Genomic DNA, 72,089 nt, shown 5'->3' with positions numbered 1-72,089 from the left:
TCACATCCTTAATTCAATGAACCCAGCAAATGTCACATCATCAAGGCACCACATGTCTTTTTGTTCGGCGGGTTTCTTGTGACAGGTCATATGTTGTTGGCCTATCTAGACCGGATTGGGCATCAGCCCTACCAGTACTGGCAAGATAACGACGGTCCTGGGCCATCGTGATGTATGTATTTTATCGTCTCCTCCATCCACTTATAAACAAATCATTTTAAGGCGTAATCTAAAAAAGGAAATGTGTTGAAGGCTCAAGTGGACTACACCACAGGAACCGGTAAGGATTGAAAGCCTACGGTTGACGTTTCATGCAGGTCTATGTGACCTTATGAACAGGTTGGATGGCCAGAGTCTTCCAATACGGCTCATGTACAGAGTACAAAGGTGTTGCAACATCGTCGATGGTTTATGACTTTGTTGATTCTTAGTGGCATCTATCCATGTATAATGATCTTGCTGACCACATCGTCCCATTCATCCAGTTTGGAGCATTCATTTATGAGTTGGCCCAAGAACGAGGCAGATTACTAAACTCAGGTGGACCACAACTGTGGAAAAAGTGGTGAATGAATGTTGGCCTTTAAAAACGTTCTCAGGGACCACTGTAATGTTTTCATGCCATACAACCATTTGATTGAGTTGCAAATTCCTGGAAGAAAGGAAGAAAGAAATATAAGGTTAATCCAGAGCTTTTGTGGACATAAATTATTATTTTTTTTGTGTTGATCGTTCAATCAACACTGTTTTCTATGGTGTGGTCCACATGAGATTTTGATCTGTCTCATTATTGGGCCCATGCCCAAGAATAATGTGGCAAAATGAATGGATGGAATAGATAACACGGACTCATAGTGGGGCCACGACATACCTTCAAGCAGGGAGTTGCTACAGGCAGTGTGAGAGGGGCCCTGCGTCCATGTGATGGAGTTGGACGGCGGAGCACCCGAGAAACATAAATTTTGTTAAACACGAGGACGTGTCACGTCAAAGAGATGTCGGGGAAATATGCATATGGAGCCAAAGACCTTCACGATATGGTCAACTTAATGATCATTGACAAGACGCGTTAACTTCACTGTTACTTGCAAAACAAACGGGGCCTCAACATATTTCACTCGTTTCGTAACGAGATTCAACCTATTTCAAGACATGTTTAAAACTCAAAAACTCAATTTTAGACGAGTTGAGTGGATAGGCAACTCAGGTGCGTTAAATTGTGAGTCTGTACCAAAACTTTATATATATATATAAAATGCGAGTGACTGGATGGAGATTCACAGGAGTTTCAACAAGGGGTCATAGGTTGGAGTACTTATTGTGTGGTGAAAGCCCACTATGTATAAGTATGTCAATGTATCAGCCCTAGAACTATGCACAAGTTGAATCGAATTGAGCTTGGCACAACTCCTCTCGGCTTGGCCAGCAACTAACTCCAGCTCGAACTCGACTTAGCTCGGTCTTTGAGTTTGACTGGCCAGTTCGGCTCAGTTCGGTCAACAACCCGAGTCAGTTCAAGCCTATGAGACATTTTATCAAACACATAGAATGTATCTTCAGTCTCTCATAAAATGTAAAATAATAACAACACCACACGGGTATTTCATCAAACACTTAACAAGCAGCACCAAAAATAATATGTGATGGCAATTCTATATTATAAAGTTTTTTTTTTAATGATTTATTTCACATCCATTCCTTCCTCTTCATCAGCCAATTCTGCAGAGGATGTACGCATTCAAAACAACACTTCGTTGAGTCATTTCATTAAACACTGGACGAGCAACATCAAGATAAATATAACTGAGTCACCGAGCTGATCCGATCCGAGTTTATTCAGGTTGAGGTTCGAGCCAATTCAATCCAAGTTAATTCGAGTTGAGGTTCAAGGTGAGTTGAGTCGAGCTCGGGCAAGCTCGAACTCAGCTCAAAATTTTTTTGAGCTCCAAAAACCAGCTTGACTCAGTTTGAATACAACTTCGAGCCGAGGTGAGTCGAGCGAGGTGACCGAGCTAACTTGACTTACTTACAGCTCTAGTTAGGCCCAATTTGTGGTCCATTTGAGCATTGGAATTGCCTCATTTTTGGCATGTACCCTGAAAGGGCTTGTATGTTTCTACCCAAGGATGGGAGGGGTTGGTACTAAATGTAATGCATTTGAAATCCAAATGTTCTGTTTAGATGAGAGTAAATGGGAGGAATTTGAATGTATTTGATTTCTTCAATATATTCACAAGAATATATGTGATATTTCAAATCAGCTTTAATATCCCAATTTACTATACATATAAGATATTTACTAGAATTATTATAATGAGTCCATTAAAATATAGTTTCAACACTAAGGTCATGGGTTCGAGTTTCCATTGTTTGTGTGTGTGTGTGTGTGTGGGGGGGGGGGGGGCGGGAATGAGAAAATTTTGAAACTCGGGTAAGCCACAAACGTAAGGATCACAAACAAGCAACTTATCGGCGTTTTTTAACCATCCATTTAGATTACCATCCTTAATTTGGATAGTTCGGATCATTCTTTTGGTGTGATTTTACTGATGTTGCCTATAATTACATCGTTTCAAAGTATTATTAGTGTGACACGTGTATGTGTAGACACCCCACCCAAGCTAACAACTTAATGAAGCACAAATGGTCCCTAAGAACCATTACTTTTACCCTAGATGTACATTAACCATTCTCAAACCTCAACCAAAGACTTAGCCATCTCCAAGCCTTAGTCATTCCCAAGTCAAAGCCACACCACAAACCATTCTCAAGCCATAACTTAAGCCTTAAAACCACTTCCTAGAGCCAAACAAGCCATCTAACAAATTTTCATAATAAAGTAAAAGGTGATGGTAGTTTAACTACTGCCAGCGGTAATCAAATTACCGTTCCCTCTCAACAAATGTCCTCCAAGCTACAATTGTTGCTCTCTTAGAGAGACAACTATGTTGGGACACATCTTACCTATAACTCCTACTATTTACCCTTTTACCAACCTTATCCACCAATGAGAGGGCGTGTCATATAGCACATTCTTCCCATCCATCAATCCTAGGCTACTACATCTTTTTACCCTCAATGATCCCTAAAATTATCAAAGAACCATCCAAGGGGGCTATAAATACCTCCCACCATCTTTATTCCAAACCAACACTCACCAAGAGAAGGGGGGGGGTAAGCTCCTACCTTTTTCAGTCTCCTCCGGCCATCTGCTAGCCTCCTAGTCCCACTTAGATCAACTATTTCAAACCATGGTGCACCCAAACCTCTAAATCATTTTAAGTGCAAGCTAAAGATCATGCCATCATTACTAGCATTCATACTTTATTAATCGCATCATCATCTCCTTTCTCTACCCCACTGCTTCTCTATATTTCCATTGAATGTATACTCTATGACTTGTCAGAACTTCGGATCACGTCGTATCAGAAACTCATAGTAGTCTAGTCCTCTTACATCTCACTCTAGCATCATCGCATCTTCTTTTCTGGACATTCTCTGAGCGTATGCTTTGTGGCTTGCCAAAATTTTGAACCTTACTACATCAAAAATCTGAATTTGTCTAGTTCTATTTTAACACTCTACATCTCATCATCTTATACCCTAAAATCAGCTTACCACATGAAATAGAGATCATACATTTGTACAGGTAAAAAAGGTATCTAAAACCTTTCATCTCTTTAACTAAGGTCTTTTACTCCAGTTTTCAGATTCTCTAATTTTTACAGATTTTGCAGGTTCTAGCTGAATGTGGGATTTTAAGCTAATTGGATAGTAATGACTCAAAGCCTATTATATTATCAATTTAAATCAATCCACGCACCTCAAAGACAAAGATAAAAGCACAAACAATGATTTCTAACATTTATAGTATAATGGGTACGTGTGTAGTGGCACATTTGCTTATACGAGCGACTCTCCAAGGGAGCTCAAAAAGGCATGTCATCGCATTTACTTTCAAATCCTCTCTTGTAGAGAGGATTTCATTTACACACACATTTATTCCCATTTCATTTCATTTACTTCCATCCAAACAAACCTCAAGTGTCATTTACCTCCATGCCCAAGATAAATCTTTTCCTCTCCAAAGTCAATGGTGTGTTACCCCATTTCTCTTTAGAGAAGTGGATTGTGTCCTACCCCACCTAGGGGATAATCCATCCAAACAGGGCTTTGTGGGGCCTAAAGTAATATATGAATTTTACCCATATCGTTCATCCATTTTTCCCGATCATTTTAGGGTATAAGCCAAACAATAAGGCAAATCTAAAGTTTAAATGGACCACACTTCTTAGGAGATGTAAAGGTTTTGGATCAAACGGATATTTTTGTTTTCCTTCCATCTAGGTTTATATGACCTTATGAACATGTTAGATGAGAAATAAACATCATTGCCTCTAGAAAGATTTGAACAGTAAGTGTCATTATCATCGTTGTTCCTATGGTGTGCTCTACTTAAACTATAAATGTGACTTATTTTCAGGGTGGATAAAACCCATGTATTAGAGCGTCCAAGATTTGGAGAGCATAGGCCAGCCATCTCTGACTTTGCCGCAATGGATTCATTGAATTCTTTTCTTTTGTGTTTTTCTTGGAAATCTCTCCACCCACGCAAACTAATCTCCCACTCAGACAATCCAATCTTCATCAGATACGACCAGGAATCTAGCCAATCCTCCCGAATCGGATGGGCGATTTTTTGAACAGTATTTTCAGCGCAGTTGTTATTGCAAAATATTAGATTTTAAATTTCAGTATTTGTAATTAGCAAATAATACGTACACCTAATTTTAAGCTAGGAATCTTCTAATTTTAGAGGGAAAAAAAAATTATTTCGGTGAAAAACAGTGAGTAATTTTTCCCTTAACAAAAACAAACAACTGAAATATATTTCTCTCCACTGAAACTTATGTGAGCTGTATCTTGACTCGTGTAGCCTTTGTCTCCAGACATGGAAAGACAGGAAGATGGACGGACTACAATCACTTGAGAAATGCTAAAGCCATTGGCGCTAGCTGAGATTCAATTGGTGAATTGCCGCACGGTTGCCATCGTGCCAAAAGTGTGCGGGATCCTGACCACATATCTGCCGGATCTCAACTCCCGCATGACCTATAAAAAAGCAGAGAGTGGCCCACTTCATATGCTTAAATACGCATAGCGGTTTCATTACAAGAGTTTCCACCAATATGTGCTTTTGAGTGGATTGTCCTGATTTATGGGTCAGAGAATTTTCACCATCTTCCTCATATAATTAATGGCACAGATCTTACACGCGTGTTTTTGTTGGCACGTGTACCGCGATTCACCCTACAATATCTCGTCGCGCCAGTAGCAGGAGTGTTCGTCAGCGATCTTTCACGCGCTTTCCGTGCAAAGACTAGCCATCGTGAGTCCGCATTCGCGTCGGCATTACCCGCCAAACTTCATTTAAAAAAATAAACGAGACTAACATGATACTTGGGTAGGTAGCGAATGACCCTTGATATACAGGCACTTAAAATTTGTGCACGTGGCATATATTTACTCAAATCAAACCGACCAAACTTTGGAGCCTTCTATTTCCAGGTCAAGAAGATAAAATCAAATTGATTGAACAATCGTAGCCTATGATTTGTGGACACTTGTTTGTTGCAATATGACCATTGGATACTTTTCAATTTAGAATGTAGACTAATCCGATAGTCAGATAATCAAATAACTCAATTTTTATTTACTTGGGCATCTAAAGACGGAACCTTAATTTCAAAGGTTTATTTTACTTCCTTGTATGCCACATACGCCATCTTGAGCAATTTCTTATTGCATATGTAACGTACATGTATCAAAGTCTATCTCAAAGATAAAATTCAGAAGAGATTTTTTTTCCTTTTAGGATATTTACGGTAAAATTACGGGGTATCTGATTTTTCATATTTTTGGTAAATACTCGTAGATAAATGATTGCTGCTTCTTACGTATGTTTTGGAGGGAGAGGGAGTTCTTACTTCTTTAAAGTATGCAGGACTGACTTAAAATAGTGGCCTCACCATAATGTCCATGGCTTATCCATGCCATCCATCTATTTTACAATAAAATTTTAGTGCTTGACGCAAAACTTGAAGCAAATCCAAAGCCCAAGTGACCACACCACTGCAAACATTGTCCCTGTAACTTTGGCCATTGAAAGATTATTCATTCCTTGAACTCACATTTACCCATTCATAAGGTCACTTAAACATAGATAAAGGGAAAATATGAATATCAGCTTGATCCAAAACTTTTAATGACCCGTGAAGTTTTCAACTGTAGACATTCAATTCCCACAAATTCCTATAGTATAATCCACCTGAGCCTTAATTTGTCCAACTCATGCCCTAAAAGGAGTGAACAGTATTGATAAGTAGATCTGGGCATTTCTGACCTGATCTGGTAGATCCGACCCGATCCGAACATAACCAAAGGCTTAGATCGGTGCGGTTCGAGTAGGATCAGGCAGATCCGACCGTTTATCGAATCGAGTTCGGATCAATGTCAATCCGGACCAATCCGATCCGAAATCCGATCTGATCCGATCCGGATATGTTATTAAGTATATATATTTTTTATTTTTTACTTTTTTTACCTGTTTTTATTTTATCTCTTTTACTTTTTATTTTTTACCCCGCACCCGAATGGCCGGTCATAATCTGTCAATTTTGTGCATAAGAAAAAGCTCTTGAAAAACGATGTATCACCCTCCATAGTCCATACCCATCCACGTGTACTTTCTGGGCTAAAATATCATTCATGCAATTTATCCACTCCGTCCATCTCTTTTAACAGGTAATTTTAGGGCTTTATCCCAAAAATGGAGTTTATCCAATCCTCAAGTGGAGCACACCACCGGAAACAATGTGAATTAAACATCTACCGTTGAAAATTTATTGGGGGCGAAAGAAGTTTTAGATCAACCTAATATTTGTTTTTTCCCTTAATCCATGTCTTTCTGATCTTTTAAACAGGTTGGATGACAAATAAACATCATTGGGCCTTACAAAGTTTTCAACGGTGGAAATCAATACATCTACTTTTTCTTGTGGTATGGTCCACTTGAGCTTTGGATATGCATCAATTTTGGGTTCAACCCCTAAAATGATCTGGAAAAACGAATGGACGGCGTGGATAAACTACATGCATTCACGGTGGGCCCAACCGAGTTTACTCAGTACGATAAGAGCGTACTGAGTAACATACTGTAACAATCCAATTTCTTGTGAGACACGCCAGCTATACAACTGGTGAAGATACGTGTTGTGCAAAGATGAGCCCCGACGTGACTCGAGCTCCGAGTTGTACAAACGGCTCAAATGAGATCAAAGTTATAGGGGCCCCACCATAACATTTATTTTCCATCTAACTATTAATAAGGCTAAAAATACATTGGTGAATAGGAAAAACAAATTTCATATTGTTCCAAAACTTCTCTGATCTCCAAAAAGGTTTTAATGGTAAACGTTCAATCCCCAACTGTTTTTTGCAGTGTGGTCCAACTGATCTTTAGATTTGTCTTATTTTCAGCTCAAGCCTTGAGACAAGCTCTCCAAGTGGATGGACGGATTGGATATAACACATATCTCATAATTTGACCCACAGACCCAACCTGATCTGACTTGGTTTCCCTGACCAAGTCGGACTTGGTTCGGGTCAAGACAATCGTGCATTGGATCGGTTCGAGTCAGATGTCCCGGACTCGGTTCCGGATCGGATTGAGTTCGGGTTAGCCCATGTAGATTTCGGACCGAATCGAGTTGGACTCAATCCGATCCGACTCGGTCCGATGCCCAGCTCTATTGATAAGTCACATACATCACAGTGAGCCCGCATTCCTCTATATTTTATAAATAACTATTAGAAATTACATGAATGAGCCTTCTTAAACGATGAAATTACAAAATTAACCTTTAAAAAGAATAATAGAAGTCCAAACTAGTGGGGAAGTCCGGACTTGTGGGGCCATGTGGCATATGTTATTATATAGAGTTAAACATGAGTTAAGTTCGAATCGAGCTAGGCTAACCTTGGCTAAGTTTGACCTCACCGTGACCCAAACTCGAGCTCAACTTAACTCGGTCTTTAAGCTCACCCTCTAGCTTGCCTCGACTCGTTGGTTCGATTCAAGTAGAGTTGGGATTGAGTCGTGTCGAGCGAATTGTTTGAGTTGAGTCGAGTCAAGTTATATGATTTTTTTTTTTAATTTTAAAAATCATACTAAAATAACTAAAATGATAAAATCAAAATTATTATAATAGAGGTAAGTGAAGTGGCAATGCATAACAAGTTATTACAAGTAAATAAGTAACAAATAAGAATGTTTATTACTATAAAGCCTTAAATCCACCCAACATTTATCAACAACTTGTTAACATGGTCCATATGAGGAGCGTCGTCCCCGCCAGAAGATAAGAGAGTTATCACCTTCATATGAATTGGATTAAGTAGCATCACTTTCATTGTCTCATCTACTTGATGCATTTTTAGTTTCATCGCCGACAGGAGATATGTTTGCAGATTTAGATGTGCTATCTTCTCTTAGATAATTGTTTACTTCTTCTAAATTAGAAGGTAGTTAAACTTTACCATAATGTTTTTGTATAAATTCAACTAGTTTTTTTAACCTGATTTATAAGTCGATATATAAGGAGTTCCCAACATCTTATAGAATGATGCAAGCCTTGAGAAAAAACTTTGATGTTTTATGGCTCTTTTTGCTTCCCGTGCTTATGCTTAGTCCTGCCTCGGTGTTATGTTGTCTTGGAGAACATCGATATATAGATGTTCTTGTCTCTTGCCTGCTTATCTTCAAGATAAGTTTCAATTGTTCTTCTTTTAAAACTTTTAATATGGTATTCTCCTATTCTTTATCCTTACTAATTTGTTGCTCTCTCTATTTCTTAATATTTGTCTATTATAATAGATTTATTATTATATTTTTGTGATTAGTTGAATTTCGCGTGAAGGAAGTAAACTTTTTCTTGTTTGAGTTCAAGAGAGCCTGGGATAAAATTCATGCTTCCTACAAGTCGTTGGGACATAGTTTTGCATCTCATCTCTGACTATATGAGTGTATTCTAAGTCAGTTTGTTTTGTTCGTAAATTTTTCTTATCATGAATGACATTTAATCTTCATTCTTTCATATGTTAGAGAGTAGAATTGAGTACTGCAATCCCATATGTCGGCGTATGAGTTATCATATAACATTTTTGCAAAAGGTCTTTTATAAATAGATAATTACTTTTTTAGACGAATTCACGAAGCAAACATAATTTACAATGAATATATTATAATACGTTTAAAATTCAAATGTCAGTGTTAAGTTTGACCCAACCCAATCCTGACCCATCATACAAAACTAAGCAACCCCCTGACCATCCCCGCCCAACCTTGACCTAACTCGACGCAACCCAACCCTATGCAACCTAATGGATATGTTGAGGTGTGGAGCCTCATCTGGACCATGCTACTCGACTGGTCGGGTGGCCCACTCGACCGGTCAAGGGTTCACTCGACTCAAAGTCCAACGTATGATGTTTTTCTTGGTCCGTGGTGCTCGACCAGTCGAGACCCATGCTCGACCAGTTGAGGCCCTTGCTCGACTAGTCGAGGTTACGCAAATCCTAATCCGAATTTGGTGCGGACTGCATAAACTTGAAGCGGTTTTGCAAGAGTGCGGAAGGGAAGTTGCTTAAACTATAAATAGGGGTTCCTAGGGCTATTTTAGGGTATTCTAAGGTGTATGCAAATGTTTTTTTCTATACATCGAAGGGTAAAAAGTTAGCATATTGCTTGTAATCTCGTTTTCTTCATAGTGAAAGTTTGCACCTGTGGTTTTTTACCCTTGTTGGGGTTTTTCCATGTATATTCTGTCTTGTGGTTTATTAGTATGCTTTGATTCTACTTTTACATTATATTTCTTCTTGTTTATCGTTTGTGGGTGAGACCGGAGATTGGATCTCGGTTCACTTGCGCGTTGGCGTGTTGCGCAACAGGATAGACATACCAATAAATTCAAACATACATCTTTGATTATTTAAGAGAACGACTTAATGAGAAAAAAAATTAGAGAGAGAGAGAGAGAGAGGTGGGGTTGACGTCGCTCGCCAAGTGATGGGGTCGTTGCCAGCCTACCGCTCCGCTCAAGTAGGGTGAAAGGAAATTTTATTTATTTTTTTGAGGGTGTAAGGTACATTTATGGGAGGTAGGGTAAATTTAGATTTTAACTTTTACTTTTTAATATATAATATATAATTGAAGTAAGTCAAGTTCAAGCTTAGTTTCAAGTTGATTTGAGCTTTGACCCAACTCAAACTCGACTCAATTTTTTTCAAGTTACAAGTTTAGGGGCTCGAATTGACCCGAACCATTCCGCGAGTCGAGTCAGATCAAGCTCAACTGAGTCGGTTCGAGTGAGTTTTTCGAGCTAACTCGACTCGTGTTCAGCTCTATGTATGTATAACATCCAACTCATCCAATATATGCACTTCACCATGGTAATAATACAAACAAAACATCATGTGATATCTTCTGATGGGCTACACTTGAATTAGGATATTTTGGATAGTGCACGTAATTCTTTATGAATCGGCCCATTTCATTGTTGGATCCATCATATTTTAGATTTGTTTAATAAAAATGTTGGTGTGCATTTGTTGGATAGGATAGATGTGAGATAAGTGACAGGTGGGTTTCATAATTCTCAGTTCTCCACCTTATTGTAAAGAAAAATAAAAATAAAAGGGCACTATTGTAATTTTCTCTATTAAAAAACAATGGCCGGCAGTATCGGCTCATCTAGGCACTTTTTATCCTTGTTCCCATCTTACCCTTGTCAAAATGATATTATTTTCTATCAGCGTGTCGTTGAAACCGGAATAAGAAGTGACCGTTGGCGTAAGCGTACAAGTTGATCACAAAACAAAGAATCCTAACCGTGGATTGATGGTAGAAAGTTGCAGGAGCATATAAATGGACGGTCCTCCTGATTGCACCGGATATAAGACAGCCCCATCTACACGCCCCCAACGTGTTCCGACATGGCCAATGGGTGCAAAATAAAAAGCCATATCCATCCGGTGGGCCCCACCTATTAGGTCCCTTAACCTGAAAATTAGACTGGCATATTCGTCATGTTGTCCACAATGGTAGAAACAAATGGCTAGGATATCTAGCCAAGTTAATTCCGGCCATCCTTTCGTTTCACAAGATGTTCTCTACCTGATCAGAAGACCGGTGTGATTTTTAGGAAATTTAATCAAGGAGGTGGTTCCCACTCGATGGACATCTTGGATCTCTTCCGCAGTTGCCACGTTGCCAAATGTTGTGATTTGTAGATGGGGTGTTTAATGCGCGCGCGTGGGTTCAGCGAATCTGTATCATTGGAATATTAAAATATGTAATACTCGCACGAGCTACTGGTGTTCTAGTTAGCGTCAGAATTCTGTAAACGTGGAGCCACCTCGCAGTGATCCAAACCATCATCTGGTGCGCCCCACCGTGGATGGGTGACATTAATGAAAAATCTGGTTCTGATAATCCTAGCCATGTAAACTTTGGGTTTGGAATGGATGGTTAAAAATGAAGCGTCATTTGTCCATATGCCATGGGAAACGTCTACAAGAGAGTGACTGGACTAAAAAAATGAGGTCCACCGCCCACTCATGGTGGGACCAACGGATGAATGATCTGGATGGACCACTGAAAGGTTAACCAATCACTGTGTATGAGTACCGTAGATTTTTAGGAACCCGTGGGCACCTTTGGAAGGGGATGTCTGTGGCTTGCAAAGAGCTGACGCGGATTTCCTGCGAAAGCCTTTCGCAGGAAGTTCCTGCACTGGGAACGCACGTGGCGCCCACTGGGATGTTTGTGAGAAATCCTCACCGTCCATCCGTTTTGTGAGTTCATTTTACGACATAAGGTCAAAGATGAATCGTATCCAATACTAAAGTGCTCCGAAACGGTGATAATTAAACATCCGTGGTTGAAATATTCGTGGGGCCACTGAAGTTTTGAATCATGATAATATTTCTGTTTTCAGTTCATCCCAGTAGGAATGACGTTATTAACGGTGTGGATTGCATGTAAACATCACTGTCAAACCCAAAGAGGTTTCAACGGTAAGAATTTCCCTAAATACCTTTTCTTTTAATACGGCCCACTTGAGTTTGGATTCTGCTCAATTTTAGTCTAATCTCCTCAAATGAGCTCACAAAACGGATGAATGGAGTGAATTCCTGACAAACATTACAGTAGGCCCCACCTGCGATCCTAATGCAGGAACCGCTTCCACAAAGAGCGAGCCTCGGAGGGCACTCGTGGCCGTGGGGTGGCCACGTCTGTCCCTTGAATGGGAGACGGATTGGCTACGCCCCCTGACATCAGCCCCGTGGCTGATGGTCGGTGCTCTGTGGGACCCACTATGATGTATTTGTGATGTATTTGTTTCATCCATTCCGTTCATCCATTTTTACAGATCATTTTATGGATTGATGCAAAAAATTATAGGGATATAAATCTCAGCTGAACCACACTATAGGAAAACAATAATTATTGGATATCCATCATTAAAATCCTCCTAAGGCCCACTGTACTGTTTATTTGACATCCAATCTGTTGATTGGATCATAAAGACCTAGATGAAGGGAAAAAATAAATATCATCTTGATCCAAAACTTTTATGGACCCCAAAACGTTTTTAATGGTCACCGTTCAATCAACACGGTTTGCTGTAATGTGGTCGACTTGAGATTTCGATATACAACATTTTTTTTTTCTTATAACATGAAATGATCTATAAAAATAGATGGACAGCATGGATGAAACACATATATCATGGTGGGGCCCACAAAGCACCGACCACCAGCCATTAGCCGGTGTCAGGGGGAGTAGCCAATCCGTCTCCCTTGAATGTGTACCATCCATTGAATGGTATACTTGCGGAATAACCAGCGATTTGATCGACATGATCACTACGCCGCACCAGCTGGGAAGTGAGGCCCACCTGCTGAGCGGCTCGGATGTCCCAGATTTACACGTTTGGATGCTTGCATAGTCCTAGTATTAGTACTTACCCTGCACTTTAACTAATGCACTGATGCACGGTTGAATCCGATTTCTCCCACGATAAAAAAATACTTTTCTCAAATTAAATAATTAACTTAAGAAAGTAATATTATACTTGAATTTGATGATATGTATTGATGCAATGTTTACTATAGTCATCTAAATTAAAAGGTCTCTCCTCCACCAATTCTAATAATAGAGAGATGTAGACAATTTAATGAATTTATTTTGGTAAACATTAAGGAATTTCACAACCATCTACGAGAACATATCTCAAATAGATGGAGAAAATGATGAAAATTTCATTCGCTCTCTTTCTCTTTTCTTTGATACACGCATGAGAGAAAAAGTATATATGGTCTCTCATATCTACTTCTCTAGGATAGGATAAAAACAAATGAAAAGAAAGATATGATTTTAAGGGAATATCAGTATTGTACTCTGTTTCCCTAAGCACAACTTTATAATCTACTGTGAGAGAAGTGCATTAATTCGCCCCCATCTATGTATATACTCATGATCTAACCACTCCACTATCATGATCATCTACTAATGATCATATATCAATTAATTAGAAATGAACCATTAGATCTAAGCAATTAAGTTATCATCAAGTACGATCAAATAATTTTTAGTGGTTAAAAAAAATGATAAGCCTAGTGGAAAAACCATTTTATGGGTCTTTGATATGTTCATATCAAATGCATAAACATGTTCATAGGCAAATCAATGGATCACTTGTTGGATTGTGCAAGAATCAAGGGTTCTTAACGGAAATACCCAACTATATCCACTTTATTAGCTCCTATATGGACCTCGTACGAAGGGCTAAAACCGACCAATCAAGATCGTGACCCTTATACATTATTAGGTTTAAGGATTAATCATCATTTATGTAGCATTAGGTCCTGGTCTCATGATCACAATTTAGGCTAATGGGCCTTTAGACTATTGACTTAATTTTAATCTACCATTTTAGTGACCAAAGGTCAAAACTTGGATCTTTTATTCATGACAAACTCACATTCATGTGTAAAGTAAGGGTAAGGCATAAATCGACATCAAGTTGGTTCCCAATGGTGGAAACTATCCATAACGACCAAAGTCAGTCCCCTCATATAAAATAACTGCACATCTCACTAACCGATGTCCACAGGTGTGTCCTATGCACCTATGACGATCATGATCTAACATGGTATTATGATCCATTGACTATGACTCTCCTAGGCTAATGACTGTCACGTCTAACCTTAAGTTCTGAGGATGATAAGAGGAATCACTCTTCAATAAACCCATGCCTAAGATTGAATGCAACATATACACTGAGAATCAACAGTATGTCCACCAAGGACTGATGCTCATCATGATCTATAACTGAGATCGCCTTAATCACATCCATATGGTTATCATATTAGAGCACTAGCTCCAACATATACAAGTTAGTGACCTGGCTTTACCCATGTTGCTCGTAATTGGGCTTACGCCTGGATGGTTGGTAATAAAATTTTTATTTATAGGGATGCACTAGCTGAGGTAGTTGGAAGAAAACTGACAGAACAAGGTCTTCTTCAGGTTCTCAAGCTACACAAATCAGTTGGATCGACAAGGTTGCAGGTTGGACTGACTGAACATGGTTTCTTTTGCAATTTGGGATTTTACGCCACCTTAAGATTCTAAGGTCTGACCACTTAACTCTGTTGGTTGACTTGGGGCTTTAGTGCTACGTTTAATGTGGTTTCAAACATTGTAGGGATTGAAGAGCTGATTGAATAGATTGGGTAGGTTAACGTACAAATTAAATATTCGATTCGATGAATTCTGTCACGGGTTTTGCCTAATTGAACATTCGAGGATTGATGAATAATGGATCCAATGATCCAAGTCTTGCAATCGGTTTGATACGGTGTGGTCTGCTTGGGCACTGAATTTATTGAGCTTCAAGTTTCTAGAGTCGGGGTTCACCAACAAGTTTATAAGTTATTCGGGTTTATTAACATACGTGTCGAATCATGTTAAGAGTTTATATAATTAGGATTTTCACTTAAAATTTTAAAATTTTAAGTTTAAAACACGTGCGCGCACTTGTGCAATCATGTGATAAATCGAAACATTTTCTTAGTAATGCCCGAAGACATCTAATACCCGAGTATTAGAGGGCTACAACGTTATATTACATCCATTTTTATAAATCATTTTAGTACATTATCCTAAAATCGAATCATTTTCATAACTAAAGTGGACCACACCAAAGGAAACAATGAGAATAATAATGTCCACTGATGAAACCTTCCCAGGGCTCACAATGATGTTAATTTAGTTGTCATCTTGACCCGTCCATAAAGTTACACAAATATAGATGAAGGGAAAATACAAATATAAGCTTGATCCAAAACTTCTGTAGCGCCTGTCATTACATGGCTTCTTGTGTGGTCCACTGGAGCTTTGGATATACTTTAATTTTGGGCACACACATTAAAATGATACAGTAAAACAAATGGACCCCGGCGCATGATAAATCAGATGGACCACAGCGTGGATAAAAGACAAATCACTATGGGCGCCCACAAAGTTTACTCAGTATTCCTAAGCCTTAAACCCTGAACCACACATAAAAATAAGCCATTTGCTTCCTAAACCTTAAACCCCGAACCCTAAACAAAACATAAAATTGCTACTTAAAAGGCCTGTTTGGCAAGCATAATTTCAAAATTACATTTTTTGTATAATTGTGAAATGAGAACTTAAATCACGAAAAAATTGCCCTAGCATTTTCGGCCCTTCCGTTGCAATATGACTGATCAACAACAAGACCCTAATGAAGATGGGCCGGTTGAATTCTAACCATCCGATCATCCATCCACGTGGGTCCCACGGGAAGAACCTATTCAGATGCTGATATGAGCCTGACTCGCGAATCGCGACTCGGACAATTCCCCGATTCTCATCGGGTTTTGCGTACGCAAAACGCCAAAAGAAACGAACGCAAATACGCGATTAGAAGAAAATCTAAATCACGAAAGTTCCCTCCCTCACTCACCCTTTTATACTCTCTTTCTCCTTCTCTCTCTCTCTCTCCCGAAATCCCGTCTTCAAACCAAACTCCTCTCTCTCTCTCTCTCTCTCTCTCTCTCTCTCTCTCTCTCCCCCCGATTCGGCTGCTGAAATGGAAGGAGAAAAGAGCTTGAGTCCTCGACCCAAGATAATGGTGACGAACGACGACGGGATCGACGCACCAGGCCTACGCGCCATCGTCCAAGCCCTCATCTCCACCGATTTCTACGATGTCCTTGTCTGCGCTCCCCACACGTCCGTACGCCACTTCTCTAATCTGTAATCGACCCGAGGATGCCCTCACCATACTTGGGTTCTTTCAGTTTTTAATGCAGGTGGGGCCCCTGGTTCGTTCATCCAGACCATTTGCCTTTCAGTCCCCAATACAGATGGATAACACCCCACAGGTCTCCTCCATTGGCCTATCCCACCTCTTCAATTTCAAGCAAGAGAAGAAGGCCCAAAATGGGCGGCAAGGATCATCCGATCTGGGAGATTTTTTTTAGGGCAATAAATCCATGGAGGGTCACGTCGGACCAACGGTCCGGATTACCGAACCACGAGTCCTACTTGTGGAAACTGAGAGCCAGAGTATGCTGTCAGAATCCTCGGGCTGAGGATCGTACACTTCCTCTCCTGATACATCTACATCTTTTCAATTGATTAGTCTGAACGATACAGCCATAGGAAATTCAGGCTGCAATTGGGCCCTGCTAAAGTACTGGGCTGGGCCCGTCTCTGAATAGAAGCCCAACAAGGATCAGCGCCCTAATGAGGAGTGTAGTTCTCTGCTAGTGGGCGATTGGGCCTGGTCAAGCCTGGCCCAGTTTCAGACCTTTTTGTAACATACTATCATAAATTGTCTCTAAAGATTTTGGGTTAGTGAGAACAAAATTGGATTTTTACAGTGTCAGCGCTGGTAGTAGTATGGATTTGTAGTCTACGTTTGGATGCTCAATCTAAATGAATCGCAATAATTCAGCTCCATAAAGTGGAAATGTCCCAAGTGGGTCTGCCCCATTCTATTAAAAATTAAGAGCCAGGCAACCTAATAGAAATTCAGATAATCTCTAGCGGAGCTTGAAATGCATTGAACTTGCAATCGGGGATTGGCCATTGTTACCCACTAACATGGCCTGACATCCAGGTTGGTTATTTCCCCCATGTTTTACTGAATCATTTCAATTCATTCCAGCTAAGCATCCAAACACATCATTACTATCTGGTCTTTATCCATGAGTTGGATGAGGTGCATGCTCATCACTAGTCTTAAGGACTGAGTGGTTTGATTACAGCAGCCATGCATGCATATAGATGGATACATCTGTTGAACAGAGCACAAAAAATCAGCCTCAAATTGATTTGACTTTGATTCAATTCATGGGGGCCTATCGTGAGTAAGAATTATTGAAAATGGAGATCAATACTATCGTGAGTAAGAATTATTGAAAACGGAGATCAATAACTCTTATTGAGCAGTCAGTTGATCAATGCTGTGTAGGGGTCTGGACGATTTCATTGCCTGTAGTGAAAAACACCATAGAATTCATAACATTCACCATGGCAGTAATTGAAGTCCCAGGATCCACACACGTACCAGTGAAATCTGGGATAACCTGTTTTTAATTTTTAATTTTATTTATTTTTTCCCATGGCAAGTTGGAATTATATGTAGAAATAGAAATCTAAAACATAGTTAGTGGAGGTAGGTGGTCATGGGAAGAGTTCAGATACGCATACGCTTCTACTTCATGTGAGTTTATTACATTGAGTATGTGATTTGGCTTTTTGCTTCCTTGTCACAATCTTTTGTGAAGTGCTTCACTAAAGCCGGCTGGTTAAATATGTCAGACTGCCACCATATATGAATAGAGAACCGGCCCCCTATGATGGGCTGTAACACTACAACCTGACTTTTTATGCTTTCAGAGTTTTTGTTTCCACTTTTTCCTTTGAAAATATCAGATATTTTCAAGGGAAAAATGATTGTAAAAAAGGTTGTAGGTTAAGTTAGTCTAGGACTGGTTTAAATAATGCCAATGGGTGTAGCAGTCGAGAGTATTGTATGGTATTCTTATTAGCCTTTATATTTGATGCACCTCTAGCTTGACATAAGATGCAATGCCAAGAAATAAACTGCTTGAATTGTTATCGTGTTAGTCTTCCAGATATTCCACGTATCTTCTATCTATTTATTTGGGTCCTTTTGTTTGTTGGGCACTCTTTTGGTAGAGAGAGGTCGGCTTCTAGTCATGCCATCACATGGCGTCAAACCATTTTTGCCAACCGAGTTGAAATTCAGGGAGCAACAGCCTATGCAGTTTCAGGTTTGCTGTGTTTTTCAACAGATTATATTAATTTTCTTGTATTTGAACTTTGTTTATATTTGTATTTGATAAATTCTTTATACTATTCTCCATTATTTGTACTCATGCTCATTCTTTGGTTTAGCTTGTGATAAGTATCACTCCCTTACTTACTGTAGGCAAGCATGACATATTCTCCTTTTGTGCTTTAATCAAATTTAGTCATTCTGTTGTGCGTTATGCCCATGCTACCTTCCTTGTTACAGTGGAATCCAAGTTGAAATCAACCACTCAAGCCTGTAATTTTTAATTCATGTTGATCAATATTGGTAGCATCAATATTGAAGTTCTGACTTTGCTTTTGAATATATGTTTTTTCTTATTTATTGTGATTGAAGGAACCCTTAAGACGGGTTTATGCAGCTTTATCCTACAGTTTTATTGTTTTTTTTTTTCCTGCATCAGAGGTGGCATGTTTTACAATGATATGATCTCTTCTGCGGTTATAACTTTAATTGGCTTTGATTGTCATGGGTTGCGACCATTTCAATCCGATATGCTTTTATTTATTTATTTTTGTTTTCCAATGATCTTCTAAAAATAGGGTCATCTCCCCATAGCCACCATTGATCACCTACGTAGTCACTCAAATTTGCATGCTGCTTTTGATGGATGGAACCTCTCTTGCAACCCTTCTTTCCGCACAATATCTGCAATCCTCTTCAGATTCATTTAGCACAAGAACTGATTTGTATTGCTTTGTTTTGTCCACAGTTCTACCCCCAACCTTATTTCTTGTCAGACAAAGTTCATCAAAGACGATTAAATTTTTGTGTTTAACTGATTATTTGTAGCTCTGTCCCTCTCATTACTTTTGTTTGTGCATCGTCTATATCACTTTTTATAGTATGAAGGTGGCGCTATCAAATCCTAGGCTTTTAAATGGTGGTTCTGCAAACTGATCATCTTGAAACCGTTGTGTCCTTAAAGCCAGTTCCCGGACTTGCTGCTACTTTTGCATTTTCATTTGTCAAATCAATCCACGGGTATCCTTCAATCGATAGGAACCCTCAACCATCAAATAGCTTCACACAGAAGTAAGTTGTTGGAGAGAAGTATGGGGTTTTTAGCAAATCGCGCTCCATTCACCTGGCAAGGTGCGGCTGAATTGGGTGGAAGTAGACTAGCTTTTCTTGACAGTAATATGTTTTCTTTTGTTGGCGAAGTGCAGCTGTTTTCTTGACAGTAATATATCGACACAATATATGGGTTGTTGCTTGTCATGGATCTGATGTCATTCTTTATTTGCTTGGCAAACTCATAATATGGAAGTGATCTACTTTCAGTAAACCATTCATCGCCTTATTATTATAGTTTACAAGATGGCAACATGAAAATATACAGCACCAATATTCAAGTTGCTATTATAAATGTTTCTAACCAGAACTGAATTCTATTGTTTTCAGGAACGCCGGCAGATTGTGCTTCCTTAGGAATCTCTAAAGCACTCTTTCAGGGCCAAATTCCTGATTTGGTAGCTCATAGAACTTTTATTTCAAAGAAATTTTCTCATGTTTGTAAACAGTTCTCACTTAGGCAACATGTACATTTGCCATGGTTGTCTGCTGGGCCCACAGTACAGTGAGTCCAGAAGGTTGGTCTGTTGGCCCCACCTTGGATGTATCTTGCCCGAAAGATCTCATTGATTGGTTAACCCTTTGATTGGTAACCTACAATTAGTTGGTTCATAACAGAAATGAAGCACTGGTCCACATTCAACTGTAGGGAAGGCAATGGGCTGGGCCTGGGCCAGGCTAAATCAACATTTTGAATAGGCCTGGCTCACCAGTTCAAAATCTAGGCCTGAGGCCTGCTGATCGCCTGGTCTATTCAACTGAAAGAGGCCAAAGGTTGGATGGCTTGGATCTTCCAACTGGGAGATCTTCGGGGATGGTAGTGGGGCCTATCAGAATGGAAACTCGATGATGCATTACCTGTCTCGGGTTGATGATCATATTATTCATACTTTATAGAAGTTAAGAGTGTGCTACAAGCTTCCTACTTTGCAAAACTTGCCACATGACCATGTTTTAATTCGTTACCTATTGCCATCTTTAATCCGATACATGATTACAGGTAGTCAGTGGTATCAACATGGGTAGCAATGCTGGATATCACATGTTAGTAACATATCCTTAGCTCATCTTGTTTTTTTACTATTGTGCACCTTACTATTGCTTATTAGTAACAAATCCTTCTTTATCTATGATCCTTAAGAAGCATCATATGATTTGATTCACGGATGGTTCGATTGTCATTGTAGTCGCTAGGTTCGGGCCCATAGTTCAATGGTAGACAAAGTGTGTTTCAGCATTGAGGTCTCAGTTTTGGCTTTCGAGCTCAGCTTACCTATAAAAATAATTTTTTTTTTTTTTAAAAAGGAAAATAGAAATCGTTTCCTTGTTCCAGCTATTTTGGGCTGCCTTTCTCATCCCCACCATAGCCTTGTCCTACCTATTTTGCACCGGCTTTCTCATGATCGCTTGGCAATTTATGGACCAATCAGCGAACATATGTTTTCTTGCTGCTTCATTATGATTATGTTGAGATGTAGTAATTTAGTTCTAAGGAGCAACCATGCACCATATTCTTGCCAATTGCTGATCTGTTATCTTCCTTCTTTGACACCTTTGTTCATATCATAATCATAGATTTTGCAAAAACAAATCCCTCATTTTCCTTTTCTAAAATCAGCAAAAATATCTAAGATCTGACTGATGTGAGAAAGCCGTTTTCTACACTAACCATTCAAATTTTCTACTTTTGATTTTACCTTTGTTGAGATATAGTTTATAAGGGCTGCCTCTTTATAATAAAAGGAATGTGAGAAGCTTATTTGTAATTTTATAAGTTTTTAATAAAAGAAAGAGAATAGGGTAGCAGGCCCTAGCTTCTCCTTTTCTCTTTTCATTCATTCTTCATTCTTCTTTCTCTTCCTCTCTCGTATTCTTTTCCTCTTCCAATCTTCCCGTTGTAGCATCTACCCTCATTTTCTACTTGGTATCAAAGCAAGTTCGGGAGTTTTTGGGTCGGACTCACTGTTGACATCATCATGCCATATGGGTGACATCAGCAGTGTACCTTCAGCTAGGTCCCTTGATGGAGAACATTATGGCATTTAGAAGAGGATGGTTTTAGAAGATTTTTTCAGCATTTATTGGTATGTATTTAAAGGTTTTTTTTTTTTTTTTCAAAATAGAGATTACTCAAAACCGTGGACCGTTTTATTTATTTATCTCTGGCTTTTGTGTTTTTTTTTTTTTTTTTGGGGGGGGGGGGGGGGGGTGGGTGGGGGTTTTTTCCACATGAGTTTGGTGGATTTGACTATTTGATTTCTTTAGAAACAAGAATCGTTTTTTTTTTTTTTCTTCCCCAATAAGATTTGAAAGAATTATGATAAAATTGATGAAGATAAGGTGTCATACAACCTTGTTCTTGGTTGGATTTGTTTTTTTCCTGGTTAAGCTCTTTTCATATTCTGGTGAATATTTTTTGCTACTCATTGTGAATATATAAGGATTATTTTGTGGGAAGATGTTGACTTCCAATTTCGGGGCCACAAGTTCATCTGTTTCCAGGGACTCAAGTTTCATTCTTACAATAGGTTTTTATGGCGACCAACCTTAGTGGCCAATCACAATTGGGAAGTTGGATTGCATGAATTTCTTGAAATGGTCTCAATCCATCAAGATGTATATCGGCGGGCGAGGGAAACTAGAGTATGTGAATGGTCGGGTTAGAGAATCAGTTATGGAAGCTTCCTCCTACTATAAGTGGGAATAAGAAAATTTGATGGTAATGTCTTGGCTTCTTAGTTCTATGCGACCTCATATTAGTAGAGGTCTTCTATTCCTGCGGACGACTAAAGAAATCTAGGATAAACTTACCGGCACTTAGTCCTAGCAACAGAATATTGCTTGTGTCTGTATGTTACCTCAGGACATTGCTACCATCCGTCAGGGGAAAAAATTTGGCTACATATTACTCCATTCTATAGGGCCTGTGGGAAGAGTTGGATCACTACCAATTATTACAATGTGCTACTAATGCTGATAAGAAGAGAAATAAAAAAAGAGTTTAACAAAATCAAATATTTGATTTTTTTTGCTGGGTTGAATTTTGAATATGAATTGACCCGTTTGTAGATTTTCGGGAGAAGTGAACTTCCATCATTGGACCAAGTTTATTCTTTGGTGTAGATTGAGGAAAGCAGGAAGAAGGTGTGAAACCAATTCCTTCTAGCAGAGGCCAGAGACCACTCAACCCTTGTAATCTCTTTTGGTCACCCTAGGGGTGGAAAATGACCTAATCGGAAGAATAGAGCGCCTGATGAGAATGACAAGTTGAAATGTGATCATTATGGAAAAACCCCGCATACGCGGGAGACTTGTTGGGATCTCCATGGTCGACCAACAAAGTTCAACATCTCGGGACAGTTGTCTTCATCTAGTGTTCTTGTTACTGCCTTTGCTTCTCATTCGTTGGGTATTACTTAGTACTTTCTCTGCCATATTTGCTCCTCCCCCTGGACAATCTTCATCAACTGTGGACAGCTTATCTTCCGTGGACTTGGAACGCCTCCACAATCTTCTTTCCAACTGGAAGGTTGCTTCCACTTCATTTTCACAGTCAGGTATGCTTGTGTTGCGTCTACTAACCTTGTCAATCATCCTTCATCTAGTCCATCTTGGATCATCGATTCAGGTGTGTCTGGTCACATGACAGGTTTGTCATCGATTTTTTTTTCTTCTTCCTGTTATACAGTCTATCATCTGAAAGGGATAAAGTGAGAGTTGCAGATGTATCCTATCATACATTTTTGGACAGGGTGATATCAATCTTCATGATCACTTATCTTTGTCTTTTGCGCTTCATGTTCTAAATTTATCCACAAATTTTCTGTCTATTGTCTTATCAAAAGTTTGAATTGCTGTGTAACTTCCTTTCCACTCATTGTGTTTTCCAAGACTTGGTGACAAGGAAAACGATTGGGAGTGGTCGTGAAGCAGATGGTCTCTACCTTTTGGATGTTTCTGGTTCTTATGCAACTTTTCACCTTAGTAGTCTTAGGGGCTGTTTGACATCTCTACTAATAAGAGTTTATTTGCTTATTCTAAAAAAATAGACATGAGAAGCAGCTGCCACACTCTTACGTTATCTATAGAAAGCTGAACACCATTCCAGGCCCACAAAAATTGCGTAACTGATTGGGGTGCTGACCAGCTGATGTCGAATAGATTGAAAATATGACTCTAAAGCTGGCTAGCAAAAGGGCAATGGAGGAGAAGATGATCTACAGATTCCGTACTTCTCATACATAGAAGACATGTTCTGGAGAATCATATCCCTCTTTTGAAGATTGTCTATCGTTAATATTCATTTCCTACCCGCCATCCAAATGAAGGGAGAGACTTTTTTTGTGTGTGTGTGTGTGTGTGTTGGGGGTGTTCGGAAGAACTTTGAGAAGGCCAGATTATATTTTAGATCTTACCGAGAGGGAACCCGAGGCTGACGCCTACCATACCAAAGAATCATAAGAGCCTGGAGAGGGGCAAAAGTGTTTGAGGTGCTGGAGAAGACTTGCAAAGTCATTGCATTCTGAATCTGATAGCCCTCTCTTACATGGAGGGCACCATGCTCCCCTACCTTTGGAAGAATAACACCGATCCACTGTGATATTTGAATGCGATGATAAAGCTGCTAGACTCGGGAAGTCTTCCTTAAGGGGCCTCGATCCACACCACAAATCCTCCTAGAACCTAATACAGTCTCCTATACCTAAAGAATAGGCTGATGAAGCAATAACTGAAGGGGAAACTGCTAGAATGCCTCCTCATATCGCTGAAGCTCGGTATAACGAAGACTTCTTTGTCTCCCATCCTCTATCTTCCAGCCTGTATCTGTGAGCTAAGAAATCTCTCCACACTCTTTCTTCTTCGACCCCAAATCTCCACTGTCACTTTCCAAGCAAAGCTGCGTTCATAGACTGGAGATCCCTAAGCCCTGCTCCACCTTCTACTAGAGGCAAGCATACGTCACTCCATCTCAAAAGATGGAATTTATGTTGTTCCTCCACCCCTTGCCATAAAAAATCCCTCCTGAGTTTTCTCAAGTTTCTCTACAACTGATTTCGGGCATCTGAAAAGAGACGAAATAAAGAGGGAGCTTTGAAAGAGCCGCTATAATGAGAGTAATGCGACCAACGAATGATAACTGCCTCCCTTTCTATCTTGATAATTTCCATTCAAACTCTCAGCCACCTTGTTCCACAAATGTTTGGGAGGTTTCCCCACGCATAGGGGGAGACCCAAGTAGGAAGAAGGGAAGGATGCCGATCTGCATCCAAAAATAGATGCAAAGGAAGATGTTTCTTCTACGGATAGCCCTATCCCCAACATCTCACTTTTGAGCATATTGATCCTCAGCCTGGAAACCTCCTCAAAACAGCCCACTATTTTTCACAAGTTATCTATCTTGATTGGATCTGCCTCGCACATTAAAAGAGTGTCATCTGCAAATTGCAGATGAGATATGGTGGGTCCAAACATCGAACTATGGAATCCTAAAATGAGATCTAGTTGCTGGCCTTTATATGACATTGTGCTGAGGTCTTGTGCTACTACTATGAATATGAATGGAGATAATGGGTCACCCTACCTTATACCCCTCGATGATTTGAAGAACCCCTTAGGTGTTTCGTTGATCAAAAACCAAAAATAAGCTGATGATGTGCATTCCCCCATCCAATTAATCCATTTTTCGCGACAACTGATCCTTCCAACATATAATTCATAAAGTCCCAATTGACGTGGTCGTACGCCTTCTTGATGTCAAGTTTACACACTACTCCTTTTTTCTTTGCCTTGAATCTTCCATCAATGCATTCATTGGCAAGAAGGGCGCAGTCCAAGATTTGCTTGCCAGCAATAAAGGCCCCTTGGTTGTCCGAAATAACCTTAGGGAGGACCTTTCTAAATCTCGAAGCCAACACTTTTGTAGGGGCTCTCGATGAGGCTGATGGGCGTATAATCATGCAAGGAATCTGCCCTTTCCTTCTTTGGAACAAGAATTATGAAAGTTGCCCCCCATACCTCTAGTAAGAATCCCTTTGGAGTCGAATTCTTGAATGAAGTCGGTCACATCTTTCATAACCACTTCCCAAAAAACTTGGTAGAAATGAATAGGAAAACCATCCGGGCCTAGAGCCTTATCGCTTCCCAACACATCAATTGCTTCCTTGATTTCTTGCTCTTCTATATGTCTCTCTAGATACGCCTTATCGTGATCTGATATCTTGCAGAAATATAAATTGTCTAAGACATGGCGTTCCAATTCATAAACCATAGGCACACCATCAAACTCAAAGAAGCAAAATAATTGTAAGTAAAATTACTTGGTTGCTTTGCCGTTCTAGCTAATTTTGCCGTCTCTCTTCCAAATAAACCATAAGCCATAAACCATTTTAAACTTATTCATCTGCTCATCAATGATGACCCTTTGCCTTGAATCCGGGACTATTCTTTCAATACAATCATATAGGCTGGTGTTAATCTCTAAATCCAGATGGAAATTGTCATCATATTGAAATTTAGGATTTAAGAATAAGCCGCTGCATATAAGGGCCTATGCAACTGAAGACTCCTTTGTTGGTGTATGATTTTCCATACGGCTGAATATCGCTTCTTCGCCTCTCTTAAGTTCTTCGCTATAGCCTCTTTCGCCCAATCCATCGCTTCATAAATATATCTCATTGCCAGCCTCTCATCTGAATTAACTAACTGTAGCACCTTGACCAATGGGAGGTCTTCAAGAAAAACTTGATAGATGATCAAAAATCTACATCGGCCAAAACTATATCTTGAATATGCTTTCCCTTTACGTTCTTGGAGAAGCTGTTGCCTTCTCGTTTTTTTGAGGTAAACACTCAAGCCAATTCTATTTTCATGGATGCTTTTCAAAGTCAAGTAACATGTAGCAAACCGTGTTGTGGCCGGTCTTATCAACTCCTCCTTTGTGTGTTTCCTCATTAAATTCAAGATCCAATAGTGTTTGTAAATATAAACTGTTATAACCATTGTTTTTGCCACAATCTCTAAATGAACTTGCAACTTTCCAATGTCTGTAAGCATTAAGTCTATGCAATTGGCCGCACATGGAGACCAAAACGTCTATCTTTTCTATTAACATTTGACCCATCTTCGTATAGGTGGATGTGCTATTTGTAACGGCCTGTATTACGTCTCTTCCTCCACTTCATCAATAACTGACTTGAGTAAGCCTGACAAATTGTCCACATTTTTTTAAAATGTTAGACGTATCAACAGATCTAAAAAATATAGTACTAGTTGGACTATTAACAAAAAAATTTGTAATAGACCGATTCACTCCATCGGTCCACCCATCTAACATTATTGTGCATCCGGTGTTCGCCCATTCCTTCTTACAAATATCAATAGATTTCTCTATCGACTCAACTTCCATCTTAAAAAAATTATTCCTTCGTGATACGACAGAAGCTTCAATCCCGACCCAGATGTAGCAACCACTTCTATCATAGGTGTGAAGAATGGGTTGTTTACAAGGTTAAAGGTAGAGCATTCACATGTAAGAAATGATAAATGGAAATGCACACACTGTCTCTATCTCCCTTCTTCCAGATTTTATTTAGAGTGGCTTGTTGTTTTTCTTTTGGTTCACTCTTTCTTCCCATAAAATCATCCACAGTTCTTTTTCTTTTTCGTCCACCCATTTCATCTACATCATCAATAATAGGAACTCTTCCAACATCGTACGCCATTTCTTCCAGTTTTTTCTTCTCACTAATATTACAATCCAACAAATTCTTGAATTTTTCTGCTATATCATCACTGATTTGTGGACATGCTGCTACATTTTACTTCATTTGGGCTAGGTGATGTTTCATTCGAAATACACCTCCCCAATATGCTTTCTCACAAAAATTACATCTTAGGTGGAGATTATTTTTTGCATCCATTTTTGAAGAATATTCCCATTTAAGATCATTGTCCTTGGTCTTTGATTTATTTCCCATCTCTAATGCTCAACAATAATCAACACACAGGTGACGAGCCTACATATTAAGGAAAAAAACTATTTAGGCCAATACAAACATAAAAGATTATAAATGATTAAAAAATGAGAAAACTATTGAAATAAATGCGAAAAATCTTGAAAAAAAAAACTATTTAGGCCCACACAAATTTAAAATATCACATCTCTCTCAAAAGAAAGAAAAGAAGTGATATTATAATGTATGTGGGGCCTAAATAGCTTTTAAAAGCAAGAGTCCTAAAAAAATAGCAAAAACTGAAAAAACCGGAATATATGATTTTTTTTCTTCCGAAAATGCATATTCTCACCTAAATATGAAAGAAATGAAATAGAAAAGATTAAATGATTATTTTATATGTATTCTTACCTATTTTAATGTAGAAATTGAATGCAACAAGCGGCGTTCAATTCTGTTGAGCGACGAAGAAAATATGTTGTTTTCTTTTTGTAGGTTTCCTATGGCTCACAACCTCCAAAAGTCTCCAAAATCTCTCAAAAGTACCAAAAGAAGTGATATTCTAATCCATGTGGAGCCTAAATAGCTTTTAAAAACAAAAACCCTAAAAAAATTGCACAAGGGAATTTTTTTTTGAAATTTCCATGGGAAAATGCTGGTTTTTTGATGCAAATATCAAATCGTACGATTCTGACTCGAATCGTACGATAATAGCCCATTTGCGATTCAACAATATGATCTACATTGTACGATCGTACGAAACGATTCAAATTGTATGATTTGAATAATAAATCGTACGATATTTGACAACACTGTCTATAAGCAAGTTATCTCTCAATAACTTTGCTTACCTTTTGTAACGACTAAGAATCAGCGTGCTGACATTTTCACTAAGGGAGTTGTTAAGACAAAGTTAGAACCTATTCTTAACAAGCTTGGCATGATAAACATTTATGCCCAGCTTGATGGGGAGGATAGAGATAGAGTTTATAAGGAGCACTTTGTAATAAAAGGAATTTGAGAGGCTTATTTGTAATTTTGTTATAAGTTTTTTTTTTTTTTTTTTTTAATTTTTAAATAAAATAAAAGAAAGAGAATAGGGCAGACGGCCTTAACTTCTCCTTTTCTTTTTTCATTCTTCTCGTCTCGTCTCTCTCTCTCTCTCTCTCTCTCTCTCTCTCTCTCTCCCCTTCTTTTCCTCTTCCAATATTGTAGTCCTAGCACCTACCCTCATCTTCTACTACATTCTTTGGAACCTGTTCTTTTACTCCATTAAGCTGGCCATAATGCACTTTCTTCCTTCATGTATTTATGTAGTTTTGACATATCATGTATTTGATGCATGAATCGCCCTTTGATGAAAGGTTGAAAACCGCATATGGTCAAATTCTCAACATTCTACTGCAATGATTTCAACTGTATGGGGTTGTTTGAAGTTCATCTTCTTATGGTTGATATGCATGAAAGATCAAATTACTAACACTCAAAACCCAAAGGCTAAAGAAAAGAAGAAGAAACATATATTTTTTTTAAAGGTAACGTGTTATTCAGTGGATTTCTGGTACGATAATGGTTGATATCAACTGTAAACTTAGATTCCATGCATCCAGTTCAGTTTAGTTCCCTCTTGGTGTTATTCCCCAGCCTTGTCATCTCATAAATGTCTTCATGAATGTAGCACTAATGCATGGAATTTGATATTAGAAATGCTAGTTGGAAGCTTGTGTCTTAGAACTATGCAGCTCTCGTGGTACATGTGGCAAATGTGGTGATCGGGACTTTTGGTGGTTTGCAACCATGTTGATAGGCCATACCAAAATGCAAGGTGATTTAACTGCGTAGTCATCTGATCAGTGGCCTGCAGAAGGAACAGTTGTACAAATGGTCCACATGCAACCAACAAAACTCACAACATTTGGACAACCAGAGCTGTTCACCCACTGCAATTTCTAGCCTGTAACTCATCCATGCAGTGGCCCAGCAGATACATCAGTCATGGTCACCACACGTCTTTGACATGGGTGCAGTGGGGTTGGAGTTGCATAGAAACTTAATGATGCAAGCTGCATAATAGCATTTCTCATTTGATTTTAGTTCAGTTAAATAGTCATCATGCACATCCGTTTGTTATTTTGTACTCGACTGAAATCAAGCATAATGGTGGATTCATCAAGTTATTTTGGTTGCATTGTCTCTTTAAATATTTTTTTATGAGCAGGATAACAGCACTCTTGAACTTTTTTATTTTATTTTATTTTATTTTCCTTTTGGATGTTAACTTGGTTAACCATTTCACCAATTACGTGTGCTTGTTTTATAAACCGGTGGTTAGCCGTGACTTCTGCTTATTACCCAGATGGAATTTTCTTCCTTTTTCTACACTTGCAGTGTGTACTCTGGGACGGTAGCTGGTGCTCGAGAGGCGTTCTTATATGGGGTGCCTTCTATAGCTATATCATTAGACTGGTATGTACAACTGTACAAGTACATCTGTCATCGTGTGACTGAAATCATGCTAATACCTTTTTTTCAAACTTGGAGCCCTTAGACAGGAAAATGAATGAATTAATAAGAGGAGATTGAAGTAGCTGTTGCCTACCATATACATTTTTAGCATTTCATTTCATAGTTAATAGGTATGAAGCGGTTACACGTAAGTTTGTTGGCATTTTCTTCTCCAGTTGTGACCATTTGTTTGGAAAACCTCTAGTTTTTCTTTGTTAGAATTGTGGTTGCCTGACTTGGTGTTTAAGTTATCATAAAACTATTTCCAAGGCCCTGTCTCCAATTGTTTCTTGTGCTTTTCTTTTTCTTTTTTTAATCAGCAGGTTGTTATCCTGCATGGACATGCTTAAATAGTTGACTCGGCTGAATTGATGGAAAGCAGTCCAAAACAAACATAAAGAATACTTAGAATAAAAGGAATGGGGCGAATTAGTAGGACAATATTCCTATGGAGAATTAAGGCAGCCTCGGCTGGCCTCCTGTCGTAGTTTAGGCAGTGGTGTGGGCCTGTTTTCTCTTGCGCTTTTGCTCCTTTTTTAATAAATTATTTGTTCTCTGTGCCTGTCTCTCTCTCTCTCTCTCTCTCTCTCTCTCTCTCTCTATATATATATATATATATATATATATATATATTTCTATAGAGAAGGAAGAACTTCCCCTATCTTTTTGTCTCTCTATATCTATCTATCTATCTATCTATCTATCCATCTGTCTACATAGATACATGGTTGCATGCATGCATACACACACATTAGATGTAAATGCTTTCACTTTTATCTGTCTACATATATACATGGTTGCATGCATGCATTCACACGCACATGTGCACACACACACACACATTGGATGGAAATGCTTTGACTTTTCATCGCTTACTAGGGAAATGAACTTTCAGGTTGGAAGGTAGGAGCAGCATTAGTGACTTCAAAATCGGAGCAGAGGCTTGTTTGCCCATCATAAATGCAATCATTGCTGAGATCAAGAACAGAACCTTTCCTCAAGGATCTTTTTTAAATATAGATTTGCCAACAGATGTTGTACATCATAAGGTAATTTTCGGGACTAGGTTATATGTTATTTACACTTTCATCTGTTGATAACATTCTCCAAAGATAATCTCTTTATCTTCAGACTTCTATAGGGAAGCTACAGGTAGTGGTCATATATCTTACCATCTGTTCGTCAGTCAAAAGACTCAAGCTCAAGTTATTTGTCAGATCTCAATTCAACCAAAAAAAAAAAACTCTAGAATGGGGAAGAAAATTTAAAAAATAGATACCTCATTTCTGTGTTGGTATTGGTGCGCAGGAGATTGTGTACTAAGATCTCCTGCTGTCCATAAGTGGTGTGTGGGAATCCAATGCACATTCAGAATAGGATTTCTGTCAATTTATGAAGAAGTGGGTGAGAATCCCATTTCGATGTAATAGAGATTTCCACCACCATTGGTGGGTGGTGGCAGTTTTTTGATGCACAGTCCCTTGTGTACCAATTGGTGCAACCATTTCCCAAGAAATAGATATCAAATGTTATTTTTGGTTTCCTTCAAGTTTCTTGAACTTTAATGGTTTTCATTGATCATTTTATTTGAATGGTGTCTTTCACTCCAAGTTTCTCAAAGCTTCTTCTATGTGCCATGCTGGCACCCAATATGAAATCCATTTTGCTGCCTATAAATAATGCTGGTTTATCATGAGAATGGAAACTTGTTTGATGAATCGAGTGAGTCAGTGATATAGATTCCTAGCTTGAAAGTGGTCTCAACGCACATGCAGAATTGAACTTTGTCAAGAACTTCATACAATCAGAGATTCAGCTACCGTATATTAGTATGGAAATTCATAATCTTTTGACCCGAATGCAAGTAAACCCTGAGCTCATTAAAAGAACCAAGTAATCAGCTGTCAAACCATCTAGTTTGTCAATAATTTGACACTGACAGTTCCATTTGTGGCAATTTATTTGCATTTTGGTAGTGTATACCCAAAGATAATTATGGCGCTGTCACGATTCTTTTATTTCTTGTGGTCTCCTATAGGGTTATAAGCTGACCGAACAAGGAAAGTATATGATCAAAGTTGGGTGGAAGCAAATCACCCCTAGCACTCAAGGCAGAAGGAGTACATTAACCATGGATATGGAGGCTGACTCAATAAAAGGGTCAGAAAAGAGCTCATCAACTCCATCACAAGAACACCTTGTGTTCAAGAGAGAGGTTTGATCCCTTCGTTGCAAAATCTTTATTTGCAAGAACTTGTTAGTTTGCTCTTGAAGCTTATCGACTCATAACTTTAAGCTTCTCATTTGTAATTGCTGATTTTAGTCTCTTGAAGAAGCATATAATGCCTGATTGAGCAATTTGTTTGGCTCAATAAACCCTACATGCAGGGCCTGCCTTTTTGTGTCCAAAATGTTGATGTGGCGGGCATCATTTTGGGTAAAAAAATATCCCCCACTTCTGTAATTTCCATTTGCAAGTCACAAATGTGATGGCATATGTTCGTCGAACAAAAATAAAAGAAAGAAAAAAAAGCCATTTGTTTCAATTGAGCATCGTAAAAATTTATAGTTTCCATCTTTTCATCTACATGACTTCCATGTTAGAATTCAAGTGATGCTTGTTATTCACTTTTCATGGCTATCATTTTTGTTTTTTCTGGAAGTTAAATTGATTTTGTTTCACTGAAGTAAGATATCTAGTATTGTTGTTTTAAAACTTTTTCCATTAAGCTAAGCTTCGCATAAGCAAGGATTGCTGGAATTATATATTGATATAGTGATTTGAGATGGGATGTGCACCAGTAGGGGTTCATTAACCCCACAAGCCCAGCCAATCTACACTCTACCAGCAATGTGCGAGGATTGCCATGGTGGTGGACATCTGCTTTATAGCTCCCAATTTGTAGCTGGGCCCCCACTACATAGGTGCCCTGGTTGGAAAATGAGGCCTGCCCATTCATCTAGTTGGCCACAGCAGTCGAAATGAAAAGATGGATAAAAAAAACATAGTTTTAACCCTCAACTTATTTTATTAACTATGGCCCACCTGGTGAATAGACAGCCCCGATTTTTTTGGATGAGGGCATCTACAAGGTAGGATCGACCTGATGGTGATGGATGGTTCTAATCTCTCACACGTAAGCGAGCTTGGCACATGGGTTGTTGTGTAGATGGGCTGGGCTATACTTGGCAAAACTGCTATCCAGTACTGACCATAGTTTTTTTTTAATCTACTTGAATCTTTTGCATTCATGCGCATAAGATTAAAACATAGATTGATTGTAGATGGTGGCATGCAAGAAGTTTCTCTTTGAAAAACCTGGAATTAATGAAATTTGTCAACAATTGCTGTAACTTCCATATACACGCGCCATCAGATTTTACTCAATTTACTCAATTTCTATTGCATCCACACAACTACAGGTCACTTCTGTTACTGCCATGGACTATAATATTCCGCTGCAAAAATATAACTCCATGTCATCATTTCCCCTTTTCCTGAAAATGGCATTAAAATAATGAAATGAGTGCCTCAAAATTGAAACTGTAACTTCCACATACATGTGATGTCAGATTTTACTGAATTTATGAAATTTATATTGCATCCGCACCAGTGTTTAAATATCGACAACATCGGCCGATATCTCCCACGATATATCTTGTATCCCACCAGTGCGATACGAAACACACAAGTAGTGCAATATATCCCACTTGTTCGATTTGGTGAGCATTTTCGAATTTTGATCCTTTTATTTTCTATAAATCATGTTAAATTAGTGTCAAATTGTTACAAATCCATGCTTTTTCATGCAAAATGGATTGGGAGCTTCAATTACAAGATTTGGAGGAGATGGGCCAAGTTGTGGAAAATTGGAAAAAAAATCAAAATTTCCCAATTTCTCACAAATCGTTTACAAACATTTATGTAACCTAATTTAGTGATTCTTCTTTTGCTTTTGAATGTATTGCTTGTGTTTCCACACGTCTTCTTACATTTATAAAATATATGAATAAACAACACATACATTATGACCCCGTACAAAGAAAACCTATTATGTGTACTTGTTTTCTGTAACGTTTTAATTTATTAGTGTGTATTGATGTCTTTTTTAACAACCACAGTTTCATCAAAAATTTCAACCAATTTCCCAATGTTTCCCCATGTTTCCAACAACAACAATACGTTACACGTTATAACTGATATATCCCATGTGATAACCGATACGTATCCGTATCCCAAGATTGTGATATGTAACGCGATACTGATATTTCGAACACTGATCCGCACAACTCCAGGGAACTTCTCTTACTGCCATGGACAATAATATTCCCCTGCAAAAATATAACTCCATGTTGTCATTTCCCCTTTTCCTGAAAATGGCATTAAAATAATGAAATGGGTGCCTTGAAATTGAAAATGAACCAACCTTACCAAATGTTTGTTGAATTTCTGTGTGAAATTTGGACTACCATGATTTGCATTTATGTTGTATTAGAGCTTTAATGAGAAAGAATCGACGCATATGAGTTTGTGTTGTTTTTAATTGATTCTTTCTATTATTGATCAAATTATCTTTCTCCCCATTTCACCAGACGTATGCATTTGCGTTAATTTATATGCTCTCCTCTGCAGGGGACCTCCAAAGAACTGTAGTGTTTTTTCTTTTTTGAATGAATACTAAAATATCTCTTTGACATTTCAACTAGGTAGTAGGGGAGGCAGAATGTGAAGAAGATACGGATCTGGACCATGCAGCCCTTAAAGCAGGATATGTTAGTAACTTAAATTTTTCTCTACAAAATAAATTCCAATTGGGGAGGATGACTGTAATTAACATGGTATTATCGATTCGATTCCAGATTTCGGTCACTCCTCTCGGTGCTCTTTCTGCTGCGGAGAAAGGTGTTCAGGCCTACTTCAAAGATTGGATGGTATGTATGACCGAGCACCTGTCGGCGTCAGCCTTATAAAGAGGTGAGTTCCATCTTCAATTGGAAATATTATGTGCATTTCGGTTTTGGTGACGCCTTTTCAATACTTCATCCCTTTGTTAGATGATCTCTCCGAACATCTATTTGAGCTCATCATTTTCTTGTTATTAGATTATTTTTTTTCTTTATTTCTTTTTGGATGGGGATGGGTTAAATCGTAAATGCTTGATAGAAGTTTTATGTCTTGTTTGGCTGTGTTTGGATACACAAGTTGAACTGTGGGCATTCAGTTCAATTAAGTGGAATGACAAGGAAGTAATGAATGTTTCCGAGCATTCATAATTTGGAAGTAGCCTTACATTCCTTTCAGATCCAACTTGAAACTTATGTAATCGTAAAACTGAGCCCAATGCCTCAAGATGTTTGCTAAGCCCACATGCATGGACAAGGCACTCAATCTACTCACCACTAACCATGCCAGCATAGGAGACTGATGTGATATCCAAGCTGTCCATCAGGCGGGTCTGACCATTCAGAGTGTTCTTGACCAAAAATCAGGTTGTTCAACTCATTAGGTGGGCCACGGTGTTAGAAAGGAGTTGGCAGCTTAGACAACGTTGACCAAGTTTTTATTCAGCCATGCGCTTGTTTTGTATACTGTGGCCAACCTGTTTAGTGGACCAGCCAGCACATGAAAATAGTTGGACATCCATGATGGATGGTTTGGATCTTGTACCAATGTGCCATGCTGATGCTATAAGTGGCATGCACGTGAGCTTCCTTTGCATTTCAGTTTGATAATGTACTTGATTTTATTGGATGGGCGAAATTTGCTGGGTAATATGGACTGAAAATGTTTTCTTTGTGCAGGATATTCTAGCATGATAGCTGCTGATTGGGACCGACCACAGAGCATATAAGATTGGTAAAAATAGATTCATGTACGTATTTCATCTTCTGTCTACACCATTATTGGATCACCTTCCGAGATTGCTATAGCCAATGAAAGGTTGTGGCAATTTGGATTTGGTTATCCAAGTCAGCATTGGCTGTTTGAACTATTTCCCATTGTATGCTACTCTTTTTTGTTTTTTTAATGTGGGTGACATTATTTTGGATTAGGTTCTTGTGGATGCAGAACTGAACATTTGGTTCTTCCTCTATTGGGTTTGGGTAATAATAAAAGCATTTTTAGGAAGTTTTAGCTGTGCTTGTAATTTGTGAGATGAATGCGATGGCAGCATTGATGGCTTTAGCCGTACCGTATCCAGGTGTTTTAGAGCACCTTGATATTCGGAACGAGAAAAGCTAGAGAGGCTGTTGAGCTCTCCTTGGAGAGGGCTCACTTGTGTCTGACATCTCCACCGTACAAGTGGGTCTATTGGAACTGTTAATCGATCAGACCACCTTGTGGACATTGATCAAAATCACCGATGATTCCAGCTGTCTGATTGGTGTAATTTCTGTACATTGAATTCCGAAATTTTCTATTCTTATCCTGAAATCTATTTTAACTGGCCATTTCCTAGATAGTGGCTGGTAGGGCAACTGCTTGATCGTCCCATCATGCGTGCTCTAGAAGTGGGTCAGATGTTCTTGGAGGTGCTGGTTGTTCAAGGCCCACTAGGAAATCATCTGTCAAGGCTATGACATGTCTGTGAGTTGGGACCTCTTTTGGGTGCCTTCTAGACACTGAACTATGTTGAGCATGAAAACTATGAAAGCAAAGGTAGGGACCTGGCCCATCTGTTTTTGGGTGGATTCAAGCTTAGGACTGACTAATCATCTTGGGGCTGGGCCTCACTCTGAATTTTTGGGGCCAAATGCTATTCCAGCTGAGCTTGGCAGCTTGCAGTCTTGCAGTCTTGCATCTAGATCGTTGGTTTCTCTATGGGCTAGGAGCATGACAAGGTTGATTGGTTCCACCAATTTACTCTCCTAAGGGTCTGTTTGATAGTAATAAAAGTTTAGTTCAAGACAGCTTAAATCAGGCTTATCTTAGTCTAATTTGTCTTAGTCATTATCCTTCACTAGTTATACCTGAAATAAGGATGGATTATTTAGCTTATGTGGCATAGGCGTACATTGAAAACATAAAACATGTGGCGTATGTGTTGTGCTTGAAAATATATGATGACATATGGTGCATGCAGGTGTTTGAAGATGTACAATGGCATATTTGGAATGCTTGATGAATATGGCGACACATGCATTACATGTACAACTTAACACATGCAGGAAATGCAGTAATTAAGAGCATATAAGGTCCAATGTGGCATATTTAATGTGGCTAAAGATGGATGGTAACACTTACTTAACATGCATATCACAAGAAGAGTGCTTGGGTGTGTGGTAGACTCGCAAGAGTTTCAACACGTGGTCATGGGTTTGGACCACCCATTGTGGTGAAAAACCACTGGTGTGGTGTCAGTGCGTGTTTGTTTTTTTTTTTTTTTTTTGCTTATCAAGACTAAGTTGATCAAGGCATTTAGTAATACAAGAAAAACCTTATGCCAGTGGAAAATTTAAACTTGTCTTGATTTTGATTTTTTGTTTATTATTATTATTATTATTATTATTATTATTATTTTTCATCCAATACAGACAACTATAGACAAACATTAGACAAGGGGCTTTTCAAAAGCTATGGACCGAGCTTCTATTGCTGTGGAAGAGTGGGTTATTCTCCTGTGAAAAGGACAATGAAAGTGAGCTTTTACATGTCGCTGTTTCACTTATGTGGAACAGCTGAGCCATGCAAATGGTGGGCCGTACTATAAGGAATCCCATGGGGCAAAAATTGGGATGGGCCACTCACGAAGTGGCTACACTGTCAATGGTCTAATTCAATGCACCGGTGTGGCCCACTAAAAGAGTGGATTAGTCTTATCTTCGGCCCAGGTGATACGTATGGTGCAGCTCACCTTTGGCACGGTTGGAACATTCTACACAAGCAACACGTTCTCACCCTGAATATACATGGAAATGATGTCTCTGTGTACTGAGAAGCTATGTCTTCCACAATTCATAGCTTCTCCCACCTAAAGTCCTCTCAATTCAGTGGTCCCAAAATATAGCAATGAGTGAGGATGCAGTTTGCCGTATGTGGGGCCCACCGATACATGTGCCTGATTTAAGGTCGATAAGGTCACATCATTGATGTTTTCGTACTTTGGATAATGCCACACTCGTCCATTAGGCAGCCCATCTGCACCGTCGACGTGGCAAGTGCACGAGACACATCCAGGTTGTCCATCAGGTGGGGCAGAAGATTCGATGCTCTAACCATGAAAATCTTGTTGGTTCACTCGTCAGGTGGATGGGTAGCTTGGATTCCAAGTTAGTGCTATCCATTTGTTTCAAATTATCTTTCTCCCCATTTCACTTTATGAAACAGTGGTGATTGAACGGCCACCATTAAAAACTCTCTATACTCATAACAGCTTGATCCAAAACCTTTGTGGCCCACAAAAAGTTTTTTAACGTTCAATCACCACTGTTTCCCGTAGTGTGGTCCACCTGAGATTCATATCTGCTTCATTTTTGGGCCCATGGCTAAAAGGAGCTGACAATCAGAAATATGTAAGTCCATCGACCAATCAACGGTCAAGCATGCTCTATGCAGGCCTCAACAATGAGTCAACTCCCACCACATGACACCGATACGGGCGTTGGTTGGTACAGAGGCAGTAGAGGAAACGGCAGTATCCGATACGCACCCTTAAATTACATCAGCGTCCTTTGCGTGTGGACCAATCATCACCTCACTCAATCGCTTTTTCTCGGTTGCGTGATTAATCCGACCCAAAATGGTGAGTGATACTTACACGTCCACCTTGGGTTACCCGTACATCTATCCATACCATTCAAATTGTGCTTGCTACATGGGCTGTGGCCGATGGAAAGATCCCATTGATCCAATGATCCTAACCATCTGATTTTTCCATTGAAATTGGATCACCAACCATTTTAACTTTTCGTCCATCTATTCCACGGTCACTCATTGGAGAGTTAGGATTATCCGTTGCATGTGTACGTAAGATTCAATATCCATCACATTCCTCCGAGAGCATGAGACAACCCAAAAACATATACCTTATGATGATCTAGTATTAAACTATTTTCTGATTATAAGATAAGTAAAACATCTTCTTGACGGAGATTATGTTCATTTTAAAAGCTTGGGAAGACCCTCGTAATATATCCCTTTTTTTATTTTTTATTTTTTATTTAAATATATATATATAAATTTTGGGGTAGCTTGTTAGTACACACCCATGTCAGTGCGCACACTCCCTGTTAGCCACCCCCGCTAGGGATCGATACCAAGACCTCAAGTGTTGAAACGAGGTATCTCCACTCAGTCTGCCAGTTGAAGAAAATCTTGCTTCTTCCATCCACACATGAAGCCCAATTTCTTGTGTGGAAGGTGGCCCACCTCACGCTTCTATAGCCACTTGCTGCTTAAGTGCAACATTGCAAAGAATGCATGGGCCATGGGAACGAGTTTTGGCCGTGATGTTGCTTACACGTTTGTTTATCCTTGCAACTGGTACATATGGAAATATACCGTACACCATTGATATAAATAAGGTAAAATTATAAAGGAAAAGAGTCAAAAGTAAAAAATAATAATAAAAGATAAGATGCATAGAGATTTATATGATTTTACAATTTACTTACATTGATGAGACACTAATTACATAAGTTTTTTATTTATTAACAAAAGAAATAAAGAATACAAGGTTTATCTTTCTCTCTCTCTCTCTTTTTTTTCTCTGACTTCTATTGTACAAGGAATTTCTGGTAAAGAATTACCAGTACGGTTACCCTTATATATATATATATATATATATATATATATATATATATATATCCCTTTTATAGATAGTAGCTATAGAGAGCACTTGCTTGAGAATTAAGAAATTAGGCTTTACATGTTCCTTGGAATGTAAAAAAGCAGAGAGATGTTCCATGTATGGAAACCATTAGAGTTTTATAGAGAAACGGTACATTGCATTAACATTTTCTTATTTAAAGACTAAGTTATTTAATAATATAAAAAAATAATCAATAACAACTGCCTAAAAGTTGACAATCATTAAATTGCGACAGGCTTAAAAGAAACCTTACACTAAACACCATCAACTGTTGATTTTTTGAGTCATCTTGCATATGCAAGAATACCCATTGGTGGTGCATATGGAAAAATAGACATGAAATTATTTTTGAAAATAGAGTCTGCTTGTTGGGGAGCAATAATGTTAAAGTATTTGGATATACATTGATACACCATCCTCCAAAGGCTAGAGCTATTAGAGCAAGTTGTGATTTAACACAGTATCAAAGTGAAAGGTCAAGTGTTCAAAATCAAGGCTAGGGGTGTACATTGAGTCGAATCGAGTCGAGTTGACCTCAGCTTGAATCGGCTCAGCCAATGACTGACCTTAGCTCGAACTCGGCTCGGTCCTCGAGCTTGACTGGGCAGCTCGGCTTGGTTTGATTAGCAACTCGGGCCGAGTTCAAGGCAAGATCAAGCCGAGTTCACCATTGAGGCATTTTCATAAATACCTGGACTGCAACTTCAAAATCTCACTGTATGTAAAATAGAAGCAATGATTTTACAGGTATTTTATCAAATATTTTCTAAGCAACATAAAAACCAAGAAAAAAAGGGTATTCGTTTCACGTACAAACCTTCCTTACCACTAGCCACACTTCGTTGAGTCATTTCATCAAATACTTGGTGAGCAACATAAATAGCAAAGTAATCGAGTCATCAATCCGGTTCGATCCGAGTTCGATTCGAGTAAAGTCGAGCTAGGGCTAGCTCGAACTCGGTTCGAACTCATTTTCGAGCTAAAAAAATCAGCTCGACTCGGCTCAAACTCAACTTCAAACCAAATCAAATCGAGCTTTTTTGAGTCGAGTTTAGCAAGCTAACCGAGCTAGCTTGATTTGTGTACACCCCTCATCAGGGGTAACAAATATGCCCCTGTAATATAAGTCAAGCCTAACCTATTTATGGTATGAGTGTATCTCCACCCTTGTTTAATATATTCTTATGTGGGGGAGTGTTAAAGTCCCTCACCTGCAGTGAAACCTTTTCTAGGAGCTATCATGATGTTTATTTGCCATCCAACGTGTTCTTACAGTAAATATCATATTGATCCAAACTTTTGTGACTCCCAATAAGTTTTGAATGGTGAGCGATCGAATAAAACCTATACATCATGGTGGGCTCTAAAGAGATTAACACACACCCTCACACCCACACACACCACATGGGTACTTGAACCCATAATAAAGAGATTAACACACACCCTCACACCCACACACACCACATGGGTACTTGAACCCATAACCTCTTTGTTGAAACCCACGTTGTCTACCACTGAGCAGAGCAGAGACCCAAAAAATTTAAAACTGAGGTATTTACTATGATACAATGTTGGGGCTGAAAATCTATGGGGCTCATCTTCAAAAAGCATTGATATGGACCCACATTGGATACTTAACCCTTCTTAACCCTTCAATACCAACAAATAGATGGTTAAGGTAGAGAATACATCAACGGTTCATATTCAACTAAACAGTCAATTATTCTTTTGCAAGAGTATCCTAGTCGGTGTTTTTTTTTGGGTGCACGGAGCATCCATGGTGAGGCCTATCATATCAACCGTTTGGATCATGGAACCATTGGTCATGCTTGTACAAACTGAAAACCGGAACATAGCATTGTGAGAATATGGCAGACGTGAGGATAGATAAGTCCAGGGACATTCTCCCAAACGTTGCATAAACAACAGTTCATGCGTAATGCATGGGTTTGGATTCTTGGAAGACTGAAAATCCCAGAGCGTGGCCTGATCATCTATCACGTTCTTCACGCTTGCTCATTCCAAACGCATTACAGCTCAGCCTCCATACACGCCCCACGTGCTACAATATGGCGCACACATGGAATATCCTACTCGTCCATCAGGCAAGCCCTACCTCATAAATTCCCTCGCAAAAAAATAAAATAAAATCGGTCCTGTCAACTGATACAATGGAGGGTGGAGCGTTCTTACCCTTCCATTAGTTTTCATGCACCACGTGGAGCATGATGATCAATGAAGCATCTTGAATTTTAGGCCCAAGGATTTATAATGTCGGGGCCACCTGATGGACGGCTTGGATGTTCCACTCGTACACCATGTAAGCAGATGTAACTTGGGCTCCCCACAAAAGTGGGGGTGGGGGATCCAAGCTGCCTCAAAAGATAGCCCCACCATGAGGAGCACCTACTCCAACAATCAGTCTTATCTACTGATCAAGTTGTAATAACCTTAGTTCAAGTAGTTACTTGTATACACTTGTACATATTAACTTATTTTATGGGAAAAATAATGAATGTTTAGAAATATTATAAAATATATTATCCTCGTTTATATTTACGGTAAAAGTGTTGAATTTCAGTAATCAAATTCTCTTTAAGGAGGTAGATTATAACACCCTGGAGTCTTACCATGAAGATTGGGACTAGACTACATATACACATCATAATATACACTTGAAATCTAAAAATTTTGCACATGAAAATTTGTTTCTAGGTATCCGATTATGATAAAACTTTAGATGGAGTATCTAGGGATAAATTAAACAGTACACTATCCGTTTCGGGTCCTAATTTCTAAAATCCACCGTCCATCAAGTCTATAATTTTCTGTATAGCTATCCACCACTTGATCGCACATTTTTGACCATTGGATTTCAAAATCAACCATTAAAGTTTACTTAAACAGTATTTCTGATCCTTAGGATCATTGGATTGTCGGAATGGACAATTAAATTCAGTTTCGTGTCGTATGGCCCACTTAAATAACAAATGATCCTGAATTTTAAATTATGGCTAATTAGGGTCTAAATAAATAAATTGAATGGCAAGTGAACCATACTTGTATTTTGCCATTTATTAATGGCCATATACTGTTTCCAATGGTATGTCTCACTTGATGGGTGGATAGGGCCGATTTTTGGATTAGGTGATTCTCATGGGGGGGCCAACCTACTGTAAACTGTGGTCCATCTATGAACAAGCTTAGACGAAGCCTGATCACAGCCCAATTAATGAACAGCTTAAATTTTAGGACTGGGCCAGTAATATTTCAGCCAAAGCCCATACAAGCCCAGCCCAGTCCATGGACAGCCCTGCATCAACCACCAAAGAAGCGGGACGTAATACTAAAACGAAACTCCAACTGCCAACCCAACTGCCCAAAATAGACAATCCAACATTTCAAAAGAAAATAGAATAAAAGAAAAGGAAAAGTAATATTTCATATCATTTTCTTTTTGTTTTTCTATACAAAAGACTTACCCCATTTTCAAGCGTGTGAATACGTAGGGAATTTAAGGAGATCCTCTCTACACATCAATCTAGCATAGCTAGAAATAAAAGAAAAAAAGGGCTGTATATATGTGTGTGTGGATGTGTATGATATTTATGTACAATAAAACCCTCAGTTTTTTTGGCTATGGGGCCCACAGGGACAGTCATTGTGTGGATGGCAAGCGTGGTGCATGTGACTCCACTAAGATGGACCACAGCACGTGTACATCCTCACAAGGGCAGGACTTCACATCCTCATAGAGAATATATATCCCTCTTCCTGAAAAAGATTAAAAAACAAGAAACGCATGAGAAAATGCTGTACATGCAATGAAAAGAAAATGCTGTCTAGCCTTCATATCTGACACATGTATGCCAATCCACATTGTTCAATTTGTAGGTCCCTCTTTGGATGGAACATATCCTAAATATTATGATGGTCAGACAATCAAAACCATCTGATTGAAGGAAACAAATGTGACGGTTAGAAAGGAGATAGATGTTCAGATCATCATGAATTTAGGTCTGTGCTCCATCCACAATGTGTATGTGTCTGACGTTTCGGATGGTCCAGATTGATGTACATTTATGTCCAGTGTAGTGTGTGAGTCACAACCACTTAAGAAGTGTTGAAGAACTAACATCATGAATGAGATAATGGTGGTATTTGGAGAAACGGGTTTCAACCAAAACCATGCAATACTAGCACTAGACGGAAGTGGTGCACACATGAGAAGATGGTAATGGTGCCATATGGTTTAATGCAAAAGTGCATGAAAAATTAAAAGAAGCTGTAATACTACATATATGGAGAGAAGATAGCAAGGGTAAAATGAGAAATACTCTTCTTGTGGACTGAATGCAGGCGAAGCCATATCTTCTTCAATGGGGAGAAGAGGGACTGCAACCACCCCATTTAGAGAAGTTGGTTTGTGTTTCATAATAAGTAGGAGAGGAAATAGAGAGAGAGAGAGAGAGAGAGAGAGAGAGAGAGAGAGAGGTTTGGTTGGACAAGGGTGAAGTCTACAACACTATTTCTATCATATTTGAATTCCCTTGCAGGCCAATCTTGCATACCACGTTTCTCTTGGGGATCGTCTACACGCCTGTTTCACGTAGTGCGTACAACACCCAAGCGATTTGTGTATACGAAATCCACTCTGTCCATCAGGTGGTAACACTAATTTTCACCAAACCCAAAAAATATCAATCTGATAGAAAACTCATATGGGCCACACCAATGGAACATTTCAAGATCACTATTAAAACCTCAAGTTCAGGTGTTGTGACCCGAGTGAGTTTTGGATGAGGCTGATTTTTGTACTTTCCCTTCATCCTGGTGAGTCACATCTGATGAAGGGGTTTGATGAAATTTACACTCCATGGTGGCCCCGGACATAAACCTGTGGTTTGCGTACCATCCCCATTGTTCCCTTTGGTGTGGCCCACCTGAGAGCGGATCTAAATGATTTTTTTCCCTAGGGACTAGCATAGAGGATCACTCCGCACGGACGGAGTGGATTTCACATATGAAACATGGTGGGCCACAAGGATCTTGGGTGTTTTACACGCCGGGTAAAACAGGTGTTAGAGAGGACACCAGTCCTTCTCTTGGTACCATGTCACTATCTACCACTGTAACCGTGTCGCGGAAGACGGCAATACCGCCCTTTCCATTTCTTACCCCATAATACCAATGTGTCACGTGTGGGGAGAGTGGGTGGGCCCCACTTGTAGCGTACCAGTGGGGCTACACATCGACAGTGTAACTCACATACTAATTAAAATCAGGCCGGCCGGAATAATTAGTTGGACAATTATTAGTAATGGATTAAAAAATAAGACGAGTCGGATCGGACTTGTCCGAGTCGACTCGATGAGCTGAATCGAACCAATTTTGATACCACAATTCACCCCGACTCAGGCGAGTTAGGCTGATTCAGCCCTTGCTATTTGCCACTCCACTCGAGAATGGCCGAGTCGGTCCAAGTCGCCAAGTATTTTAGCAATGCTTATACACCCTATCCCAGCCCGCCCCCAGTTACTCAACACTACTGGACTGAGTACATTAGTAGCTCAAAGCCGGGCTGCACTCTGGCTGCGTATTGTGTCATTTTTCGACCATCATTTTTGGTAGATGGTGTGACCCAGCTGATCGAGCCACCGAAAATATGAGTGCTCACCTTATGAATAGCCCCGGTCATAATCATACTCTCGCGTCGCTCTATGACATTCCTTGGATAACAAGTCAAAGACTTTTTTTTTTGGTTTTTTTTTTTTGTTTTTTTTCTTGTTTCGGCAATTCTACCAAACATGATATTAGAAATGCTCCTTTTCTTAAGAAATCAAGCCAAGGATTCTCTCACAAGCAGCTTGGTTTTATCCAGATAGCGGCATCTTGGTTTTGTAGACAAAGGTACGCAGATTGCGTCCTACCCCCGCCCGGACGATAATCCATCCGGGCAGGGCTCTGTGGGGCCTACCGTGATGTAAGTGTTTTATCCACGCTGTTCATCGTTTTTCTCAGATCATTTTAAGGTGCTAAAAAAAATGAGGCAGGAAAAAGGCTGAAGTGGACCACAAATTTGAGATTGAACGTTCACTATTAAAAACTTCTTGGGAGCTGGAGAAGTTTCGGATCAAGCTGATATTTGTTTTTTCGCTTCATCCACGTCTACATGACCTTATGAATAGGTTGGATGGTTAAAAAACATCACGATGGCCCTTAGAAAGGTTTCAACGGTGAATGTCATTATCACTGCAGCTTCCTTTGGTGTGGTCCACTAAAGTTGTGAAACTACTTAATTTTTTGTCTTGTACCTTAAAATGATCTGAGAAAAAACGATTAACGGCGTGGATAAAACACTTACATCACGATGGGCCCACAGAGCCGTCCGGCCGGGGGTAGGACGCAATCCGCGTCCGTAGAGGGAGATCCCCAGTAGTTGTACTCGTACAATCAAATAGATCCACGTGTCAAGAGAAAAGCATACATGCACGAGCGTGGCACATATGTGCATCATCAGGGACAACAGATGGGTCCCACCATGAGCATGGTCTGCCCAAAAATCAAGCTGGTTTACATGGGTATTTTGAGTATAGTCGTTTATTTTATAACCATCCATTTCTTTTTTCACCAGATGAGTGGTTGGGTCTAAATTTTGTGGCCAGGGCATGCTTTTGGTGGGACCCAATTGATGGGTGAGCCGGCACATGTGTACATGATCTGGCACTAATCAGATGGGTCCCAGCTCTGCCCAAAAAATCAAGCTGGTCCACAAGTGAATGTTGAATATAGTTGTTTCTTTTATAACCGTCCATTTTGGTTGGGCCTAATTTATGTGGCCAGGGCATGCTAATGGTGGACGGTGCACATGTATACCATGCAGGGACATGTGCTAAGAATCCCCCCTGCAACCAAATCATGCTTATTTGAATAAAATAGAAAGGTTATTTAGACATTACAATGGCATAAGTACAAATCTTTAGAGATTACAATATCAGATTGGCATAAAATCTGCTTAGTCACAAATTTGAATGTTTTTAAGGGTGCGTTTGGTTCCACCAAATGCCAAATTTCATGATTAATAAAATCTAGTTTGGTGCAAAATATCATGAAATTTCTTCGTATTTTAGTGCCACCGAATGCACCTTAATAGAAATAAACAGTTGGAGACGTGTAAGCGGCCCACCAAAATCATTATTAGGCTTAATCCTGATTTTCAAGAAGCCTACGCAGAGAGGTATCCATACCAGTCCATGAGCTAAATCTTGTGGGCCCAGACCCATAATGACCAACAACCTAAGGATCTGGGTCTAACCAGGGCCATCCATGGATTGCTGCCTCGTCTGAGTCAACTCAAGCTGAGTTGAGCCTGACCCAGTTTGGCACCACGAGTCACCACCCCGACAACACCCCAGTACAGTACCGCAAGCCCGACTCAGTGAGTCACCTGTGTCTTGATTCAACTTAGGACCCGGACGAGTCGGTCCGAGTGGCTGAGTAAGTAAATCATGGGGGAGTGGATCGGGTGTTACCCGGGTAACACTGTAGTAGGTGTTTCCCTGACTATGGGGCCTACCTTGATGTATGTATTATATATCCATGCCGTCCATCCTTTTTCCCAGTTCATTTCATGGTATGATACCAAAAATGAAGCAGATCTAAAACTCAGATGGATCACACCACAGGAAACAGTGGTGAAATGGATGGAAGGCATGGATACATATAAAAAATACATCAAGGTGGGCCCCACGTTCAGGAAAACGGTTCCCCAACCATGGTCACCCAGCCGGAAAGCAATGTTCAATGATTCGGGTTACCCGATCTGTTGGGCCTTCAGGTCGACTGGACCTAATAACGGCTGAATAGTAACGAGCGTGATTAATCCGTGAGTCTCTAGACTCTGCTTTCAGCTGGGTTTATTTTCAGCCCTTATTGTATTAATCAAGTTTCTTCTAGTTGCACATTCTCGTATGTGATGAGTGGTCTGTTTTCTGATTGTTCCATGACTGGGCCCATGTGGCTGAACCCTCAAACGATCTAGACTGTCCATCAAAGGGACAATCTTACTTGTCTGATTCTGATGCCGACGGTTGACTATTTTTGTTCTAAGCAGTCCCTCGAAGATATTGATATTTGTGCAGTTGACATCCACTGCTGAGCTTAGATATGGATGGTGGGGATCATTTGTTCATGTACATACATGGGCTTTAGGTGTGGGCTTTGTACACTGGAGCTGAACCTCTCGTTTTACATGCGGAGGAACAACTAGCAGTTAATGGGTCGAGCCGGTCTGTAAATTTTATGGGCTTGGACTGCTAAGATGGGTTTGTGGTTGGTAGGCCTAGGTCAATAGGCCAGCAAGGCGCTCAGAGATTGAGCACAAATCGGACCAGGGCCCCCATCACAACCCGTAGCTGGATCTGTCCCAGAAATGGACTGTGGGTCTGACCGCATGGGGTTCATGTGGCTACTAATCGGTCTGTAAATTTTATGGGCTTGGACTGCTAAGATGGGTTTGTGGTTGGTAGGCCTAGGTCAATAGGCCAGCAAGGCGCTCAGAGATTGAGCACAAATCGGACCAGGGCCCCCATCACAACCCGTAGCTGGATCTGTCCCAGAAATGGACTGTGGGTCTGACCGCATGGGGTTCATGTGGCTACTAATCCAGACCACGAATCAGGCCGGTCTCAAAATGGACATTAGACTGTACAAAAATTGCTTGATGAGGTTAGAACCATTGTATTTTTCCCATTAAATGTGGGTAGAGGCCATCATTTCTTTATTTATCCTTGAAGCTAATCAGTCAAGTGACAGGCACACCAAATGGACGGCCCAGATCATCCATTCTTGCAGCCAGGTGAGCCCATCCAGGCCCAATATGGATTACCAGATAATGGATTCTCCAACTGGGTGGTAGGCCTTAAATAGTGACATTCAGCCCATAATAAACTAAGGTTAAAAACATGTTGAACCATTTCCTGCCAACGTGTCAATCTGCGCGGCACATCTCATCCGTGCAAAAGGTGGGAATCATCACATGGTACCTGAAGCGAAAAATCAATCTGATTCACTATTTAGGGCTACATCAATACATCAGGTCAGATCATTTCCGTTCATTGATTTTAACAGTGTGGCCCACTTCATTGGCGGATTTGCCTGATTTTTGTGCCATGTGATCTTCATCATGGGCCCCACCTTTATGCCGATTGGATCTCTTAGCCATGTCTCACGTTGGTGGGAAAAATCGTGCAACTTGGTAAGCTTAGCAGGATGGGGTTGTAGGAGTCTTCTATACCCGTGCATTGCACAGAGAAGCAAAAAACAGAAGTTCTGTCACAACAACCCAGCGATCCAAACCGTTAATGAGGTGGATTCCAAGTATTCCGTCCACTCTCTGGATAAAATAAAAATAAAAAATTCGTGCAAATTGGATTCATATTACTAGCCTGATTGTTGGACATTATCTTGTTAAATCCCGACCATAGCTAATATTATTTTCTAGAATCCATTTTAACAGCGATATGTTGACATAGGGATGAATGTGACGAGGTCGATCACCGTCCTCCTCAAGGATAATTACTTTGCATCCATGAAGCTTTTCTAGACTCCTCACATAAACTTCTCGAATCTACAAGGAAAGAAAGCAAGAAAATACAAATAAATTCTAATATACTCAAAATTTAATTGTTCGATGAAATAAACGAGTTCATAACCCTTTAAATAGAGATACCAAGTAATATGTGAGAGAAATCAAAAGCAAATTATAACTAAAACTCTTTAAAATTTGTAACTTACTATAAATAGTAAATTTACTTTTTTATAGTAAGTGTCCTATGTGGCTTAACCATGCTATTCTCTTAATTATTCTAAGCACTTTTCATGTTGTACACGACTCCTAAAGCCCAACGGATGATTAAACTAAAACTTACTATTTATAGTAAAAACGGAACTAAACATGGAATTTAGCCGTCAATACGATGAAATCTTGCAAATTCGGCTTGGACAGCCTGACATAGCCGGATTAGTTGGCTAAAGTAGCTAGTCCTACCCCAAAATCATATATGGTACGTCGAGTAACTCATTCCGATTTGCAAGATATGCCTGTTTTAAGCTTCCGACGGTCTTGATGGTTTCTGCCTCTGATTGGGCCTTCTCTGGTCCATCTTAGACATGAAAGTGTCCGCGACCCGCTCTACATCATATGATCATCCAAATTAGTGAATATTGCCTACCCTAGTTCATTCTTGGAGGGGGGCCATTAAGTGAATGATCTGAACCATTGATTTTCGTGCCTCATGTCCGATATCTGTCTACAATACCGGAAAATAGAACAGAACCGTGTAAGGTAGTTATATTACACTTGGCAAAGTGTAAGGGTTCATATGCATGCACTTGGATATTATATTCGTGGCATACCTTAAAGCTCACATTCGACGTCCAAATCAAGGGGCCCACACTAGATGGGTCATATCCCAAAAATCGAATCTATTGAATGATTCCAACCTCTCATTCAGTGAGAGATTTTTTTATTTTTATTTTTTGAACTTGAACCATTGGCCAGTCTTTGATTATTTTTTCGTTTTTTTAGTCTTTGCTTGAACTGTCCGTTGAATGCCCACAATCAACCAGTTTGTAAATGACTCAAGTGTAATTTTTGGAGTATAAATCATCCAATGAGGGGCCTATGATTTTGACCGTTAATTTGAGTAAGATGATGTTGCCACGTGTACAACTTCTGGGCCCATACGTATGAACATCACGCCCCTGGTATCAAAGTTTACAATGCTAAACATGAATACCTGCACTAGCATGGGCTATCATGCACGAATGGAGCCCAATGGCTTAATGATATACAGTGAAATGGCCCGCGATTGCCTGCCAATAGTTACTGGCTACTGGACGGTGCTTTGTGGGCCGTATATTGATGTACGTCTTTTATCCATGCCATCTATTCATTTTGCCAGCTCATTTTAAGGAATGAGCCCACAAATGAGGCAGATCAAAATCTTAGGTGGACCACACCACAGGAAACAGTAGTGATTGAACGCCCACCATTAAAAACTTCTTGGGGGCACAAAAGCTCATATTTATGTTTTCTCTTCATCCAGGTATTTGTGACCTAATTAACAGCTTAAAAATCAAATAAACATTACAATGGGCTGTAGGAAGTTTTTAATGGTGGGTGTTCAATCTCCCTACTTTCCCGTGGTATGATCCCCCCTAAAATAATCATAAAAAATGAATCAATGGTGTGGATAAAAGACATGCATCATTGTGGGGGCCATATCCAGTAGGAACCCTGGCCACTGCCAGCATCAGTAAGCTATCGGCCTACCTTGAAATGGGCTGGGGCCAGGATTTTGAACTGCTCAGACCAGGAGGCAGGGCTATCCCTACTTAAAAATTTTCGATTTGCTGGTTCCAGGCACACTCCATTCCCAGCCTTAAACACAAGTGTATGTGCTGCACATAAAAATTCCTCTGATGAGAGGATTTTACGTATGAACCGCTGGCCATTAGGTGTGGTTGGCATGGAGGCGAAGCTGCATTCACCACAAGTTATTTAGGTCATGTTACCTGCAACAGCCAACAAGCATGACTAGGTCCTAGGTCTACTATCTTTAACTAGCTATTCTGTTCCTTATTTAGTGAGAACATTGAAAATGAAGTAAAAGATGAAATGCCATACCATGGTTTAAAAATTCAACTAGCTATAGCCCTAAAGTGTAGGTACCTTTTTCGTTTGTTGCAAACTACTTTTACATTTGGGAGATTCTTGGTGCAAGGCCATAGTACACGTCCTATCAATCCAATGGTTTTATACATTTCTAACTATTCAATACATGTGCCTTTTCCAGGTTTGATGAAGGGTGAGGATTTGTTAGTATCTTTCAAGTCAAAGAGGTCCCACGCGCATGTCGATCAGTGAGGACCGGTGGTCAATTGATGAACATGTGGCCCACTACTGGCCTTACTTCTGGGGCAAGGAAATGTTCATCGGTAAGTCATCCACAGGTTCGGCAGCTCTATATGGCCTAACCCACGTTGTGCTAGGTTTAGGCCATGATGACCTACAGGTGCTCGCGGTTCATCAGGTGGGCCCTATATATAGATGACCGGGCTTATAATTCAGGCTGGTGCACTTAACATGCATCTTCACAAAGACCTGCGGTCAACTCTTTAACCATTTATTTCTTTTGATAACATTAGGGCCCCACCGGATGAGTGGATTAGCCTAGGCGTATTAAATACTGAATCCGCTGTAACTCTGTGGGGCCACCATGATGTTGCCATCCAACCGTTTTACCAGCTCATTTGAGTGCATGACCCCAAAATTTAAGCATATCCAATGCCTGAGTGGGCTACACCACAAGAAACAGTGTCAATCCTACTAGTGAAGTCTTCTTAATATCATACAAGTTTTAGAGCAAGCTGATATTTGTGTTTTCCATTCATACATGTCTGGATTTACTAACAGGTTGGATGGCAAACAAACATCACTGTACGCCTTAAAAAGATTTCAATGGTATTCATCACTATACCTGCTGCTTCTTGTGGTGTGGCTCAATTTAGCTTAGCACGTGCCCTAAAATGAAGTGGTAAAATGGGTGAACGGCGTAGATAAGAAACATATACTACAGTGGGCCCACAGAGTTTACACAGAGATACTCAGTATGCAATCGTATGTCACGTGGTCCACTTTGCAAGGCATCTACATGGTCCGCGTCCTTTCAGACACACATACGATCTTCTCCGACATCTACATGGTGAGACCCACCTGAGGAGCCACTCGCATCGTGCACACGTATGTCACATGTTCCACTTTGCAAGGCTAGAATTAAAACGGGACGTTGGTTTCGCCAATTTCAGATATTTCAGTTAATTTCTTATTCTAGAATTTCCAGTGAAAATTGAGAAGGCATGTCTTTGGGTATTTTTGTTTTTTTGGTAATTCTGTTTCTATTTTTGTCTATTATTATTAGTAACTGTTGAAGTTAGAAAGTGAGTTTGTCTTGTAGCAGGATTCGGTACTTAGGAATTGGTTTTCTTTCCTGAAAGCAAGGAGTCCGGCCAAATAACTAAGAGCCCTTCATTGGTGGGGTCCATCCACGTGGAAACAAAAGATCTGTTGCCATCCTGACGTGAACCGACCAAAGGGAGTATTTAACGCATTTCATGATTTTGGACGGACCGATATCTTATCCCATCCCGATCAATACAGATTCATTTATGACAGGTGGGCCACACTTATTTCGGTTTGTAGAGATGAAAAGATCAAGGCAGACCCACTTCCAGTCTCTATCTCACCGTGTATCATTTTTATTGAGTTGTATGATACTCAGGCTGTGCATGATGCTTGATACGCAGGCATGTATTAACTCAAGTTAACCTGTTTAAATTGTAGAACGTGTAGTCTCTAAGTTACAATTACAAAATCTAATTGGTCCAACAATCATGACCTTTGATTCGTGGATGCTTCTTTATTTAAAAGAGGACCATTAGATACTTTCATTTTTAGCCATCCAATAAATGTGCACCAATCCTATAATCAGATAATCAAATAAATGTAATTTTCTGTTAACCGTACATCTGAACACTCCTTACTTGCATGCCGCATGTGCACTTTTGCTGATCATCCATCACTCTGCTAGCTAGAGTATCAAGTTCCTCTCTTTATCGTTAGGCCCGGTTTGGGCGGTGGGATTAGAAGGTATTAGGTAGGATGGGATTCGAAAAACATAATTATTACCCATGGCAGTCCCTGCTGCCATGGGATTAGATCAATGCCATGCTTTGTTGGTAATACGGTGGTACATTGAATGGATATACCCACTATCATTTGAAATTATTGAAAATAACACACGTGTTATATCTAAACTGTTCATTTTTTTCGTAACCTCATTTTATGGCATGGGCCTAAAAATGAGGTAGATCCAAAACTTATGTGTCCCCAAAGAAGTTTTCAACGGTAAGTATTCAATCCCCATTGCTTTCTATGATGGGGTCCACTTGAGATTTAAATTTACTTGATTTTTTGGCCCATGCACTAAAATAATCTCAAAAATTGGGTGGACGGTGTGAATATTAGCCCACACATCATGGATGGACCTACGCAATTTGCTAACATTGAGTGAAATTTGCATGGACCCAATGCAATTCCATCTAATCTAATTCAAAGCTTTTCAGCATAGGGTGGAATTGGCATAGGACAAGATGAATCCCATCCCACCTAATCCCACCGCACAGGGAACTTATTTAATACTCTGGTAGAGTATCGTTTTTGATACGCAGGCACTCAAAAACTATGCACGTGATATGAGAGTAAATTGTGGAAACATTCCACCACTCTCTCTATTGCCAGGGTCCTAAAATCAGATTGTTTGAACCATTCAACCCCTGTTTTGTAGACACTCGCGTGTTGACGTAGGATGATTAGATATTTTTCATTTTAACCGTCCAATAAATGTAGACCAATCTCATAGTCAGGTTAACTAAATAAGTGTGATTTTTGGTTCATGATACATCCAAACTGGGCTCATAGTTTGGACGGTTCCTATTGAATTACTTGTATCATCCAATGCAAAATTTAAGCAATTTTTAAGTGTGTGACTCATCATTCAAGCCCCGTTTTCTCGTACAAATTTGAGCTCCCTAATTTATTGACGAATATTATTTTTAATCCCTCTCAAGATCATAGAATATTCTGCCTGATGAATGGACTGAATCTTTGACACGTACTCCTCACGTGAGTGGCCCTCACATAGATGGCTTGAAATTGCTGTAGGTGGTGAAATCCCATCATGGCCTGCGTGGGTGCGCGGTGAAATCCCACTATGGCTTGAAATTGCTATAGGTGGTGAAATCCCACCACGGCGGCACCTAGGTGGCTTGAAATTGCTGTAGGGTTCCAGTCTTTTCCCGAGAGGTAGACTGTAAGGAGTTTCAACACGAGGTCTTGGGTTCGAAACCCATAGGTGGTGAATTCCCACTACATAGGCTTGAAATTGGGCTATTGCTTCGGTGGTAGACTCTCACGAGTTTCAAACCCTGGTGAACGGTTTGTATACGAGTACCCAGTAGTGGTACAATCGCACTACGGCGTTAGTGTATGGCGGTGTGTGTGCGTGTGTTAAAAAAAGAAAAGAAAAAAAAGAAAGGAAAAATGTGTTGCTGATCCAGTGCCTTCGCAGGCATAGGAGGTACGGTGCCTCTATGTAATTAATATGCACATTGGGTAAATGGATAAGATCATAACCGTACATTATGTAAGTCTAATAGTAGATGGACCACGGACAAAAAATTTACTCTGTTTGGACGATCCTAACCTTACATGTGGGGCACAAGCATGGGCACTGGTTAGCAATGGTTCAAGATCAGTGGGAAAAAGATCCTCCGTAAGGTGGATAGGATAGTCCTATCAAGGTTATCCATCTATTAATTTCTGATGTACCGTGCATGTGGAACGTGAGTTGTAATAATGTCTGCTTACACATGTACCATGCATATCGTATACCATATGGATTCACATGATCCCCGGGTAAGGACACGATGTGGACCCAAAGATACTCGGGTACCTCCTCTGCCCATATTTTAAAACTCATACAGATTGAATTTGATCTCATCCGTTCGTAAGTGGGCCTTTTCCTTATATCCTAGTTGTCAATTTCCGAAGCCATGGATGGTTAGCTTAGGATCGTTTTCTAAAAGTGAAGCTTTACCACCATATGAATCTACTCTGGGCCCAACAAATTGATGGTCCAACATTCTAATATGATATATTTTTCCAGTAAATTAATGGTCTCCACCCTTCATTTATAGGCTAGCTGTTGATCGGATGGTTAGGATCTTCCAATCGGCCAGACTTTTGAATTCAGTAGCCCATCCTTGTTTTGGACTGTCGATAGTCCTTTCAATGGCCTTGGTTGTGCAATCATTTTGGCTGACTTTACCACCCGGGTCCTTACTCTTACCCAGGCCCTCCCTCTTGCCCGGGTGGTACACTGTCGGCAGTTTCAACTACCGGTCAAGGATTCGAGTACCCATAGGTGGGGAAATTCCACCAGCGTGAGTGTGTGAGGGTTTATGTGCGTGTGTTAAAGAAAAAAAAAAGAAAAAAGAAAAAAAGTTGGAAAAATCACCCAAACACGAAGATCTATCCATTTGATAACCAGTTGCATGAATTTATAAACACAAGAGTGCTGGCACATACGCACACGTGCAAGAAGGGTGAATGATAATAAGATGGCCGTTACACTGGCCAGCTGGAGAAGGAGAAATGGAAAGATTGGACCCACAGCATGTGAAAGATCCTTACACCGTAGTCAACACATTCCTATTCAGGATTTATCATGATTGCAATGTCTTTCATCTTTAGAAAAAAGATGGCATTGTGCACATGGCCCACTTCAATGTTATGATTGGACCCTTGGTTGGATGGTCACGGGACTTACAACAGACTCTTTTACAACGTTAACAGACACGTCAGCACCACTTCTTTTTGGGGAAATCTATGTGCACCACCTCGTGTGAGATGGACGGCAGAGGGCCGCGTGGTCCATGTGTCACCATAGCACCGTTGTGCGAGAGATCCAGTACATTCATCAGCTGGGCTCACAGTGATCCATCCCTGGCCCAAAAATGAGAATGATCCACTCATCCGGCGGTCCCCATCTGTTTAATGAAAACGGACGGTTAGGAAAAAATTGACTGCAGGTCCATTTTCAACGTACATGTGTGGTATACCACGTAAGCCCGAGGAGTCCAGATTTTTGGTCTATGGCGTCCTGGTTGTGCTTCCTCCCAAATAAACGGCCTGGATCTCGAACATGTAACCCCGTTTCGCACGTGTGGTGAAGCCTATCCATCTTACACGACTTTCTCGTATCAGTAGTGTGACGGCCTTGGTAGGAGTTTCGAAAAGAGCACATCAAACACCGTCATATATGATCAAATAATAAATCCAGACGGTCCACGTCATGGGCCCCTAATGGACAGGGCATGGTTGAGAATAGATCTCCATTGAAGATCCTCGCCGTTCAATATTTAAATTGTAATCAGTACCGTCGACCCTTTTCCTGTCGACATCCAATTCAACTGCGATCTATTTGGAAGGAGGGGGATCCTCTCATCAACGTAAGTTTTAACCAAATGCCTCATCCAAAGTGGGGCCTACGAATTAGATTGTTTAAGTTGATATACACTTATGCCATATGTACGGTAGATGATGCATGCACATACGATCTCCATACTCTTTCAGATAATGTCAGTGTTGCTCGGGAGACAACGCATCTTGGTGCCTCCATATTGTATATCATACATATGGAACATGTGCAGACTGATCTGAACCAGGCATCGTCAGGCTACACCGCTGACTGGCCACTGATAAAAAATAAATAAAAAATACTTCCTCGATTGGACCATCCTAACCATCAAATAGATGGACCTGAATATTAAACATTATGACTTCTGTCTTATAGTGACCAGTTGTATGCCACCGATTCAAGGGTTACAATTTTCCAAAGAGTGCGATTTTCGGATTGTGGCCCATCCACTATTTGACCTATCAGGTGAACGGTCTTGATTGGGTCATCTATCCCACATTGGAGGCCATGATATGGATGCAGTCATTCGGGTCCCATTATTCAAAATAAAAAGCTTAAAAATTGGAAGGGGGTGAGTCAACATGATCCTATATAAATAGATTAAATAAAAAGAGATTAGGAAATGGTAACTTTTTCCAAAGTTAATGATTTATTAATGCAAAAATTATTTTAAAAATAATAGTTTTTCAGAGTGCAGTCGATTTCATCTTCTCCACATATATATTATAATAAGGTAAATGTAGAAAAATCTGTTTGGAGTTTGAAAATGCTTGGATAAAAAACTGTTTTTCCAATCGTGGGTGATTGTGTCTTCACTCCTGTTTTCAAGAGTGTGAATTTATTAGCTCCTTTCTCCACACGTGTCAGTTGTAGCAACCTAGCAAATACGTGGACTATCTGAGCCGTGAATAAGCTGGGCCCCACCATGCAGATAAAAATCATGCTGGTCCAATATTCATCAGGCAAGTCACCAGGGAAGAAACAAAGGATGCTTTTACACCAGATCAGTTGCCTTCATACACGGCTTGGATGTTCTGTGAGTGGTGGATTTGGATGAGGATGCTTGTGGGCCCAGTAAGTTATGGTGCATCATGGGAATGACTACATAAAAGTGAACTTAAGTTGATTACCTCAAGTTCGAGCTGTTTGTGGGTCCCACCACGACATGTGAATGCCATCCAACCTGTCTATTAATGGGCCCCATTATCCCAAAATCCAACGGGATCCATAACTCAGGTGGGCCATATTAAAGGGAACAATGGGGGGGCATTGGGAAGGGTGATGCCATCATAGAGACCTTGGTCCACGATGTTTGTCTATATGCCATCTAACCCGGTCACATGGTGCATCCCACCAGGATGATGGGACACCCCAACAATAAGGCTATTTCAAATCTCACGTGTGCCACACCAAGTGGGTATGTAGGTTTAAGCGTGACTGTACACCCCTTCATGGAGTGTGACCCACCTGAGTTTTTAATCAGGATTATTCTTTGGATGTACAGTGAAGATGAGAAGGCACACCAGATGTAGGATTTGGATTCCACATACACATCACATCATGTCGGTCCAATGAAAGCTCGAATGCACAGTAATTACCATAAGTTAGGAGATAGTAGTTCGCTGAGAGTGACATTTTCACAACATCCAACCATTCAAAAAGTCGGTCAGTGAAATAATTGCCAGCCGAGAAACTAGCTGATCAGCCAAATTGTTTCCAACCGTTCAACCAACCCTATGCATAGATGGGTCCGATTTTTACGATGGGAGACTCTCAAGGTGGGACCCATGTGGTGGATGGGATAGATGTGATGCACAAACACACAGATCGTGTTGACTGATGATTATCACTAAGCAAATGAATGATTGGTGTTCATGTATTTTGAATTTGAAAGGAAATGATTCACCTAATGTAGTGGACTGTGGGGTATTCCATGTGTGGGTTTCAAAATTTGAAATCTAGGGTTTATGGTTAGGTGTAAGGTTGGGAGGGACTAAGAGTATTGTGGGCGGCTTTTGGGCCGAGCATATTCAAAGCAGGCAGCCTGACAGACGGAGGGAGAGAATCTCTACCCTTTTCACTCACGACAAGAGGAACAAATGTTCACTAAATACCACATTCTATTATTATTTTACAACCCAAGAAAAATAAATAATAATAATTAATAAAAAGGTCTATCTTTGCTTTGGGAATCCTTATTTTTCTACTCTTGAATTGGGCACCAGCCATGGTTCACATATCCCCTTTTTTTCGGTTAGGGACGAGTACCAGCTTTTTTCATTTTTATATATTTTATTTTTAGAGAAGTGATCACAGACAGCTAATCCTCACCACAGCTTGTGGTGCCCTACTATATTTTCTGATAATGTGCCATTTGTGTGAGTCATCCGTGCTATGAAAGTGGTAGGACCCACCGTCATGATTGCCTAACACAAATATCAGCTAGATCTAAAACTTTTATGGCCCTAATAAGTTTTTAACGGTGGTCATCCAATCACCACCCTTTTGTGTAGTGTGGTTCACTTGAGCTTTTGATTCACGTTCAATGGTTAGCTGGTAAAATGGATGGACAGCATGGATAAAACAAATACATCACGGTGGGCCCCACAGTTGCAGTCATCACCCAATCCGCTTCCATGTTACCCACGGAACTCGACAGTAAGCCCACGGGTGGAACACAGCACGGGGAAATGGCTGAGAGGGGGTGCCCAACCTTAAGTTGCGTGGGCGGCCCGCCGTGTTGTTTATGCTGAATCCAGGCCGTCCAGATGCTTCATCTTCTCTGGATGAAGCGTTACGACAAAAATCAGTGCATTATGCAACTGATATAGACCCCACCTTGTTCTCTATTTTATGGCTCACCAGAGCCTTGGATTAATCTGATTTTGAGAACCGGAGTGAAACCTGAGGGTAAGAATCCGATGGTCGGGTTGGATGTGATACATGCACCATGTGGATCCTACATCTTCCACGTAGCACTGCAGCTTAGGGTGGTGCCGGTACCACTAGAGCACACCTCATTTTAACTAGGATTGCTAAAAAAGATAACTAGTTGCACGCCAAAGCTTTGGTCCAACTAGCTTGATAGTAGCAGCGTGTCATGGAGGTATGACGTCAGATCAGTGGCTGTCCGTTATTTACTACAGTGTGGCCCACGTGATGATAGGATCAATCTATTTTTTTATTTTTAAGAGAAAGTGACGTGTACTGTGGGACCCGGAATTTACGACGGTTGGATGTCGCACAAGCGTGAAACTTCGGCATTGATGCAATGGTTGGACCACAAAGATGTGGTCCAGCTAGTTACATCTAAAGCACTATACAAAAATAAAATATATAAAAATCTAATATATTTTCCGATCGAGTCATTGACTTTTCGCATTATTTTTCGTCACAGACGGCTCTTATAGCTTCAAGACGAGAAGCTCTTTTTATACGGATCATTTTTTAATATAGAAAAATCCAAACAGGTTGAGAATGTCATGGATTCGCACTGTTTGGGCTGAAACATTTTTCTAAGCCCATGGGCGTGTGGATCCATTCCATCTTCGCACAAGTGCATGTGACAACTGACGACATGTGCGTGAAATCCAAGCTTTCTGTAGGCTGGGCCGAGAGATGGATGGCTATAAGGAATTGATTTTGCCGTCTGTTAACTCTAATTTGTTTTGTAGATTGTGGCCCAGTTGACAGAATGGTTAGGTTCTTGCACACGTTTTTCATAAGGACACGTGCTTGTGTGCAGATGTGGAGGGCTTGACTTGTTCTGGACGGACACATAAATAAGTGTGCTTGGCTCCAGATAATCCATGTCCGTAAATTAGATCCGGACCATTCATCAGGTGGGACCTACTTTGGGGACTTGATGCGCAAAAAATCACTGTTACTGGACAATCATACCGACTGGGGGTTTTGCCAGTTGAACGTGGTTTCCGTGTTCTTTGGCATGTGCCTGCAAGGAGATTGGTGGGAGGGGTAAAGTGGACTGAAAAGCATCTTTGTCACGTGCAAATGCAGTACGAGGTTGGTAGTGATCCCTCGAATACCGAGGTTGGTAATGGTCTGTGCTGTGGGCCCCACCATGATGTATGTTTTTTTTTTAAAATCTATGCCGTCCATCCATTCATCCATTTTAACAGCACATGATTCCAAAAATAATGCTCATCTAATTCTCAGGTGGACCACACCACGGCAAACTGGTGATTGAACGCCCAACATTAAAATTTTCATTGGGGACGAAAGTTTTGGATAAGCTGATATTTATATTTTTTGCTTTCGTCCAAGTCTAGCTATATGACCTAATCAACAGGCTGTGGCCCTCAATGCGTTTTTACGGGTGGGCCTTCAATCACCATTGTTGAGCTGCCTCATTTTTGGGTTATTGGTTTAAAATGAGCTGTCAAAATAGATGGACCAGATGTATAAAATACATATAGCACGGTGGGGCTCATATTACGGTCTGACTACAAATTTCAAGAATAATTATATATTTTCAAACTATAGGTCTTAAGAATGATTGCGTTCTACCATGGGTTCAGCAAATGATTATGGTCCGACTACACATGTTAGGAATGATTATAATTCAACTATGTGTCATTGGAATTATTTCGTCCCCACTATAAGTTCAAAGAATGATCACGATCCGACTATAGATTTCAAGAATTTTATAATCTGACCATGGTTACTAAGAGCAATTAGGGTCTAAATAGAGGTCTTAAGAATGGTTCTAGCTGGAGTACAAGTTTTGGAAACGGTTGAGGTCCGACTACATGTTCTGGAAATGATTACGGGTTTGTTTATAATTCCATAAACAATTAGGTCCCATCATAATAAGCATCTTCCATCTAACTTGTTGCTTAGATCATACAGACTTAGATGAAGGAAAATACAAGTATCAGCATTATCCAAAGCTTTTGTGGCCCTGAAGGCGCTTTTAATGGTGGGTGTTCAATCACCATTGTTTCCTATGGTTTGGTCTGCTTGAGATTTGGATTTGCCTCATTTATGTGCTAGTGGCCTAAAATGAGCTGTTAAAATGGATAGATGGTATGAATGAAATACATACATTGGCATGCCAGGGATCACGACACCCACCATGAACGAGATTTCGGATCAGGAGGGGTTAGTATGGAATTCGAGTCCCCTCATCACCGAGCCGATTGAGTAAGGCTGGGGTAACACCAATTTCTGTGAGATCATGATTGTGATACCCACCTTGATGTAGCCGTGTATCCATGCTGTCCATTTATTTTTTCCAGTTCATTTGAGGGTATGTCCCAAAAATCAGGTAGATCCACATTTCAGGTGAACCACAAGAGGAAATAGTAGTGATTTACTATTAAAATCTGCGTGTGGGCTACAAAAGTTTTACATCAAGCGTATGTTTGTGTTTTCCCTTCATTGTCGGTTTGACCTTACCAACATGTTGGATGTCAAATAAACGTTACAGTGGATCCTAGGAAGATTTTAGTGGCAGGCATTCAATCACCACTGTTTCCTGTAATCCAGTCTACCTGAAATTTGTATCTACTTCATTTTTGGGCCCATATGCTAAAATGAGCTGTTAAAATAGATGAATGGCATGGATATACAACTATACATCAAAGTGGCCCTAAGGTCACGGCCTAACCAAACTCGTTCTTTCCCTGAGAATCCGCTCTCTGCAAGGATCATGTGGGCCAAATATGTTCATTAACCGTTCGTATTCAGACTTTTTTGTTGGCACGTGTGTTATTCACACGTGTACAGTGGTAAAACTGCCTCCTTCATGACAGTTAATTCACTTGTGTTTTTCTCTATGATTGGGCTTGGTTATGCACTTATCTTGGGCCCCTTAGCAACTGCACGAAAAGATCAACCGCCGTGCAATGAAAGCCGTTTTCACCACGTATGACCAAAAGAAAGATGAAAACGTAAAAAACAAGGGCTATAAATACTCAAGCCGATCCAAGAAACAATGGCTTAACATGTACGAGCATTATTCATAAAGGATGCGGTAGCATCCACCCGTGTCGATCCAAACAGTCCCATACAGGGCGATAGAGGACGGTACGACCACACCATATAACTGTGGATCCAACCCTTGAATTGCTAGCATACAACTCTATGTTTATCGATGAAATATTACTGCAGTCTTGTTTGTCTTAGTAAGGAAATTACAGAGGATAAGAGTTTTTTCTTTCTCTTTCGTTCTTCTTCTTCTTCTTCTTAATTTTTTTTTTTCACTTAAGCTGGTTCACTCTACAAAAGTTGTAGATGAAAATTCTGAAGAAGTAGTTGCGTGTATGGACCCGTGATGTTTATATGTCATCCAACCTGTACAACAAGTATCCCTTAACGAAAAATGGGACATTCTAATAATCACATGGGATACACCATGCATGGAAAACAATGTGCAACTATTAAAAAATGTCAACAATAACATTATTACCCACTTGGCAATTCAATTGATTAAGTACTATTAATCCTTACCTATGCTGAGTTGGTACAAGTAAGATGTGGTAAATTTGATTAGATGGAAAGCTGATGTCAAAGACGAGGCCCACTCAATTAATATTTAATCGAATATCTTTCAAACTAGTCCTAGTCACACTAGTCCTAGTCACAATAGTCAGATTGCAATCATCAGATCACGAGAAGTCGACGGACTAGATCATATTCTAGAAAATTATCCAAAAATGTTTCAATAAAAGAGGTCTCAATTGCAACCGCTAATTAATCGCAAGACAATAAAGCAGATCATATTCAGGAAAATCATCTAAAAATATTTCAATAAAAACCATTAGGATTGTAATCGTTGGATCATGAGATGGTGAACTAGGTCATATTCTAGAAACCATAAAATATATTTCAATAAAAATTATGATTGTTGGACTGGTATATCATATTCTAGAAAATCATCCAAAAATATTTTAATAAAAACTGATTTGATTACAACCATTGGATTGCAAGATGCCTAACATGATCATGTACTCAAAATCCAAAGATAGTGTCAATAAAACCAACTCTGATTGTAATCATTAAAAATATTTAGTGAAGAAGGAAGGTGAGTCTGATCTATTAAAAAAATCTTTGCAATATTAAAAATTCCATAGAACCTATTCTATAGGTGGAGTCTTTAAAAAAAAATAAAAATAAAAATAAAAATAAATCCAAAAAGGGGATTCCTCCAATAAATTCCGACTTTGATCATTCCTAGTGGAATGGTAAAGACTAGATTTATCTAAAAATGCAAAAAATTGGCCAAAAAAATAAAAATAAAAAATACCAACAATGCATTCTCGCAAAAATTAAACAGATCCTTTTAATGCTTAGAAAATCTTTAAAAACTGAAAACCTGCGTGATGGTGAAATAAGCATCAGGTGTCGGAGGCAGTAGGAGGTATGGCTTAACTTTGTTCCTCAAAATTGGTAGAACTTAATGCTAAATAAGTACGACAAGCCTTAACTCTCAATGTCAGGATGGTTGTACAATTGTTAAAGGTAAAATAAATAAAACGACAAGAGAGTTCACCCGATTAAAGCAATAAAATTCCACCAGTGGAAAGACCAGCAACATTGAAAGTGTCCCATGCTAGTTGGCATTGCTCGAGCTTTTTTAGGAGTTGGTGAGAGAGTTGAGGGAGAGTTTTTCCCTCAATGCAAGATCTAGTTTAACATTTGATCACTCCAAAATGCCCCCCTCCTGATACTCACAAGAAGCTTGAGCTCTCTATGTTAGCAGGGTAGTCGTACAATTACGAAAGGTAAAGTAAATGAAACAAGAAGCAAGTTCACTTAGTCAGGGCAATCATATTCCACCAATGGAAAGATCAGTGACATGCAGAGTGTCACCCGCCAGTTGGCACAACAGAGCTTTTGCAGGAAGTGTTTGTGAGAGAGTTGAGGGAGAATTTTTTATGTTTTTTCTCTAGGCAGGAGTTATAACCTTTGATGTCTCCAAAATGCACCCACCCCCAATTACTTCCCTCATTACCCAATGAGCCTACGTGGGGATGCCATGTGGCACACTCTCTCATCCAATCACAAGCACTCACTTAGCATGTTTGTCCCTCATTTCAATCCCCCCTCCCCATTTCAAGATATCTCTCTGCTCCTCATATGCTAAGACCTTTTCTCTCCTTTAGCTATTTGTCTAGCTTAAATCCCTTAAAAGGGCATTTGGATCATAAGTAGTTATTTTTTTTTTTTACACACACGCACCTCCACACACTCATGCCGTAGTGGGATTTCACCACTTATGGATACTCAAACCCTTGATAGGGTGTTGAAACTCCTCAAAGTCTACCACCCGAGCAAGAGTAAGGATCCTTTGGATCATAAGTTACTTAAGATGAGTTATTTATGCTTTAAGTAGCTTATCTTGGTTTTTATTTATTAAGCCGAAGTGATTAAGTATAAGTAAAAAAAGTCACTTAGAGGTCGTTTGATACTATGGATTTTATTTTATTTATTTATTATTATTTTTTTTTTGGGGGGAGAGGTTTGAGGGGACTTCAAATCTCTTAATTAATATGTTTAACACCATAAAGTTACTAGGGATTTCAAATCCTTGTAAAGAGGGAGTTTGAAATCCAAGATGAAAACTTGGATTACAGCTAAAATCCTTCCAAGAGTTCGCATGCCTAACATGTATGTCACTAGGCTATTAATCTATTAGCCACATGTCTCACTGATGATATTCCAAAACAATCAAATTATCAATTGCATTACTATAATTACTTTTATACAATGATTTGCGTCGTCCAAACATTGTCCATGTAAATCAATAATTAAAAATCATTAGTTAGTACTTGGATGTGATCTTTTGCTTGTGGCCCATTCGAAACTTAGAATTTCATCATTTCCAAGCAAAGTATATATTTTGAATGAGCTTATTGCAACAATTATATCAAACGTCACGTACTTATATTAAATTTGATTTAATAATTAAATTCCAACCCTTTAAATATATTATGCATAACTATTTTTGGATTACAATAAGAGGATTTCATCCAACGGGTTTTCAAATCCATGCTCCCGAACAAATGATCTTAAATCAAACTTACTTATCTTAATTAAATTATTTATCTACTCTTGTAAGTAGAAAAAGTAATTCATTTGGTGATATCCAAACAGGTCCTTCGAGATCCTTCCTTCTCGTACCAAGGGGGAGAGAGAGAGAGAGAGCTCTCAGCGGAAACGGATTGGCTACTCCACCTGCCACCAGCCAATGGCTAGTGGTTGGTGCTCTTTGGGCCCCACCATGATGTATGTGTTTCATCCATGCCATCTATATATTTTTTAATATCATTTTATGGTACGAGACCAAAACTGAGGTATATCCAATCTCAAGTGGACCACATTACAGGAAACAGTGTTGAATGAACGTCAACCATTAAAAAACTTTTGGGGGCTATAAAAGTTTTGGACCAAGCTGATCTTTGTTTTTTCCCTTCATCTGAGCCTGTGTGACCTAATCAACAAATTGGATGTCAAATAAACAGTACAGTGGGCCTTAGGCGGATTTTAATGGCGGATATCCAATCACTATTGTTTTCCTGTGGTGTGGTCCAACTGAGATTTATGTCCCTCTAATTTTTTGGATTAAGCCTTAAAATGATCTGTAAAAATGGATGAACGGAATAGATGAAACACATACATCATGGTGGGGCCCACATAGCACAGACCACCAGCCACCGGGCCGGTGGCAGGGGGAGTAGGCAATCCGTTGCCTCTCTCACCGCCTTGTCTATCCAGCTGGTCAAGCATTCAAGCCTCCTAATCCCGTTCAATCCGGCCGGCCAAACAGGCCCTTAATCACTCTCCACCCCCAAACCCTTCGGTTAAGACTTGTCTAAAACACGGTTGACTCAGTTCACTCGATTTGACACGACAAGACTCGGTAAACTCAAAAAAAAATCTGATCCTCCGGGACCATTATCTAAGTTACACGTGGCATACAAGAACGACAAGCAATACTGTAGAAATCACAGGGTTTTCTGTCCATATAATACACCTCGAAAATCACATTGATTGGACAATTTAACTATCCTCTGGATGCTATAGATCGTACTCAACGTGTGATACAGTGGGAATTCGGGCTATGATGGGACCCAAAACTTTAACGGTTAAGATTATAACGTATGCTACATGTAAGGTGGATGCCACTCCCGAAGCTTAAAGGTTCTGCACTGGCACTGTAACTTATCTCGAGATTTTCTGGGCGATTCTCGAAGATACTGCAAATCTGATCACGGGTTGGAGTCGATGAGGCCCATCATCACAAGAAATTGGGCCCCACAGCCACAAATCCCACGAATCTCCGTATAGAATATTGGATTTTAAAAAATCAAGGTTGCGAGACGTACCTTAATGTGAAATGACTTCGAATGCCCATATTGCTACGAAGATCAACAGAACTGCCACTGGATCTGGCGAAACAACCTTTGACTTTTTAACTTATATATCGCCGAGATTTTAAAATTATCGCGATATTTCAGTGGAAAATCCACTAATGGATAAGACAGCGATAATTTCTCGTCATTTCCAAAATGTCGTCGGTTTTATTGTGATATTATCGCGTATTTAAAACCAATATTGAATCTCATTTTACAATTGTATATTTAAAATTTAAAATTATTTATTAATTTAAATAGCAAACACGATTAATTAGGAAGCGGATTGCATCTGAGTGGGTCATACATTGATGTATCTGTTTATCTACTCCATATATATTGGCCTAAAATTGAGGAAGATTAGCACAGATGACTATTGCATTTAATTATTTGTCCATTTAATGCAACCTAAGTTTAATGGTTTGTACATTAAAATGCATGTTGCCTTGAATTTAAGAATTTTATATGGTGTGGTCTACTTTACATTGTTGGATTTGCTTGGCTTGTAGGCTCATACCTTCGAATGATTTGAAAATTGAGATGGACAGAGTCAATAAACAGTTACATGACGGTGGGTTACACCGAAATGCTCGTTTGTGGAGACTGTCTCAGGTAATCAACTTTCTATCATTTAATACTGTAGCTGGTGTGAAACTCAATATGCTGGCACTTAAAAATGGTATATTTATCGTATAATAACTCAGATCAAACACACTAAATTGTGGAACTATCTGTTTCCAAGTTACACTCCAAAATTCAGACTGGTCAGACATTACTAACCACCGATTCATACACATTTGTTTCTTTGAAAAATGTCAATTGGATATTTTTCAATTTTTAACCGTCCAATTGATGCCTAGCCATCTAATATTCACATAACTAAATAAAAATATTTTTTAGTTGGCGATACATCTAAAATGGTGCTTTTAATTTTGGACGGTTCAGTTTAATTTATTTGTATGCGAAATATGCAGTTTTTCAGTAATTTCTAATTAACAGCGTATCTTCCCTCATGGACTGCCAGAGTATGAAAGTATTTCTTTCAATTACTAACTTCTGAGCTCGATACGCTCGACGATTTCCGTTACGAATCTCCATCCGCCGTCATGATGGCTTTGAGGGTCCTTTTAGCCGACTTGGACCGATCCGACGTGGTATTGTCTGCCACATAACGGCATCCGTCAGACGGCGTGCCGTCCGGCTATAAATACGGGCTCCTTTCCTCTCCCTACATCCGGCGAAGAGTTTCATCACTTTCACACCTGCCTTACCTATTGCTGCAGCACTCTCTCTCTCTCTCTCTCTCTCTGGGCGAAGTGAAGATAGGTAGGGTTTTCTGTCATCGTCTCTCTCATGGAGTGAGAAAAGCTAGGGTGTTCTGTCATCGTTTTCTTCGCTTCTTTCTAGCGGAATGGGGAAAAAAGAGCTTCTAGATAAGGAGAAGATAAATGCAGTACTTCAGATCTTGCGAAAACAAGCTCCTCTTACTGTAAAACAGGTGAGAAAGACATTTCTCTGTTTCTTGTTTCATCCAAAATTTTCGTGATTTGGAGTCATGAAGATGCATTTCTTATTCAAGTCGTCGATTTCTGATTCAAGATAAGATGTCTTTTTTATCATCTGAGATTTCAATCGCTTCCAATCTGACGAGAATTTGATGAAACGCATGCTATGATATGATTTTTATTGTTCCTCTTGCATTTTAGTGAGAAATATGGATCGATGTTGTTCGAATGCAGGAGAAGTTCTGCAACGACGCTTGCTTGGTACGGTTTCTGAAAGCAAAAGGCGATAGTGTGAAGAAGGCTGCAAAACATTTAAGAGCATGTCTTTCTTGGAGAGAGAACATCGACACTGGTAATGCTCGTTTTATTTCCTTCTCCTTGTTTCTGCTTTTTCCCTTCTATTCCTCTCTCTTTTCTTCGCGAATCTTACCTTTTCCTCTCATATTTCCCGTAGAAGGAGCCGTTAAAGCAGAAAACAAAAACAGTGAAAGCAACCATACATCTGTCTTCTATGAAAAATTGAAAAGTACTGAATCGCTCTATCTTTTTGTTTTTCTCCCTTCTTTGAAAAAAAACAGAGCATTTGATAGCAGATGAGTTCTCCGCCGAGCTGGCAGATGGCATCGCATACGTCGCCGGCAACGACCAGGAAGCCAGGCCTGTTATGGTAATTCCTTCTTTCTTTTCGCTAATTTCCTTCAGGTGAAAGTAAAAAAAAAAATAATAATAATAATTTAAAGATTTTATTTTTTATTTCTCATATGCAGGTTTTTCGGGTAAAACAAGATTACCAGAAATTACATTCGCAGAAACTGTGAGAAAATCCTTCTTAAAATTGAAAAGATAAACGTATTTTTTATTTCTTTTCCTTATATATTTTTTATTTAATTTTTTGCAGTTATATTCGTTTGCTGGTATTCACACTAGAAGTGGCGATTGCATCCATGTCGAGAAATGTGGAAGAGTTCGTACTCCTATTCGATGCAAGTAAGCTTTTTATCTGTCCGAAATTTCTGTACTCTTTCCAAAATGAAAGAAAAAAGAAGAAGAAGAAGAAGAAGAAGAAAGAAGATGTTTTAGTACATTTTTCAAAATTACCATATTATTCCGCAAATGTCCTGGAGCTTTTGTGAAGATCTGGACGGTTCATCTGAGGATTACTGATCAGCGATTGGTACTTCAACGGTCTGGATCACCAGTAGTCTCTCATCTAAGCCGTTCTAAAGTTTTTGTCGTCAAATAATAATAAATCGTTTCTTGTTTTGGCCAGTCTGAAATTCTTAGCATGTTTCTCTAAAAAATAAAATGCATTAATCCCTTCCTTTAATTCTCAAAGCTGTTCCTCCTTCAGTATGAGTCATGCATTGCCGTTTAAACCGGCATGACACCATGCTCCTCCAGAGCAGGCCATGCCGGCTCTGGAACTGCTTCCTGTGGCGCATGTTAGCAGACAACAGTAATTAATAACACTGGCGGGCAGGGACGATGTCAGTCCGCTTTGGGGCCAAAGAGCCGAGATGGCCCGTTTTGAATTATTAGCCTGCCCGTATTGCCCCCGAAATTTATCAACGCGTAGGGACATTTATGGCATTTCTCATCTGAGAAATGGTGAAAGGTACCGAAGATTCTCCTTTGCAGACTGACGTTTCCTGAGACGAAAGGAAAAGGATGGCCGTGTTTGAGATGAGAGGAGGGGCTTCTTTTATCCGTATTTTAGTCTTATTAGTGGGCAGGTAGTCGTCTGATTACTGAACTGAAATCACAGTCCGCCAGCTGGGTACCACGTTTGATAATTCATGGACAGTCCTGTTCTCCGTAAAGATGATCATAAACATACGAAAACAGAACTGGAGTGATCTGCGGACGGTTCAGATGGAATCGTTTGTGGTAACTCATCTAGCGGGCTAGGGATTATTTCAGTAGTCCGCGGATTACAAGAACGGGCGTATGGACGGATTATAGTCCCGAAAAAGAAAAGGTTTCGTTCATGACATTGCAGAACTGAAGCTCTTCTCATTTTTAATGAAGAGATAGCGTGCAATTGCAGGCTTTTTCAGATCGGGATCGGCTTTCTTGAATTTACTGCTGGCAACACTGAAGATCGTATCGGAATACTACCCCGGAAGACTGCACAAGGCCTTCGTCATCGACCCTCCATCTCTCTTCTCCTGCCTTTGGAAGGTAAAACTAAATAAACTTTCACTGTTGGTGCTTTTTTGCTTCATGATCTTGTATCGTATGGAAGGGTTATTTTCGTAATTTTGGATATTCTGAGAGTAGGTATAGAAATTTTAAATCGAGTTACATAGAAAGGGATTATAATTCAACCCGAAACACCTGTAGCCCAACTTCATTCTAGGCGAACCTTTGAAATTAATCGCGAGGTGTCCTCACCTGCCTTGACTTTTAAGTGCCCCATTCCCAATCTCCTCCACCCGTTTCCTGCCATATCGGAGAGGGAGTTAGTTGATGATTGTTACACTGACAGAGTATGATGGTTAATACAGAGACACTTGCTGATTCTAAACATGGTCTACATTAACTCAAAATTCAACTGTCCAGAATGACATTTTCTGGGTAATGACATTTTGATTTTTACATTTCAACTGTCCAATTAATGTCTATCAGTGGGCCAATTAGATAATTAATTAATGTTTGCTTAGTTTATGATCCATACCTCACAATGTGGACGGTTTTTATCGAGTTACTTGTATGCCAGGTTTACAAATTTTTGCCCCTGCTTTTTCACAATAACATAAGAGTATGGGAGAGGTTCTCGTCGGAAAGATGCGAAACCCTTTTGTTTTAATCTGTCGTCCAAATGCGGTAATTGCTTGCATGGCATGCTGTATTACATCCATCCGAGCCGTTGAATAGTTTAGCCCCACCATGAAGATAACTTGCTGCTAAAATCAGATTCATACGTTGGTTGGGTGGCTCCTTTTTCCGTGGAGTGGCCCACTTGATGAGTGGATTTGTCTGATTTTTGGATCAGTTGTTTTATGGTGGGGCGAACCTTTTGTGGACGGATTGGATGTTGTATACACTTCACCCGTTGACCCTTTTAAGCTAGTCAACAGTCAGTAGTAGTGTGTGAGACCTCTTAGCACGTGCATGCTTGTGCAACATCCTGTCTGTTCATCAGGTGGGCCTTACTGTATTTCGACCTGGTCCAAGAAATACAGACCAGATCAATCACCATATGGGACACACGTATGTCAGAACAACTGCATTCCTGCATACACTGTTGCCCACCTGATGAT

The 72,089-nt window shown here is 39.8% G+C and overlaps 2 protein-coding genes and 1 long non-coding RNA gene across 6 annotated transcripts in view; 2 read left to right on the top strand and 1 right to left on the bottom strand.

The window, feature by feature from the left end:
* Positions 1 to 16,146: 16,146 nt before the first annotated feature.
* LOC131222617 (uncharacterized) lies at positions 16,147 to 36,161 on the top strand. Of its 4 annotated transcripts, XM_058217760.1 has the most exons (11): positions 16,148 to 16,387; positions 18,365 to 18,459; positions 19,905 to 19,972; positions 20,575 to 20,618; positions 29,915 to 29,992; positions 30,927 to 31,080; positions 32,070 to 32,246; positions 34,739 to 34,804; positions 34,892 to 35,006; positions 35,834 to 35,867; positions 35,910 to 36,161. In XM_058217760.1, exons 1-9 carry the CDS (start codon positions 16,245 to 16,247, stop codon positions 35,000 to 35,002), a joined length of 936 nt encoding a protein of 311 aa, XP_058073743.1. In that variant the 5' UTR covers positions 16,148 to 16,244; the 3' UTR covers positions 35,003 to 35,006; positions 35,834 to 35,867; positions 35,910 to 36,161. The 4 variants fall into 4 exon arrangements, with proteins under 4 accessions (XP_058073744.1, XP_058073743.1, XP_058073742.1 ...); XM_058217759.1 differs by having other exon boundaries at positions 16,150 to 16,387; positions 35,834 to 36,161; XM_058217761.1 differs by lacking the exon at positions 29,915 to 29,992 and having other exon boundaries at positions 16,147 to 16,387; positions 35,834 to 36,161.
* Positions 36,162 to 43,260: 7,099 nt separating this feature from the next.
* Positions 43,261 to 44,319, bottom strand: LOC131224029 (uncharacterized). The gene is made up of 2 exons (XR_009160804.1): positions 44,181 to 44,319; positions 43,261 to 43,617 (listed from the first exon to the last, which is right to left on the bottom strand). It is a non-coding gene; the product is annotated as an uncharacterized LOC131224029 (long non-coding RNA).
* Positions 44,320 to 68,524: 24,205 nt separating this feature from the next.
* The window catches only part of LOC131222616 (SEC14 cytosolic factor-like), a 4,847-nt gene continuing 1,282 nt past the window's right edge, over positions 68,525 to 72,089 (top strand). Inside the window, exons 1-6 of the mRNA XM_058217758.1 lie at positions 68,525 to 68,819; positions 69,061 to 69,178; positions 69,405 to 69,493; positions 69,594 to 69,640; positions 69,725 to 69,813; positions 70,874 to 71,007. Of these exons, the coding sequence (XP_058073741.1) occupies positions 68,733 to 68,819; positions 69,061 to 69,178; positions 69,405 to 69,493; positions 69,594 to 69,640; positions 69,725 to 69,813; positions 70,874 to 71,007 (564 nt within the window). The 5' untranslated portion in view covers positions 68,525 to 68,732. The remainder of the gene's footprint in view (positions 68,820 to 69,060; positions 69,179 to 69,404; positions 69,494 to 69,593; positions 69,641 to 69,724; positions 69,814 to 70,873; positions 71,008 to 72,089) is intronic.

The sequence above is a fragment of the Magnolia sinica genome, chromosome 13, assembly GCF_029962835.1.
Source record: "Magnolia sinica isolate HGM2019 chromosome 13, MsV1, whole genome shotgun sequence".
Classification (NCBI taxonomy): Eukaryota; Viridiplantae; Streptophyta; class Magnoliopsida; order Magnoliales; family Magnoliaceae; genus Magnolia; species Magnolia sinica.
Note: the sequence above shows the minus strand (reverse complement) of the source record. Positions and strands in the feature narration are given on the sequence as shown.

Bases quoted from the DNA above. Each gene is read 5' to 3' on its own strand.
- LOC131222617 (XM_058217760.1), top strand. From the start codon at position 16,245: ATGGAAGGAGAAAAGAGCTTGAGTCCTCGACCCAAGATAATGGTGACG. The intron at 18,460-19,904 runs GTTTGCTGTGTT...TATTGTTTTCAG, and splicing joins AACAGCCTATGCAGTTTCAG to GAACGCCGGCAGATTGTGCT. The intron at 31,081-32,069 runs GTAATTTTCGGG...GGTCTCCTATAG, and splicing joins CAGATGTTGTACATCATAAG to GGTTATAAGCTGACCGAACA.